The sequence below is a fragment of the Corylus avellana genome, chromosome 6 (assembly GCF_965113065.1).
Source record: "Corylus avellana chromosome 6, dhCorAvel1.hap1.2, whole genome shotgun sequence".
NCBI classification, from domain to species: Eukaryota; Viridiplantae; Streptophyta; class Magnoliopsida; order Fagales; family Betulaceae; genus Corylus; species Corylus avellana.
This window is the reverse complement of record NC_142495.1, coordinates 12,012,298-12,084,386: the sequence shown is the minus strand read 5'-3', so window position 1 is coordinate 12,084,386 and position 72,089 is coordinate 12,012,298. Positions and strand designations below refer to the sequence as shown.

General features: G+C 36.7%; 4 protein-coding genes across 8 annotated transcripts; 1 reads left to right on the top strand and 3 right to left on the bottom strand.

The window, feature by feature from the left end:
- Positions 1 to 22,013: 22,013 nt before the first annotated feature.
- On the bottom strand, positions 22,014 to 30,141 carry LOC132188624 (uncharacterized). The gene is made up of 3 exons (XM_059603135.2): positions 29,945 to 30,141; positions 22,913 to 24,728; positions 22,014 to 22,806 (listed from the first exon to the last, which is right to left on the bottom strand). The coding sequence occupies exons 2-3, from the start codon at positions 24,642 to 24,644 to the stop codon at positions 22,412 to 22,414; spliced, it is 2,127 nt and encodes a 708-aa protein (XP_059459118.2). The 5' UTR covers positions 24,645 to 24,728; positions 29,945 to 30,141; the 3' UTR covers positions 22,014 to 22,411.
- A 3,496-nt stretch (positions 30,142 to 33,637) lies between these two features.
- LOC132187191 (myb-like HTH transcriptional regulator family protein) lies at positions 33,638 to 42,126 on the bottom strand. 3 transcript variants are annotated; one of them, XM_059601412.2, is made up of 9 exons: positions 41,927 to 42,122; positions 41,671 to 41,785; positions 38,750 to 39,950; positions 38,228 to 38,435; positions 38,008 to 38,084; positions 37,873 to 37,912; positions 34,606 to 34,678; positions 34,407 to 34,476; positions 33,638 to 34,076 (listed from the first exon to the last, which is right to left on the bottom strand). In XM_059601412.2, exons 3-9 carry the CDS (start codon positions 39,443 to 39,445, stop codon positions 33,732 to 33,734), a joined length of 1,509 nt encoding a protein of 502 aa, XP_059457395.2. In that variant the 5' UTR covers positions 39,446 to 39,950; positions 41,671 to 41,785; positions 41,927 to 42,122; the 3' UTR covers positions 33,638 to 33,731. The 3 variants fall into 3 exon arrangements, with proteins under 3 accessions (XP_059457395.2, XP_059457394.2, XP_059457397.1); XM_059601411.2 differs by having other exon boundaries at positions 41,931 to 42,122; XM_059601414.2 differs by having other exon boundaries at positions 33,961 to 34,076; positions 37,873 to 37,932; positions 41,931 to 42,126.
- Positions 42,127 to 56,082: 13,956 nt separating this feature from the next.
- Positions 56,083 to 61,882, bottom strand: LOC132188395 (3'-5'-exoribonuclease family protein). 3 transcript variants are annotated; one of them, XM_059602832.2, is made up of 8 exons: positions 61,627 to 61,882; positions 58,326 to 58,453; positions 58,060 to 58,116; positions 57,835 to 57,927; positions 57,391 to 57,469; positions 57,120 to 57,244; positions 56,604 to 56,747; positions 56,083 to 56,512 (listed from the first exon to the last, which is right to left on the bottom strand). In XM_059602832.2, exons 2-8 carry the CDS (start codon positions 58,449 to 58,451, stop codon positions 56,273 to 56,275), a joined length of 864 nt encoding a protein of 287 aa, XP_059458815.1. In that variant the 5' UTR covers positions 58,452 to 58,453; positions 61,627 to 61,882; the 3' UTR covers positions 56,083 to 56,272. The 3 variants fall into 3 exon arrangements, with proteins under 3 accessions (XP_059458815.1, XP_059458814.1, XP_059458816.1); XM_059602831.2 differs by having other exon boundaries at positions 61,639 to 61,882; XM_059602833.2 differs by lacking the exon at positions 61,627 to 61,882 and having other exon boundaries at positions 58,060 to 58,172; positions 58,326 to 58,417.
- A 7,121-nt stretch (positions 61,883 to 69,003) lies between these two features.
- Positions 69,004 to 70,859, top strand: LOC148584886 (uncharacterized). The gene is made up of 2 exons (XM_088517556.1): positions 69,004 to 70,170; positions 70,848 to 70,859. Exons 1-2 carry the CDS (start codon positions 69,004 to 69,006, stop codon positions 70,857 to 70,859), a joined length of 1,179 nt encoding a protein of 392 aa, XP_088373682.1.
- Positions 70,860 to 72,089: the final 1,230 nt, after the last annotated feature.

Sequence of the window (72,089 nt, the reverse complement as noted above, 5' to 3'; positions counted from 1 at the left end):
AAAAGAAACACCTCCTCCAAAAAGTTCTGCCTTACAAGAAGCAGTTCATCCAGCCCAAGACCTAAAAGAGGAGGACCTGAAGAGTCTTTTACGACAATTTGTGACTTCACAACAGCAATCTACAGTTGATCAACAACAATTCAATACAAAGATTGATCAAGCCATTCAAAGACTAGAAGTGCAAGTGGGACAATTGGCCAAGGAGCTGAGTACATTCCGCATCAATAGGCCTCACCAATACCAAGAAGAAGAGTGTCAAAGGCAGTTGATGGAACACCCCAATGAACAGTACATGGAGGAAGAGTACACCTTCTATCATGAGCAAGCAATTACCACATTGAGGAGCGAAGAGGTGGCGGAAAATCAAGTGGAAGAGGAGAAGGAAGAGCAAGCCGAAGTTCCACAACAGTCACATCAGGGAAAAGAAGAGAGCATTGAGATTTCTTCAACATCGGCTCTTATTCCTGAAACACTAAGAGGCCAAGAGAGAAGTATGTTAGAGCTACCACATGAACAAATTGAGGACATTAAGATAGAGAAGCTCCATGAGTTTTCTTCTTACTTTATTCCAGTTCATGATTCCCCACCGGATCAGCAACTGTTTGAGAAAACTCAGAGTGGTCCTCCCTAATCTATAGACACTAGAAAGCACCGTGCAACAGAAAAGATTCATTCTCTTTGGTGCAAGAGAAGGAAAGATTGATGCTTCAAGTTTAAAGTGCGACAGTCTGGCTGAAGACGTTAAACTTAGCGCTCATTGGAGGCACCCCATAGCATATCCTTTTGTTTTGTTGTTTGTTTTATTTTGTTTTGTTTTCCTTTGTGTTTTATTTTATTTTAGTGTTTTAGTGTTTCAAGTTTTTTTGTCATGTTTTCACATTCTGTTACTGCGATCGATCGCAACCTGCGTGCGATCGAGCACAGGTCTCCACTTGTGGTTTCATTGCATTCTGTTAGTGCGATCGAACGCACCTTGTGTGCGCTTGAGCGCACCTCACCCACACACGCACACCTCTGGCCGAATGCGATCGAGCGCACCAGGTGTGCGATCAAGCGCACTCGGACAACAGGGGACGTGACCTATTTTAGGTCACTTTCCCCCTTGCCCCACGACTTTTTCTCCCGACACCGTACAAGTTCTCCCCACACCCACCTCCGACACACTCTTACTCCTCCCATTTTTCTCCTATTCTCACGATTTCTACCATACAACCACCACACGGTTCACATCTACGGCCAGTATACCACCAAATTTTCTACCACATTAACCCACAACCCCTATACCATCCCCATTAACCCCCATCTTTGAACACTCACCCAACCTCCAATTCTCTCTTATTTTCTTACAACTGTGGGTGTTCATCCACCCACATTGCCTCTGTGTTGGTATTTCTTGTCTTTGCAGGGGGTTTTGGGCATCTTTTGCTATATTTTGCTACTGTGGTCATTAGAAGTGCGCATCACCTGTTCGACAAAAGTCCCAAATCAAGCTCAACATGCCTAGAACCCGTGCTTCATCTTCCAGGGGGTCCGATACTCAAGCTATTTCTTCCCCGCCCACTTTTGAGTAGCGGGAGTTGCTGTATGAGACAACATTTGCCATAAGAGAAGATTTTCAAACCTTGAAGCAACTCTATGGGCGGTCGCTGAATTCAAGCGTCGAGGGCTCAAAAAGCTTTTCAAGCCAGTCACCACCACGACCTACCGGAAGTTGGTCATTGAATTCTATGCCAAACTTTCCCATGACTATGACAATTCGGCTGCTCTCTCTTCATAGGTGCAAGGCCAAGCTATTGATGTAACTAGAGCCGACATTGCAGCAGCACTTCAATGTAATGATAAGCACCTTCCAGAAGCTGCACATCTTGCCGAGCAACCGCCCCAATACTATGTGGCAAAAATCATTGAGGACATGTGCCAAGGGCACTATGCTGATGCCCACCATAATGCCAGCAGCTAGTCCAAGCTACCTCGAAGGCTTTGGTTTGTGGACTCCATACTACATCGCAATGCCTTCCCTTTGGGACACAAAACTCAAAGGCGTGATCAATTTCTCCAAACTCTCTGCGCCTTCCACAAAGATGCCTGGTACTCCATTCCCGACATCATTTGGAACCAAATACATAAATTTTGGAATGGAGTTCACATTGGGGGAATAGAGTCCACTCATTCATGGGGGTTGCCTTTTCCATACCTCATCACGTATATCCTCCGGAAGAAAGGCATCAAGGGCACCGCAGCTGATGAGCCAGTCACTACTACTCCCATATTTGGCATTCGCCAATGGAACAAGAGATGCGCCCATATGCCCCGGGTACTTCCAGCACCAGAAGCTGGTGAAGAAGCGGATGAGGCTGAACCAATGGCCGAAGATGCACCTGCAGCTGGGACAGAATCAGCAGCAGAGGGGGCCCCGATCAATTTTCATGCAGCACAACACCGATCACTTAGTGAAGCAATAGAGGGCCTTCGGAGTGAGCTAGCTGATCAAAGAAAGGAGGCTCAGAAGAATAAAGATTTGATGGACAAACGCCTCGATGCCTTAGAAGAGTTAATGCAGTCCATTCTCAATCGATTGCCACCACCACATTCTGGAGCATCTACTTCTGGACAGCACTGAGAGGGGACCACCGTCTGGCTGAAGATGTAACTTAGCGCTCATGGGAGGCACCCCATCGTTTATCCTTTTCTTTTGTTTAATGTGTTTTCAGTTCAATTTTTATTTAGTTTTAGTTTTGTTCCTTTTTACTTGTTTGTGTGTTTTCTTATTTTACAAGGACAAGTGTGCTTCACTTTAAGTTTGGGGGTGTGCTATGAGCCATGCTTTCCAAGATTAAATCGACCATCTCCCGGGTACATTCTTTCCTTTACTTAGACACATTGGGGACAATGTGTCGTTTAAGTTTGGGGGTATGGGCACACATGATTGCTCACACACTTTGTCCCAATTTCAAGTTTTTTGTTTTGTTTGTTTGTTTGTTTATGTTTAATGAAAAAAAAAAAAAAAAATTACGCATGTTCATATTTGCTCTAAAATTTTAAGTTGATCTAAAAGAATTGTGGCATGAATTCATCAGTGAGCTTAAAATATTGAACACATGATCTGATGAATGAATCTATTAGTTTGATTACTTGTTTAAGACAGTTGAAAAATCACATGTTTGATCTAATCACACAAGCACATTAGCACATAATCTGTGAGGTATGACATGAGGTCTAATATGTGTATTTCTGCATCTTGGATGAAATTGGATGACTTATTAGATGACACTATGGCATATATTCTGATGAAAAAAAAAAAAAAGATGTGAAATAAATGATCATTGATGGCTTTTCACTGAGTAACTGGACCTCTTGCCTTAAAGCATCGAGTGTTCACGTCAAAAGGTAAAAATTGTTGATTTGATCAATGTCATGATTAGTTGGTTTTGTAGCCTTTTTGACTTGAGTTAGTAGGTCCTTAAGGGTGTCTCTACACCTAATGCCCTACAACCACCTGGCTTGGGAGCCATTGACTTAACACTCGCTACAAGGGTCAATTAGAAAGCTTAAGGGAACCAATATTGCACAACCTGACCAAAAAAAAAAAAAGAGAAAAACAAAAAACAAAACAAAAAAGAAATATGTCATTGTGTCATTCTAATAGGAATTTCAGTGAATTTTGAGACATGGAGATATTACACACTGGAAAGACTTGGAAACCTCATAATTTTGTGCTAATTCACTGTCCATTGTTTTCAAACTTGTGATGTTTAATTGCACTTTGAGATTCCAATTCATTGTGAAGATGGAGTTTAATTTTTTTTTAGCTTGCTAATGAATGAAAATCATGATCTTGAAGTGATGCTTTAATTTTTGAAAATAACATGAACTGTGCATGATGTTTGTGGGTAACATTTCTGGAAAACCCTCACGAGACTTCACTCGTCCACTAGGGAATTCCTAGGGGTTTAAAAGGCTTGTTGCATACGCTAAATGCAATCGTATATCCCACGAAAGATTGATTTATCTTTTTGTTTCCTGTTTTTTCATTTTGTTTTTAGTTTTGTATTGCTAAGGGACTAGCAATATGTAAGTTTGGGGGTATGTTAAGTGCCAAAGTATTCATATTTTTAGCCCTTAGCTTACATGTTTTAATCCTTTAGTTTGGTTAATTTATGCCATTTTACTTCATTTTTGTATTTTCTTTGTTTTATACGTTTTTGGAAGAAAAGAAAGCGTTTCTGGAAAAATTCCAAGCTTAAAGGGCAAATTGGGAAGACCTAGAAGATATGATTAAGCTTAATCAATCATAGTTAAGTTTAATCCAATAAAGGAAATGAGTAAATCGGAATTTCTTAAATAATAGTCAAAATCGGATTAGAGGCAAAATTGGATTCTGCATATCTCTCGATATTTTGACCATAACTTTTAGGTCAAATATCCGATTGAGGTGATTTAAGAGGAATTAGAAAGATAACTCAAAATGCTACAAATAATTGTGAAATAGTATTTTCCCAATTCGGAGCGCCGCAAGGCCAAAATCATGCCTCAATACAGGACGGCAATTCTGTGAGAATCCTATTTCGATTTGGACTTAGGTTTTCTTTATCCTAATTGGACTTGGACTTAAATCTCCGAAATTCTTAGGAATACTAGGGCTTCTAGGACTCTCCTAAGTCCTATAAATAGACCTCTAAGCCTCACAATTCAGGAGAGAATTCAGGAGACAATTTAGGAGACATCCTTAGAAGAGGCACAACTTGGGGAGAGGAATTTGGAGGCTACTTTTAGGAGCGGTTTTCGGTTCTTTCTTTCCCTTCTCTTTTCTTTTTATTTTAATTATCTGTAACTAACTCTTAAGGAGGGCTAGATTGAAGCCCTAATTATGCTTATTTAATATTTCAATATTGGTGCCTTTGTAATGATCTTGTTGTGCTATTTAACTTGATTAATACCTGCTTGCATGAATTCCTCATATGTGTGTGTGCCTGATCATGCATGTGGTATGGACTAGTTAGTTAAATCAATTTGGATGGCCAAGTCCTTGGTTTAATAAAAGTAACAAAAGAATCCACACTGCGGTTCTTGGGTTAATCAACATAGGGAACCGGGAGTATACGCTCATGTCTTAGGCCTCATGTGTTTGTCGATTTCCATAGAGTATATGCTTTCCTAAGGAACAACTTAGTATACACCATACTAAATCCCTTAGAAAAGAAAAGAGTTAGAGCATACGACATACCTAACTCGTTGCTTAGGAAAATCTATAGCTTAAGGAGTATATGTCATGCATTTAGGTTGACAAACATTAGATATGCATAACATGATCAAAGCATTGGCATATTGTTATATTATCTAAGTATGATTAGTGGTGGATATCAAAACCCTACCTTTAGCTTTTCATTTATCTTTATATCTTTTTATTTATTTTTCACAATATTAATTTAGTGACAAATTAATATTTTTTCCCAATTCTAAATAAAATCACAATCCTCGTGGGATCGACCTCGTACTTGCTGCACTATACTATTGTTTTGATCTTCTACATTTGCGAGTTAAAACGTACTAAATATTATCTATTAATTTAGGTAGTTTTTAGCACAACAAATATGCATGTTGTCCCCAAGAGGTAGTTCAATCGGCTATGACCACATTTAATGAAGTGGAGGTCACTATTTCGAATCCCCCTTCCCCCTCTTGTGTGGACATGTCAAAAAAAAAAACAAAAAAACAAAACAAATATGCATGTTCTTTGTGTTCTTCAAGGCATCCTTGATCTTTAATCTTCGCACTCCTGTAAGACAATAACCAATTAAGACAACTCGTCGGCGGGTCTCACTCCGATACCTAAGTTAGTCTCTAAGAGAAGAGTATGCCCAATGCAAGATAATTGAGTCTAGGGTTTATACCTAGTATATGGGCCTATTTATAGGCTAGGATTAGGTTTTCTACTTTGACTTGCCTTAGAAGTGCTGAAAGTTGTGGCCCATTATTCTTCTGGTGGGCTGGTTAGTCTTGAGGCTCATGGTGTATGTGGGGGGCTAATTGAGTGGATTATTCCCACCAAGGAGGAACATACCACAAGGTACTTCTTTTCATTATTCTGGGCCATACAAAAAAAAAAAAAAAAAAACTATTTTAAGAATTTTGAGCAGTTCAATACTAGGTATATATGATTGAGAAATGATAGGCTTACAAAAAAAAAAAAAAAAAACTCTTACAAAGTGATGTGGCACAACATAATTGAATTTCTCAAAACTTGAATTCATCTCCTTCTCAACATATTGTGCCACATTACTTAGTAAAAGTTTTTTTGTAAAATATTTTGTAAGCCTAGCATTCCTCGATACGATTTGCACATACAATTTCGTATATGGTTGGAGCTGCTTAGGCAAACGTTATTAGAACACTAGCAACAACCCTTTTTTTTTTTTTTTTTTTAGGGTTAAGGGTTTAGGATTTTTCTTAAATTTAGTGAATTAAACAATTTCTTTTATTTTGGATGAATAAAATTTTTATTCAAAAACACAAACAAAACACCCATACACACCAACAAGAAAGCTGGAACTCAATTCTTTACATGAAACAATGAAACACCCCACCCCAATCAAACAATTACAAATGGTCTCCTACAAAATAATAATAATAATAATAATAATAATAATAATCACAAGCTAAAAAAAATACCACCACCCATCAAAGAAAAAAAAGAGCTTCATCACTCATTTTGAACCAAGATACTCAAAGGAATGCTCCAATTCTCACAAATCTTGACATTTTCAACAGTATGCTTGAAATTTCCTTTGCCCTTCCCCATGATTCTTGTATAAATCTTCCAACAAATAGGCTGTAAAATTTGCTCATCAGAATTCACCCTATTACAAAATGTCGTGCAAATATCTACCTAATTTAATAGGCAAATAATTGTACGTTTTACCCACAAGTGCACAAGGTCAACTTAGTAGTATATGATGCAAGTACAGGATCATTCCCACGAGGATTGCTAAATTTTGCTTAAAATAAATTCCTTAACTAAAATAAAACAAAGATTGATTTTGATTTGATAATAATAAAAAGTAGGGCTTTGATATCCACCACTAATCATGCTTATATAATATATCAAAATGCCAATGCTTTGATCAAGTTATGAATACTTAATGTTTGTCAACCTAAGGGCATGGGTGTATACTCCTTAGGCTATAGATTTTCCTAAGCAACGAGTTAGGCATGGGTGTATACTCTAACTCATTTCTTTCTTAAAAGATTTAGCATGGGTGTATACTAAGTTGTTCTTTAAGAAAGCATCATTCTATGGAAATCGACAAACACACGGAACCTAGGGCATGGGTGTATATGTTGTGCAAAAATATACCTAAATTAATAGGTAAATAATTGTACGTTTTACCTGCAAGTGCACAAGGTCAACATAGTAGTATATGGTGCAAGTACAGGATCATTTCCACGATGATTGCTGAATTTATATTTAAAAATAAATTCCTTAAGCCAAAGTAAACTAAGATTGATTATTGATGAGATGATAATATAGACTAAAAGCAGGGCTTTAATATCCACCACTAATCATATTAAACAAGTATTTCAATATGCCAATGCTTTGATCAAGTTATGCATATTTAATGTTTGCCAACGTAAGGGTTAAACTCTAACGCCTTAAGCTATTGATTTCCCTAAGCAATGAATTAGCCACTTGGTCCATGCTCTAATTCTTTTCTTTCCTAAAGGATTTACCATGTCTATACTAAGTTGTTCTTTAGAAAAGCATATGTTCTATGGAAATCGACAAACACACAAAGCCTAAGGCATGGATACATACTCCTAGTTCCTTAAGTTGACTAACCCAAGAATCGCGGTGTGGATTCTTTTGTTACTTAACTTAAACCCAGGACTCGGTCATCCAGATTGATCTAACTAACAAGTCCATACCACATGCACATGTTGATCAGGCATACACATATGAGGAATTCATGCAAACAGGTATTAATCAAGTTAAACAGCACAACATGATCATCACAAGGCGCCAATATTGAAATATTAATTTAGCATAACTAGGGCTTCAATCTAGCCCTACTAAATAAGTTAGCTACACATAGAGTTGATATTAAACATCTTCATAAAAGGAAAGAAAAGAAAGAATAAACCCGAGACTTGACTTGAGAGCTCCTATTCTTCTCCCTTCTCCCAATCTCCTATTCTAAAGGCTTAGGAGTCTATTTATAGGCTTTAGAAGTCCTTCGAAAAGTAGTAAACCCTAGGGTTTTCGCAGGGTTTCAGTCCTATTAAAATGTGGAGTTTGAAAAACCCTAATATGGAAATAGGGACATTGTAGCCGCCACTCGGAAGGCCTCCTGCGCACGGGTGCGCTCGATCGCAGCCCGTGTGCGCTCGATCACACGTCTGCGATCGATGCCTCTTTTGCCTACGCTCGATCGCTCCTGGCCTGGCTCGTGCAGCATCTCCTCTGGTATTACTCTCGATCGCAGTACCAGGGAGCTCCAATTTTCCCATATTCTTTTTTTGAGCCTAAATCACCCAGTTTTACGTCACTTTCTTCCAAAAACCTATAAAAACATCAAAAACACAAAAAGGAAGTAAAATGACCTAATTAACCAAAACCAAAGGATTAAAACATATAAGATAAGGGCTGAAAAAATATGAATATTTTAACGCTTATCACACCCCCAAACTTACATATTGCTAGTCCCTTAGCAATACAAAACAAAAACAGGAATGGAAAAACAGAAAACAATAGATAAATCCATATTTCGTGGGATGTACGATTGCATTTAGCGTATGCAACAAGCCTTTTAAACCACTAGGAATTCCCTAGTGGACGAGTGAAGTCTCGTGAGGGTTTTCCAGAAATGTTACCCACAAACTTCATGCACAGTTCATGTTATTCCAAAAATTAAAGCATCACTTCAAAACCATGATTCTCATTCATTAGCAAGCTTTAAAAAGATAAACTCCATCTTCACAATGAATTGAAATTTTAAAATTTAATTACTCACAAAAGACATGCTAAGACATCACAAGTTTGAAAATAGGGTAAAGTGAACTAGCACATAAATATGAAGCTTCCAATTGTTTCTAATGTGCAATGTCTCAATATCTCAACGTTCACTGAAATCCCTATTAGAATGGACAACAATGGCATATTTTTCTTTTTCTTCTTCTTTCTTTGTTAGGTTGTGCAATGCTTGATTCCCTTAAGCTTTCTAATTGACCCATGTAACAAGTGTTAAGTCAATGACTCCCAAACCAGATGGTTTTAGGGCATTAGGTGTAGAGACACCCCTAAGGACCTACTAACTCGAGTCAAAAAGGCTACGAAACCAAACTAACCATGACATTCACCAAATCAAAATTCTTCACCTTTTGACGTGAACACTTAATGCTCTGAGGCAAGAAGTCCAATTACTCAGTGAAAAGCTTATCAATGATCATAATTTTTCTCCTTTTTTTTTTTTTTCTTCATATATATATGCCAAGGTATCCATCTAATAAATCATCCAGTTTCACTTAAGACATAGAAACACACACATTAAACTTTCATGCCATACCCCACAAATTATGTGCTAATGTGCTTGTGTAAGATCAGATCAAACATGTGAATTCTCAACTGTCCTAAGCAAGTAACCAAACTAAAGAACTCAATTATTAGATCATGTGTTCAAAATTTTAAGCTCACCAATGAAATCAAATCACCATTTTTTTAAGATCAACCAAAATTTTAAGACAAACATGAACATGCATATATTTTTTTCTTTTTGATATATTTTTTTTTCACAAATAAAATAAAACTGGGACAAAGTGTGTGTAAAGTGTCTCCCATACCCCACAAACTTAAATGACACATTGTCCCCAATGTGTCTAAATAAAGGAAAGAGTGTACCCGGGAGATGGTCGACCATGTCGTGGAAAGCATGACTCACAGCACACCCCCAAACTTGAATTGAAGCACACTTGTCCCTGCAAAATAATAAAACACAGAAACAAGTAAAAAAAAAAAAAAAAACAACACTAAAATGAAGTAAAAATGAACAGAAAAAGAATAATAAAAATAATTAGGGGATGCTGCCAAGTGCGCTCGATCGCACATGTTGTGCGTTCGATCGCACTAATAAAGTGCGGCAGCCTCACAGATGGAGACCTGCACTCGATAGCATATGTGGTGCGATCGATCGCAGTAACAGAATGTACAAACTTGACAAAAGAATTTGAAATACTAAAATACCAAAATAAAATAAAACACAAAGGCAAACACAACAAAACAAAAGGATATGCTATGGGGTGCCTCCCATGAGCGCTAAGTTTTACGTCTTTAGCCAAACTGTGGTCCTCTCTCAATGTGGTCCAGAAGTGGATGCTCCAGATGATGGAGAGGGTAATCGGCTCAGGATGGACCGCATGGCTTCCTCCATGGCAGTCAAGCGTTGATTCATGTGGACCTTATCTTCCCGGGCCTCCCTTCGTTGATCAGCGAGCTCTCTTTGAAGTCCTTCCATTTTTTCACAAAGGGCTCGGTACTGGATGGATCGAATATCAATTGCAGCTTCGTCATCATTGTCAGTTACGGGCTCATTTTGGTTCATCCTCAACCATTGGCTCGGCCTCTTCCACTTCTTCCTCAGTTTCTGGGAGTGCCTGGGGCATATGGGAGCAGCTTTTATTCCATTGGCAAATGCCAAATATTGGAGTTGTTGTGACTGGTTCATCAGCTGCAGTGCCCTTGATACCCTTTTTCCGAAGGCTATGTGTGATTAAGTAAGGGAAAGGCAGCCCACATGAGTGAGTGAACTATGCTCCCCCAACATGCACTCCATTCCAAAATTTGTAGATTTGGGTCCATATGATGTCGGGGATGTAGTACCATGCATCCTTGTGGAAGGCGTAAAGAGTTTGGAGGAATTGATCACGCCTTTAAGTTTTGTGTCCCAAGGGGAAGGGATTTCAGTGAAGTACCGAATCCACGAACCATAGCCTTTACGGCAACTTGGACCAGCTGCCAGCATTATGGTGTGCATCTGCATAGAGCCCTTGACACATGTCTTCAATGATCTCCGTCACATAATATCGGGACGGTTGCTCGGCGAGATTTACAGTGTCGGGAGGATGCTCATCATTGCATTGCAAGGCGACAGCTATGTCGGCTCTTGTCACATGAACTATTTGCCCCCGAACTTTGGAGAAGATAGCAGCCGGGTTGTCACAGTCATAAGAGAGCTTGGCGTAGAATTCTACGACCAACTTTCGGTAGACGGTAGAAGTGACTAGTTTGAAGAGCTTCTTGAGACCCCTTTGCCTAATCTTGGCAACCGCCCATTGAGTTGCCTCGTTGTTTTGGAAATCTTCTCTGACGGCGAAAGTGGTTTCAAAGAGGAGCTCCCGCTCTTCAAAGGCTGGTGGGGGAGAAACGGCATGAGCTGCTGACCCTCTGGAAGATGAAGCACGTGTTCGAGGCATTTGGAAATTGGTTGGGAACTTTCGTCGAACAAATGGTGTGCACTTCTGAAGACTTCAAAGGCAACTCCGGCCAGCTATAGTTTAAACTCCCTGCAAATAAATAGAATCCCAACACAGAAGCAATGTGGGTGGAGAAACACCCACAGTTGCAAGAAAAATGAAAAAGAAATTAGGGTTGGGTGAGTGTTCGGAGTTTGAGGGTTTGAGTGAGAATGGGATGTGTGAAGTTTTGTTTTTGTGAAAGATGGTGGTATGGTAGCCGGAAAAGGTCTTAGATGGAGGTGAGGGAGAGATTTTGGAGAAAGTTGGGTGAAATAATGGTAGAAGACGGAGTACCGGAGGTGGAGATGTGACATGGAGTTGTACGGCGCCGGGAGAGAGGTTGTGGGCCATGGGAAAAATTTGACCTAAATAGTTCGCAGGCCCTGCTGTCTGAGTGCGCTCGATCGCACACTTGGTGCGCTCGATCGCATTTGGGCAGAGGCGCGCATATCTAGGCATATTGCACTCGATCACACCTGAGGTGCGTTCGATCACACTGACAGAAAGTATTTAGCCCCTCTCGGTTACTGCGCTCGATCGCAGATACTCAGCGATCGATCGTAGTACCAGAATGTCAAATTTTTTTTTTTTTTTTTGAAATAAAAGAAAAGTAAAACATCAAGACATATGTGCAGGAAAGAAAATAAGATAAAAAGACAAGAGAAAAAGATGTTACTGTCCTTTTAGTGGCATCAGTACCACTATTGTGGGTAGATGCATTTGAGGGTCTTGCCTGCTCAACGCATCTACTAGTGGCTGTAGGACTCCTAGTGTGAAGAGCTGCACTTAGGCTCTTCAAATTTAGGCTCAAGTGCTCTTGTAAGAGTGAGACCTGTTTGAGCTGGGAATTCCCCCTGCTTCCTCTCACTCAACTCCTTTGCCATCTGACCCATTTGTACTTCCAGCTTTTGTATGGCTTGCTCAGTCTTTGTATTGACATGTTTTTTATCAACCATAAATTGTTGTTGCGAAGTCACCAGGTTATGTATCATATTCTCCAGTTTGTTCATTTTGGTTCTTGAGCTGGTTGACTTGCTTGTTGGGGCCCTTTCTGCTGTCCTTGATTATTACTCCAGGAAAAATTGGGATGGTTACGCCATCCTGGATTGTAAGTATTGGAGTATGGGTTGTTTTTGTGGGGGTAGTTGTTCTGTCCCACAAAGTTTACCTCTTCTTGTTCTGCAAAAGGACACTTCTCAGTGGTATGATCTAGATGGGAACAAATAGCACATACTTGGAATTGTGTGTCTTGTTGCAAAGGTGAAGTTTTCTAGACAGTCATGGCCTTGACAAGCATATCCAATTTCTTTTCTACTGCAGCCAACTGATGAGTTGATCCTCCACTGAGATTCACTTCATACATGCCCTTGCTCTTAATTCCTCTCCTTCCTCTTGAACAGAATTGCTGTGAATGCTCACTTAATGTTTCAAACAGTTCCACAGCTTCCTCACTACTTTTCTCCATCAGTGTTTCTCCGCAAGCTGAGTCAACCATCCCTTTATTTGTATCATCTAATCCTTCATAGAAGATTTGTACTTGCTCATCTTGAGGAATGTTGTGATGTGGACACTTTAGGAGTAAGGAATTGAAGTGATCCCAAGCTTCAAAGAACAAATCCCCATCTCGTTGTTGGAACATTTGAAGTTCCCTTTTAAGTTGCTTTGTCTTCTGGGTTGGGAAAAACCTCTTCAGAAATTTGGTGGTCAATTCTTCCCAAGTATGAATGGATTCTGCAGGCAAGGAGTTGTACCACAGTTTAGCATTATCTTTCAAGGAAAAAGGAAAGAGAACTAACCTGAGTCTCTCGGGAGTTAGGCCTTGAACATTCTGCAACTTGCATAAGTCAAAGAATTCTTTCCTTGTTACCTTGTTCAGTTTTTTGTAATCAATACATACCCTCCAACCAGTGGCTATTCTTGTAGGTATCTGCTCCTCATCTTCATTCTTCACCACAGTGATCCCAATCTTTTTTGGAACTACTTGGACTGGACTAACCCATTTACTGTCTAAGATGGGGTAGATAATGCCCACATCCAACATTTTTAATACCTCTGCCTTGACTACCTCCTTCATGTGTGGATTGAGTCTTCTTTGTGCATCCCTGGTTGGCTTTGCTTCATCTTTCAGGAATATCTGATGCATGCACTTGGCTGGACTTATCCCCTTGATATCAGCAATGGTCCATCCTAAAGCAGTTTTATGCTCTCTAAGAACTCTTAACAGCTTTTCTTCTTCCCCACAACTCAGATTTGCAGCAATTATAACCGGTAGTGTCTTGTTTTCTCCTAAGTAGGCATATGTTAGGTGTTCTGGCAATTGCTTCAATTCCAATCTTGGAGCCTAATCAATAGAAGGGACAAGAGTAGTATTAGTAGGCTCAAGGATCTCAAAGGGAGGAGTGTACTTACTTGAATGCTTTGGAGTGGCCTCAAGAAGGTGCACAGTTTCAATGATGTCTTCAGTGACGTCTTCAGATTCCGTCTCAATGTCCTGCCTTGTAAAACTATGGGTGAAGGTGGCCTCTAATGGTTCAATGTGATGGACCTGAAATACTTTCTCAATAGCACCATGAAGCATACAGACATTAAAGCATTCCAGATCATCTTGAGGTAATTTTAATGCATCAAATATTCTAAATTCTACCTTCTCATCATTTACCTTGATACTTACAGTACCATTTTTCACGCAAATTTTTGTATCAGCAGTTCTCATAAAGGGTCTTCCTAAAATGAAGGGTAATGGCAATGGCATAAGAGATTCTTCCATATCCAGTACAATAAAATTTGCAGGTAAAATAAATTCCGATACCTTTACCAAGACGTCCTCAAGTATACCTCTGGGTCTTTTGATGCTTCTGTCTACCAATTGCAAGGTGATAGAGGTTGGCTGAAGCTCCCCCAAACCTAGTGTCTCAGATATAGTGTATGGCAGCAAATTGACCCCTACTCCCAGATCCAGCAATGCATGCTCAAAAGGATGATCTCCTATCCTGCAAGGAATGGTAAGACTACCTAGATCTTTTAGCTTTGGTGGTAGTTTTCTTAGAAATACCGCACTTACCTCCTCTGTCAAAGCCACTGTCTCATGCTCCTGGAATTTCTTTTTATGAGTTCAACAATCCTTTGAAAATTTAGCATATGGGGGAATTTGTTTAATTGCATCTAATAAAGGAATGTTAGTCTCTACTTTCCTCAAGGTCTCAAAAATGTCAAGAAGCTGTTTGTATTTCCTTGGCTTTACTAACCTTTGAGGGAAGGGTGGTGCATTCACCTTCTCCATTTTACTTACCTTGGATGTTGAGGCTTCATCTGGAGATGTTTGTGCTGGCTCATCCGCTCCTATGACCTTGCCATTTCTAAGGGTTGTGACTGGTTTCACCTACTGGTGACCCCCTGGATTGGGTATTGTTTGGGATGGAAATTCACCCTGCTTTCTTTCACTTAGCTCCTTAGCCATTTGCCCCATTTGTACTTTCAGTCTTTCGATAGCTTGCTCGGTCCTTTGAATGGACTGGTCATGCTTGGCATTGGTTTATTGTTGTGCAATCACAAATTGGTGTACAATACTCTCCAGGTCATTCTTCTTCAGCTCCTGAACTGGTTGGATTGCTTGTTGGGGACCCCTCTGTTGCCCTTGCGGATTTAGAGCATTTTGATTGTTACTCCATGAGAAATTGGGGTGGTTACGCCACCCTGCATTGTAGGTGTTGGAGTATGGATTGTTCTTGGGAGGGAAATTGTTTTGTCCCACATAATTCGCCTCTTCTTGATCTGCAAATGGAGACAAAGGACAAGTCTTAGTAGTGTGATCAAATTGAGAACATATGGCACATACCTGGATTGGTGTGTCTTGTTGAATAGGTGCGATGTTCTGAGAAGTCATGGCTTTGACAATCATATCCAGTTTTCTTTCCACAGCAGCCATCTGATTTGGAGATCCACCATTTAAGTTCACTTCATACATGCCTTTACTTTTTACTCATTGCCTTCCTCTAGAGCAGAATTGTTGGGAGTGCTCACTTAACGTTTTAAAGAGCTCCATGGCTTCCTCATTGCTCTTTTTCATAAGTGCACCTCCACAAGCTGAATCAACCATACCTTTGTTAGTGTCATCTAACCCTTCATAAAAAATTTGTACCTGATCATCTTGAGGGATGTTGTGATGTGGGCACTTTAGAAGCAATGCATTGAAGTGGTCCCATGCCTCAAAGAAAAGATCTCTATCTCTCTGTTGGAACATTTGAAGTTCCCTTTTAAGCCGCCTTGTCTTTTGAGCTGGAAAAAACTTCTTTAGAAACTTAGTGGCTAATTCTTCCCAAGTATGAATGGAATCTGTAGACAAAGAACTATACCACAGTTTAGCATTATCTTTCAAAGAAAAAGGAAAGAGAACTAACCTGAGTCTCTCCAGACTTAGGCCTTGTATGTGTTGAAGCTTGCATAGGTCAAAGAATTCCTTCAGATGCAAATTAGGATCCTCAGTACCTGTGCCCCTGAAGTGAGTCAATGCATTGAATATCTATAGGGATATGTAATAATTGCCTTCCACCTCCGGTTGATAGGCTATGCTTGATGGTTGGTTGAGGTTTGTCGAGATGAAAGCCTGTTTCATCGGTCTTCGCACCGGTAGTGGATTTGCGTCTAGTGGTCTTGGTACTATTGATGAGTTCTCTTGCAAATCTTCCATTGTTTCCTCAACTTTTTCCTCTTCTTCTTTGTCTCTAGGCCTTTGTCGAATTGTCTGCTCAATTTAGGGATCGAGTGGAAGGATAGTTGAATCTAGAGATCGACGACCTTGCATAAGTTCAATTGCCTCCACAGTCAAAGCAGCTTCAATTCTACTTGTCCGGATTCTCCCTGGAACTGTGCTCGATCACAGGTTAGTGCGCTCGATCGCACTCAACCGCCGCTCGATCGTAGTAACAGAATGCTGGTGCCGCAAAACTAAAACAAAACAGAGAACAAAAAAGAAAAAAAAATAATAATAAGAAACACGGAAAATATTTTTGATTTTTGATAAAAACAAAATTAAAAATTAAAACTTAAGATAACAAAACTAAAGGAAAATAATTCTAACAAAATTTGCCGCAATCCCCAGCAACGGCGCCAAAGACTTGTTGTGAAAATATCTACTTAATTTAATAGGCAAATAATTGTACGTTTTACCCGTAAGTGCACAAGGTCAACATAGTAGTATATGATGCAAGTACGGGATCATTCCCACGAGGCTTGTTAAATTTTGCTTAAAATAAATTCCTTAAGTAAAACAAAACAAAGATTGATTTTGATTTGATAATAATAAAAGGTAGGGCTTTGATATTCACCACTAATCATGCTTACATAATATATCAATATGCCAATGCTTTGATCACGTTATGAATACTTAATGTTTGTCAACCTAAGGGCATGGGTGTATTCTCTTTAGGCTACAGAATTTCCTAAGCAATGAGTTAGGCATGGGTGTATATTCTAACTCTTTTCTTTCTTCAAGGATTTAGCATGGGTGTATACTAAGTTGTTCTTTAAGAAAGCATGATTCTATGGAAATCGACAAACACATGGAACCTAGGGCATGGGTGTATACTCCCGGTTTTCCATGTTGATTAACCCAAGAACCCGATGTGGATTTCTTTTGTTACTTTTATTAAACCCAGGACTCGGTCATCCAAATTGATTTAACTAATTAGTTCATACCACATGCATATGTTGATCAAGCAATTACATATGAGGAATTCATGAAAACAGGAATTAATCAAGTTAAATATCACAACATGATCATCACAAAGGCGCTAATATTGAATATTAAATAGACATAATTAGGGCTTCAATTTAACCGTACTAAGTAAATTAGTTACACATGAATTTGATGTTAAACATCTTCATAAAATAAAAATAGAATGAAAAGAATAAACCCGAAACTTGAACTTGAAGGACTCCAATTCTTCTCCTTTGAAATTGTGTGTCTATTCTAGAGGTTTAAGGATCTATTTATAAGCCTTAGAAATACTCTAGAAACCCTTAAAATCGTAGGGTTTGAGCCCTAGTTCGCACAAAGTTACAAAACCCTAAAAATCACACTTTCCATATCAAGGTTGGCGGCTGGCTTGCTCCTCACGCATGGGTGTGCTCGATCGCAGCCCGTGTGCGATCTACCTGCGATCGATCGCAGGTATGCGATCGATCCTTTGTGCTGGCACTCGATCGCAAGTGCGATCAAGGCTTCCTCTGGTGTACACGAGTGCACACCTTGCGCTCGTGGTCGTCGCCTGTAGTGCGCTCGATCACAGCTCCCCTACGATCGATCACACTACCAGAGCCTCCAATTTTTCCAAAATAGCTCTTTCATGCTCAAAACTTCTGAAATTGCTTCATTTTCTTCCAACAACCTACAAAAACAAAGAAAGCACATAAAAGAACTAAAATGGCATAAATTAATCAAAACTAAAGGATTAACAAATGTAAGTTAAGGGCTAAAATATGAATATTTTAGCACTTAACACAAAATTTAATATTACTCCAGTGCTTCCATATGTGTGATACATAGTTGCCCCAATAGCTAGTTTACACACAATGTATTGCAAATTTTTCCCCTTCCATGACTTCATGCCTTCCATCACCACCTCATCCCAATCCAGCCAAATAGGACTAACCAAACTTTTAAGCATCACTTCTCTCCATAACCTCTTACTCCCATCACACTCAAAAAATAAATGCTCCCTACTTTCAATGGTATGGTGACAAAATAAGCACTTTATATCCCCCACCATACCCCAACTTAGCAACCTATCCCCTGTATATAAGCCCTTTCTAATAGCCAGCCATAGGAAGAAATAGTGTCTAGGAATAGCAAAAGAAAACCATACCAGTTTTTGCCATCCAACCTTAGGAAACTTCTCTCTAAGTGCCTCCCATGTGTCCCTACAAGAATATTTGCGATTCTTTGAAGGCTTCCAAATAAGCATATCATGAACACCCAAATCCACTAGAGACAAACGGCTTTGAATTGCAACCAACTCTTCCAACCTAGCTGGCAGCCAATTCCAATCTCCATTTTTTATCACACTAGAGAGCTTTGCATCTATACGGCTTCTAGAGTCATCTATGACCCTAAAGCCATCTTTATCCAAGAGAATTCCATCTGGGTGCCAAGCTCCCAACCATAAAGAAATTTTGGATCCATCCCCAACCTTGAAAGACAAATAGCTTTTAGCCACCTCACGAAGTTTGAGGATTTTCTTCCAGCTCCAAGAAGAATCCTGTGAAATTTTAAGTAACAAGAAGCTTCTTCCTTTTATCAAATTTGAATGAACCCAAGCAACCCAAAGAGACCCCGATCTAGCAAACAAAGACAACAAATGGCGAAGAATGGTAGCCTTGTTCCAATCAACCAACTTCCGCAATCCTAATCCACCCTCGTCCTTTAGAACACTACGATCATCCTAAGCAATTTTTGCTTTTGCTGGACATTGCTCATGTCTCGAATTACTTTCTTGGGAAAAATGAACCTATTGAATTTCTGCTCCATGTCTCGAATTACTTTCTTGGGAAAAATGAAAATGGACGTCCAATATACCTATATGCTGTACAACACAGAGGGTAATAATTGAAGTCTACCTACAAACGAGAGATGCTTTGACATCCAAGAGTTAATCCTACCTGAGATTTTATTCAATAAACTATCACAATCTGATGCATCCAACTTCTTCGAGATCAAAAGAACCTCCAAGTATCTCATAGGAAGATTTCCCTCAGCCATCTCTAGACATTCCAGCAACCTTCCCTTTAAACCCACATAAATCCATCAAAAAAAATAAAGCTCTTAGAAGGATTAACTTTCAAACTTGAGATGGCAGCAAACTCCCCCAAAACTTGCTTTATAACCCCCATAGATCGCACTGAAGCCTGGAGAAAATAAGCACATCATCAGCAAAACACAGATGAGTCAATTTAATGCTATCACACTTCGTGTGAAATTCAAACTCTGATCTCAAAGCTGCTTCCTCCATAAGCTTAGAGAAAACCTCCATGGCAATAACAAACAAGTAGGGAGAGAGGGGGTCCCCTTGCTGCAAACCTTTCTTACCTTCAAAATACCCCCACTAAAGTGCCATTAAGAGCAACCGAAAATTTTGGAGTGGCTATACATTCCCAAATCCAGCTAGTAAATTTCTCAGTGAATCCAAAACTATATAGATAGTGCATAAAGAAAAACCCAATCAACCGAATCATAAACTTTCATAAGATCAGCTTTGATAGTACACCTAGGTTTCCCTTCACCTCTGTGATAGTTTCTCACCACTTCATGAGCCAACAACACATTTTCTGCAATATTTCTATTATGGATAAAAGCAGATTGGTTCAAACTAATCAAATCCCCCAAGCAATGCACCATTCTATTTGCTATAATTTTTGTTATACATTTGTATAATACATTACAGCATGCTATGGGGGTGGAAATCACCCATATAAGAAGGATTATCCTTCTTTGGAACAAGAGTCAAGATAGTAGAATTCATCTCCCTCAACAATTTCCCAGATGAGAAAAAAGATCTTATAGCATTAAACAATTTTTTGTTTCCTCATTCAAATAAACTCCACAATAACTTTTCTTATCCTTATTTTTCTTATACCATTTAAATATTTTATCAAATAAATGTAAGGGTGGAGAGAGAGAAAAGAGAAACTCATTTAAATATTTAGTTAAAACAAATGATAGGGGAAAGAGAGAGTAAAAAAAAAGTTTTTTTTTTTTTTAATAAAATAATGGTAAGGCAAGAGCAGTACTTTTGATTCCCTTGAATTTTCTTTGATTTTTGAAATATTAAGAGAGTCTAAAGTTTTTTCTACATTTAAAATGATTGTGGTGCATTCAAAAAGAAAATGGATAAACATTAAAATAAGGTGTCTAGACTCTAGACCCGTCTGAAAATGATTTTTTTTTTTTTTTCTAATTAAAAAAAGGTTGAAGAGGGAGACCAATTGTAGCTATTCTACCTGGGCATGACAATAGTAGGACCAACCCGCGAGGGACTACCTAAGAGAGACCTAAACGGCGAAAACCGCAGGCGCACCCTCAAGACCAGCTGAGCCATAACTTAACCACCCGCCCCACTAGGGCATCAATGGAAACCAAGTTAGTTTATACTAATCAGGCATGAGGATTCTCCATTGCGGAGATTCGAACTCTGAATGCTTTGGTAAAGCTCTTAAGAGGAGTAAAACACAACTGTAGATTCATTGAAACTCGGAATGCTTTGCTAAATCTCGATCTATGCATTTTTGTGATCGAAACCACTTCCTCGTTTGATTTTGCTTTGCTAGTGCAAAATGCTCCTATGACGAAGCAACAAGAAGTGGCAATCGTAGCGCTATCTCATGCGGTTGCGGAGCGGCCATTTCCGCTCAATCTTTTGATAGTTTTGCTGCACTCTCTGGAGGTTCAACAAAAAACATGAGCAAAGATTGATTAAATTTGAAATACTGGAGGCAGTAACCTTTGTTTAATATAGTTGACTTCTTGTCTCACTTTTTTGTTCTTGTTTCAGGTAATAGAGAAGCAAAGAGTGATTGATTTTGCAGAAGCACTTCATAGTAAGCTCTCAAGTACTTCGAGGAATTGGAGAATGTAAGATTTAGATATTTCATGGTCAAAATCTCAGTGTGTTGGGTGATCACATGTAATATTATGGGAACATTACTCATCGATATAAAATCCATAATTACTTTGATTTTAATAAATAAAAACAAAAAACAAAAAAAAAACAAAATATTCCTTTGAGATAAATTTAATAGGAATTGATTTTTCTAAATCTCTTTGCATCGTTTGTTTCAAGGTAAAATGTTTTATGTTGGAAAATATTTTTAGCAAACAGCTGAAAACATTTTTGGCAATTGACTTGTATGGAAAATTAGCGACAACAATGGCAAGCGACAATGAGAAACTGTTCATGACTTCCGACAACATTCGGTAGCAATGGCAGTGGCGGGCAGCCACTTCTGGCAAACTCCAGCGGTGGCTCTGGCGCCATACAACGGCAGTGAAAAATGAACTACAAGAGAGTGCATGCAAAAAAGAGAAGGTCAAACTCGAAAAATTGTTTACAATTTTAAAAAATGTGAAACCATTTTATGAAGATTAAATAAAGTTTTCTTAGTCTACCAAAAATATTTTTATTTTGACCATGATTTTTAGTGAGTTAATTTGGCTCATTTTACTTGCTTTGAACTTATTGACAATTGTATAAATACCTTGAATGTTGTTGTACGAGCCATCATTGAAAATAATGCAAAATCCTTCAGTAATAGAAGAGTTTACTTTCTCTAACTTCATGATATAAGGTTGTCGTAGATAGTATACTGCTTGAGATTAAGGACAGTAAGTTGGGGGGAGGAGGGGGGTTTTGAGCAAGGGAGAGGGAGTAAATATTGTTCCCGAAAAATCATAAGGAAAAGGATGCACCTGTTTTACGGAAAACTCTCAGAAAATTAAATAAACAGAGCCCAAAGAGTTAAACTCAATCTAGCAGGCTGTAAGGCTTTATAGATTTTAATGCACATAAGCAACACTACCTAACAAAAATATACATAAAGGATAACAAAAAATGTCATGTAAGTTATACTAACACCCATTCTAAAACATCTCTTGGAAGTCATGACTCTAATCTTGTGCATATTCTATTGCTATCCTATCCGTTTCTAATTAGAGTAATACTAAATACTCGACTCTTATCCCACTTACATACAACTGGGTTGATGAGACAGTGCCTATTAGCCCTTAATTTTTTTCCTTTTTTAATAAAGGTTGATCCAATGCTTATGGTCATTGTCCCATCAACCTAGTTATATGGGAGGGAGATGAGAGTTAAATATGAAGTATTACTCTTCCAACTCTTATCTTTTGTCTTCACTACAAGGGCTCCTTCTTTGCCTGAAATCTGGAAGGTCCTTCACCATTAATGGCCGTTTCAGCAAAGTCTAAGTTCATCCATGAAGATTGACTATTTTGGGACGCAGTCTCCGGTGCTTCGTCAACAATCCAATCATTCATTGGATCAATCTCTTCAGCCACAATGTCACACTTCTCACCTGACTGAAACTGCTGCAGTTGCAAATTATAATGCACAAATGTCAGATCACTAAATCGTTGTTGCTCAATAGGATTCCTTCCAGTTGTGAGCAGCTTCTCAGCCAAACTCCTCTTTAGTCTATATCTCAACGCACCATCACAGCTCTGGCTTAGAATTCGAATGGCAAATCTCTGCAGCTCAGGATATTGTCTTCCATAACGAGACCACCACAGAGCTGCAGTTGAATTTACATAAAACAAAGCTTAAAATCTTGGTTTTTGATTGATTCAAATTAACACAAATGGTGAGGATCAATAAGCCAAAATATAGAGCTGTCCTACCTGGAGGGATGGTGGTTGTTCGGTCAATGGCACTACCTTCTTTAAACCCACCTCTAGCAAGTCTATACTCCTCAAGTTGCCGGGATATCAAATCTTGACTTCCCTGATCTGGTACCAAGCGAATAATTGAGTTCAAAAGGCCAAAGGAAACCTCGGCATCACTATAGAAATCACTTGAATAAAAAAGGCTCGGGTTTAAATAATACCCCGCAGCATGGATAGGGCTATGGAGATAGGTGTCCCAAATCTCGTCAATCACTTGCCAAAATGGCATGTACTGGGATTTCTTATTTTTTAATTCCTCTTTAATTGTCTCTTTTACTTGATCCATTGTTTCATATATGTACCCAACTTGTGGTTTATCAGCCTGATTGATTAAAGATAGAACACGCACCAACGGCATAGTTGCCTTCAAAGCAATACCAGAGCGGGTCCAGAAAGAGTGATCTCCCACCAAATGACCTACCATCTTTCCCTCTGTTCTAGAAGCCCAGATTGATGTGTTCCACTCAGATGAGGCAAACATGCTCTTTAAATTCTGCTTTTCTGACACAATATTCTGTAAATTCATAAAGGGCATTGCTGATCTTATTTTGGAGGCCTTAATTAGGTCATGGCCAAGAGTATGTTTCTTCAAAAGATTTAAAACAGTTTCATGGCCATAAATAAACCTTGTAATGGTCTTGGCTTCAGTTAATACCCCTCTGATGGACTCGATCATCCCAATCTTCTCTAGCATGAGCTCAATGCAATATGATGCACTCACGGTCCAGACCACTCTCTTGCACCTATCCATGAATTGCTTGCCCACATCTCCCACCCAACCCTTTGTAGAATATGACACTACTTGAACTATATTGTCAACTCCAATATCTTCAATAACTCTATCCAACAGCAATTGTAACTTATCAACATCACCAATGAAAGATGTAACATCAACTGACCTAAGATAAACGGCACCCAGTGGGCAATCCACCAAAAAGTTAACCAGATGTCGACACTTTTCATCAATCCATCCATCTAACAAGATGCTACACCCTGTGCTTGCCCATGAATGCCTAATCTTCTTCACATACTCTTGCATCTCCTTAACCTCATCTTCAAGCAACCACCCTTTTAGTTCCTGAAAACTAGGGATGCTATACTCCACCTGACCATGACCAAGTGTGGCATTTACCATTCTTTTAAAGCTAGGAGCATTGACAGCACTGAAATCTACACCTGTTTCATAGAAGAATCTAGCAATGAGTTTTTGGGCTTGCCCTGATACTGAATATTTTCTTGTTTCACTATTGATGGCTGTTTGAGATCCTATGCTTCCATTAGGAAGAGAACCACTGCCTGACAGATCGTCTTTCACAGTAGAGTCCATATCAACTTGCCTCAGATCGCAAGGACCAGCATTTTGAGCAGTTTCATGCTTATTATGCTTGACACTGTTCAAGTTAGGGCAACAATTCCTCTTCTGGGGAAGAGTTGGGTTGTAGAGCTCTCCAACTCCCTTGCCAAAACTTTCTGTCTTTCTTTCAAGTAAACTATTTTTAAAGAGTTCCCTCACATTTTGAGGAACATTTTCACAAGGGGCAACATCACCACGTACACCTCCTAAGTGGCACTTGAGACGGAAGAAAGTGCTCACAACTTTACCACAATAATTGCATTGAACTCTATACTTTTTATCAAGAGCCGTACCGTGATCATGAACATTGATGGAGCCTTCACTAGCAGCCATTTTGTTATCTTGTTTTGGATTTAAAAGTAACAAGAAATCCTGAGAATTCAAATTTGTACATCAAGAGCTTTCAGCAAGTTTCACCTGCAAAACCACAAGAAAGAGTGATAAAGATATAACAATTAAAGGGCAAAATCCCTAAAGTTTACGGTGAAGAAAGTGATATGTGATATGGTTTCCACTTCAGTCATATGAAGAACCATATGACTAGGCATTTCTGCTTGATATGCATAAAAATCAACATAATCTGGCAATCATTGTATGTTCTATTGAAGAGCTTAAAAAGTGCATGAATTAAATAGAAGCGCAATGCCAAAACATAGGTATTGAGACAAAAGTATGAGAACTGCAGAACAACTGAAAAGAGTGCAGGCAGCCACAAAGGTGGGACCTAGAAAATATTAAACACGAAATATCATAATAAGTTGTGCTCACTTGATGAAGAATTTGAAAAAATCTGAAAATTTTTAAAATGAAGAAATACAAAATTAATGTTATTGAAATACCATCAATTTAAATATCCATTGTATGGATAAAAATATTTAAAAATAAAGAAATTAAAATATTATAATAGTTACAACAATAAAGGTAATAGTATCAAGATACCAGTGGTGGTGGCACCTGCAGCGCTGGTGGTGACTGTAGCAGCAATGACAACAATGGTGGCAGGTGGTGGTAGCAGTTCTGCAGTTGTGGTGCCAATGGCAGCAGCAATAGAGGTGATTGTGACAATGACAGTGTGGTGCTACTGATGGTCGTAACGGTGATGGTTGTGGCAATAATGCTGGTGATGGTAATACAAAGTGTAATGATAGTGATACAATAATGGTAATATTGGCATCGCCTTTACAATGAGACATTTGACATGGAATTTGAACTTGAGATTTGGACCCTTGAAAATCCCAAGTTCAAAATTCTACAGAAGTATTGAAATAAATCTCTTGTTAACTCAAATTAGGAAAATCAATAAATTTCCAAAGTACAACTTTAAGTAAAATCCCACTACAAAATCCCTCATCCAAACACAGCTGGTGTTGTTTGGGTTATGCCTAGTAGGGTGAGAGAGATGTTGGTGAGGACAAATAGGAAATACCTAATGCTCTAGAAGTTTAGAGGTTGACTCTTTTGTGTTTAATGTGCTGTATTTGGAGAGAGCAGAATGCAAGAAGCTTTCAAGATCGAGAGACTTCAATGTTAAGAGTTGAAAAATATGTTGCTCCAATCCCTCTACACATGGATGGCAACGTTCAATAGTCTGCCCCCAGTTTCAATTTTTTTGAGTTTCTGGATTTTTGTTCCTCTTTTCCTCCATATTAAAGCGTTTCTCTTATATACTTCCCATATACTAGGAATGCGCCCCTATGCATTCTTAATGAAATTTAATTACTTCAAAAAGAACTATAAAAGGGAAAGAACAAAGAGAGACCAAAAAAAAACAAAAGAACAAAGGAGGTGATGAGACACTTTAGCACATTAAAAATGATTATGCTCACCCTTCTGAGGCTATAAAAAAGGTGCATAAATCTATGGACAATCTAGTCCAATATAATAAGTTTTCGAAACTAAAAATCTCTCGAGTGGGTCCACGCTTGAGCAAAATATAGCATTGACAAATTCCAAGAGAGTTTTTTTGTTACGATGTTAGCAAACCATTATCCAAGAGCAAAGTTAAGATGATATCCATTCCTAGTTGGAATTCAGATAAGAAATTGACCTTAAATGAGCACAGTAGCCTACGGATACTTACAGAGACAAAACAAATTGAGATCAATACAATCATTTACCCACTTATTTGATGAGAACTGGAAAATATTAAAGATAGGTGAAAAAAATTGAACTTGATGAGACAACAACGTCATTCAGTCTTCTATGTCAATTTCTTTTCAAATATCATGTTTCTATTTTATTCTGAATCCTCTAAATAATCAAAAATTGTAGCTTATCACAAAACTTGTAGTAACATTTCGATATTATATGTATAACCAAGCTCAACAGCTTCAGGCTTGCATTGAAGCACATACACCAAATCACCGTAGAAGAAGAAGAAAAATGCATGTATGTTCAACAGTTTGGGTTGAATGTTTAACAGAAGTATCAATATACATAAGATTTGTAGAAAGTGTGATCTAGAGGAATATTACAGGTGGATCCAAGTGTTGTGATCTTATCAATATTTTACACCCTGAATAATGTCCAGCACCTTAAAAAACTTGGATATGCCTATGAATAAAAATTGGAGCATGAATTTAATAGCTGATCAATATAGAGGGTTTGAATCCAAGCAATTAAGTGATGCTTTAGAAAAAGTATGGTTTTGGTTCAGAAGCATGTAGGTACCACTGAACATCCAAATTTCAAACAATCTAAGAATGGTAACATTCAGATATTTCTTCGATTTCAGCCTTGGCAAATGATAAGACATCAATAATAATTGGTTGATCTACAAACAGAACTACGTCTGACTGAGAGGGTTTAAATTCAAGCAATCAAGTGATGCATTAGAACAAGTATGGTTTGGGCTTAGGGGCATGTAGGTACTACTGAACATCCAAATTTCAAACAATCTAAGGACGGCAAGATTTGCTTTGATTTCAGCCTTGACAAATGATCAAGACTTCAATAATAATTAGTTGATCTACAACCTTGACAAATGATCAAGACATCATAAATTTACTAGCATTTAGTAAGCTTGTTTTAATGCTCAATGGTATTTTGGTAATTATCACATTTTAGGGCTCAATCAAGTTAGCATGCATCTGGTATGTAGGAGTTTGTTGTTTGGTATCTAGACTACTGGATTTGTTTAGGTATTGTTTGAGCCTTGTTTAGTTAGGTCTTTTAATTGTCAAGTAGGATTTTGCTGTCATTTAAATGTTTTTCATTATCTGGTAGTTTTGCTTCTACAGAAGCAGGTCTTGCAGTGGCAATTCAACAATTTAGTTAAAGATAAATTTAGTATGCATCACACACTTTTAAATGGAAGGAAATAAAGAGAAGATTATAAACTTTTGATAACTTTACCAACTTTCTCTCCAATTCTCACCCTATTATGAAGAGAGTCTAGTGGACAATTGAGGAAAATTCGAATCATACTCTTCCCCCTTTCCTTTCTTGTCTAATCTCAATTACTAACCAAATAATGGAAACGAATAAAAGTTTATAATTCTCTCTTCTTTTCTTTTCTTTAGAAACAAAAAATAATGTCAACCCATCCAAAGACCATACATTTTGTCACAAATCCCTAATAACACCTTATAAACTTACTAGTTGCATAAACCTTAAGATACTGTTGCTCTCCAAATTCTTGCAAATTTTTTCAGTTTCAATTTATCCCTTAAAAGCATAGTCCATCTGAAGGAGGATAGACCGAGGAAATTTTTAATTGTGCATTGTAATGGGCATTAGAAAAGGAAAAGTTATGATTTTAGCATTTGTTGTGGTGAGCGTACTTTGGATTTTGTAGTTTGTGTAGATTGTTTAAGTTGAAGTTAATATTTAATTTGAAAGACTTGGAAAATTGTAAAAAAGAAAAGAAAAGAAAAGGTTGCCAGGTTATTACTAGCAGCAGCAAAGATTTGATGTCTGAAAGGGTGGAAATGTTTGGGGCCTTTGGATTTTCAAAAGGTGTGAGAGAAGAGGTATGATTAGGGGTTGTAATTAGAGAAGAGGAGAGAAGTTCATGGGAATTTTATTTTGCTTTGAACAGTAACCAGTAAATAGTAACAGTTAGTAGAGAAGGAGAGAAAACAATCTAGGAACGTATGCCTCCGATAACATATATGATTGGAGAGAGAACATCAATCTTCCATTATTAAAAACCTGAATCTCTTTGGGGATATATATTATTTAGAGAGAGAGAGAGACTCTTTCTTATCCTACTAGCATTAGAATTTCTCAATTGAATTATAACCAAGAAATCTAATAAAACCCAAATAGAAGAATTTAATATAAGAAAATTACCCTAAAAATAAAATCACATAAAGGACTTTTGACGAAATTATTGATATGCTCCCTGCACATAAAAAAACCTACAACTGCTTAAACTAAAAATTGTTTAACTACATACTCGTAATGCCTTGATCTTCAAAACTATACAAAACTTGTCTAAATCTGATGTTGAATGTTAGCCTCTCATATGATAAACTCTAAGTTGCCAAACCTAAAAATTACTCTAAAGACAGCAACTTGAGCATTAGTCCATGTCAGTGTCACAATCTAAATTTAATATATAATTTATAGATCTTTAACTAACCTTCTTAATCATAAACCCTAAAGCTTAAAAGGCTTAGGACACTGATATTGATCGCCAATAGCATTTGATTGAAGGGTTCTCCAAATCAGTTTCAAACCCACATCTCATGCTTTGAGGAAATCTTACTCTTTGTTTGGTGCTTTGCCAAAAAGAAAACGACTTTAGCAATTAATCACTTCATTTTTTTGCATTGACGTAAGATAGTAGTATACCTATAGACAAGAAAGATAATGAGTTTAAATAAGATAAAAGTTTAAGAGAGTTCAAAAGTGGCTCTTTAGAAGACCTCCTTCCTCTTAACCTTGAGAGCATTCTAATAGGGTAGTTAATGGGGACATACCAAAAAAATTAATCTACAACTTGCATGTAAATTTAATCTTCACATTGGGGATGAAAATTTAAGTTAATTGGTGCATAGCACAAAGAGTTAATATACAACTTGCATGTAGATGTAATCTTCACATTGAGGATCAAAATTTAAGTTAATTGCTGTCTCTGCACCCAACAGCATTTGAATTAGAAAATGTCATTGAGGCAAATCATTAGTGCCACAGTTGCCTGAAGATTAAACAACATTCCTTCTCTGATATCCAAGGCATGCACACCAAAATAAGGAGAAAAGAACTCCAAAAATTCAATAAGACGCGCCTTCTTTCAAGTTTCAAGTAAGGATTATAAAGTGTCTTCATCAGTGATAGTTCATAACCCCAATAGTATTTAAAGTTTTCTCAAAGTGAAAATGGGCAGATGCAGTGAAATTCGCCATGTCATCCACCTGAACTAGTTTTATATTTCATATCCACAACACTAACTACGGCTATAACAAAGAGAAAGGAAAAAGTGGCACCTTTAAGTGAAAATAAATAAATAAATCGAACAGAGAGAGAACCCATGAAAACCAAAAGGATGAAACATAAATATTTTGAATTTGTACACACAAACAATCAATGAGCATTTAGAAGAATTCCATTAGAAGTCAAGGGAACAAAACATATAACGTATATGCAACAAATAAAACGGATAAGAAAGAAAAAGGGGAAAAGTCTACCTTAACAGAAGCAACAAAGCTCAAGTCTTGAGCAGACAGAGAAAGAGAAAGAACCCTTCACACAATAGTGAATGATCGCGTGAGTGAGCAGCTCAAATTATCATTTCCATTATCATGCATTTCATCATCTTTAAGCACTGCCAGTCTCTCCACTCTGCTCTGTGCGCGCGCGTTTGGCATCGCATTAATCTTCTTTCTTCTTGGCCTTCGGTATTGTCTTCGTTTGGCATTGGAAGCGGCCCCTGATAATCTTTTGACACGTGCTTAGCCCGAATTTGCTCCATCCACTACCCCACGCGCACCCAGTAGCGCGTGCCTCCCAGACTCTATGTTATCAAATTCTTAGTCATTTTATAAGTACAACATTAATTTATATATATATAATTATAATAAAATTTATTATACTACTGCAGCATTTTTTTTTTTCATAAAGAAAGAGAAGGAAAAAATTACAGTATCTTTGTCGCTGTTTTAAAGATCCAAGTGAAGATATAAGTTCGAGAGAATATTCGCAGGCAAGACTCAAGTCTTCTTACGATTGTATTTTAAATAATATTATTATTTGAGATAGGCTAGAATTTAATAAAAAATTTATATTTTATTTATAAAAGTTTATGTGGCAAGGTGCCACATTTTCTTTTTGTTTTGTTTTTTTCCCTCACAAAAAAAATGATGTGGCATCTTGCCATGTAGACTTTTTATGGGCAAAATGTAAAATTTTTATTCAATTCTATCATTTCTCTTATTATTTAGTACTGTGACTTCAACAACAACATTGTAAAATAATTATGAGACGAAAATGAAATATATAGCATTACTTTTTCACCATTATAGACATTTTTGGTACCAACTTGTTATGGATGTGACTTGTGATTGTAACAGTTTTCTTCTCAATTTGTGCAAGCCCTCCAAATCATTGAAGTAACTATAATTGAATCCACTTAAGGTTGCTGTTGGGTGTCTGATTTCAGAGTTCCTGCTTACATGGGTGCCAATGGAACTGAATAATGAACCAGCAGCAAGAGTTTTGCAGAAATTCTGAAGGAAACTGTAGAAATCCGGAAAACTAGGATCATATAGTTCACTATACACATTCAAAAGTGAACAAATTTCAGCTGACGATTACAATTTACACCACTACCGAGAAACAAGCAAGAGCCAAGCGCGCTGGCTAACCTTTGATCTAAGAACCACTATCAATGCAATCTTTCATATAGAAAGTCGCGGCAAAGCAAATCAATCTTACTAGACTAGCAATTGGTACCAATTCATATTTGGTTACCCGAAGCTCATGTAGAGGCACCTACGGCAGGATCCGTCATCTTGGCAAGAATTCCTTCAAAATTGGGAACCCACGGGTTTTTAAGATTTTCAATACCCATGTTTCCCGAAGCGACACTTTGTTCCACTCCTTTCATTTATACTCTAAGCGCGATTGCTATAATATATACTTCCTTGACCACTTCAAGACAGATCGATCTTAAAAAGATCATTGCTTACTCCTCAGTAGCCCATATGAATCTAGTGACTATTGGTATGTTTAGTCGGGCGGTGGCCGTTAGGTCACCTATTTTGAGTTATGGACACAGAGAGGGCTACTTCTAATGGCTTCTAACGCAGTCTATCTTGATCTAACCCTACCAGTAGGAGGAAAGAAAGAACTACCTCATCCATTCTATTCTTATCTTTCTTTATCTAAGCTAACCTTCAAGAAGCCTTTTGGAAGACCTTAGAGAACCGCAAGTGAGGTAAGGAAGTTCATGGTCAATCCTACAGGTAAGATATTCTCTATCCCCTTTCTCTAATAATAAGGGTTCCAAACCTTTCTTCTTATTAGTATTAGTAAGATAGGTGCTTAACGCCCTCGTGTGCTAGTCCGAATAAAGAGTATATTTTCCGATGGCATTGTCACTTAGGACATCCATCGTTTTCGTCTTCTATAACCTTCCAGCATTAACTAACTGGCCTAACCATAGGATCTCTCTCTTATCCTTGCTTGGCTTCCTACTACCTACTGGGATAGGAACTACTCGGATAGGAAGAGTTCAAAGTAAGCTAATTGGATCTCTCTCCTCCACTCTGGGCTAGCAGACAGACTGGCTCAGAGCGTTCCTCTGTAGCTACTCCGAGCATCTTCTTTTTGATCTGCAAATGGAAAAAGGGGTGGTCTCCTCCTATTACAGAAGAAAGTCTTTCTCTAAAGTTGCAACCTAGGATCCAGCTATGAAAGAAGCTGGCTTTACAAGCTAAAAGTGAATAAACATCTCTTCTAATTGGGATACCCAGGAGTGCCTCCACATTCTAAGAAGGTGGAACAAACTCAACCATAAAGAATACGAAGTGGGCGATGACTGAATGAATACGAAGCAAAGAACCCGCTTCTAACCTCGTTTAACACCATGCTTCCTCCGAAGCTTTCATCTGAGTAGCCACTACGCCCTACCCTATCGCTGAGTCTTTGGAAGCGGTTTCAGTATCATTTCCATCCGAACCCCCACCTTTAACTACTAGCTTATTAAGAGAAATATGCAAAGATTCCATCTGGAGCCGAATCACTGAACAAGTGATTTGGAGATCTTTGACCAATCCTTTCCTCTGGATTCATTGTCTGCTTTGGATTTTCTCAATTGCATCGACCTTTCTTTTTTTAGGTGAATTAGATCTCAATCTTTTTTCTTTCATATTAATGGTTCCCAGCGGCTTCTTTGTTAGTAGTGCTATTAAATCTATAGATTGAAGGGCCCCGCCCGTCTGCTTATCCGTTTCTCTGATCCGGATGCTTAAATATAAATTAGGCGTTCCTCTGTAGCATGCGGTCAAACCTACTTTAAAGATCCTGCAGCCCCAAACGCTGCTATGGCCTTCTTGCCGTGAAAGTGAGGAGAGCTTAGAAGCAGCATAGCCTCGAACCAGGATTGAGAGTTTTTCTTCATCATCAGCAGCTTCTATACCCACCTAAGATGGAAAAGACAACGTTCGAACCCAAAATGGGGATCTTTGATCCTCCGCCCAATCTTGACTATAACTTTGGTAGTGACAGACTAGCCTATATAAGGTACAAACTTTCTATTTTTGGAATGGAATATTTACAGAATCCCCATGAATAGGATCAAACCTTATTCCATGGTATTTACACGGGATTCCTCTTTCTTATTATTAAGCAGGTCCCCGAGGGGACTTAGTTGATACATGATTTCTGTTTCGTCTTTCGTTTGTTTCGATAAATATATCAATCAATTCCGATTCTTTCTTTTTCTATTGATTCTTTTCCGATCGAGATGTATGGATCCATGGGTCTATGTTTCATAGCTTTCAACTGAGCGGCAGACCCGACGCGACTGACAGATAAGCCGACGTTAATAGCAGGTCTAATTCCACGATAAAAGAGCTATGTTTCCGAACAGATTTGTCCATCAGTAATGGAGATCACATTGGTGGGAATATAGGCCGATACGTCTCCAGCTTGTGTTTCAATGACGGGTAAGGTGGTCAAGCTACCTGCACCTGTCTGGTCCGATCGTTTAGCGGCTCTGTAGGGGGAACTCTAAATATAATAGACTAATTCAGGGAGCAGCCAAAAGGATGAATTTTCCCTTCCTTTCAAAACAGGAAAAATGTCTAAGAGACACAAATCAACCAAATCTAAAAATGTCTATGAGATACAAATAAACCAAATCTAAAAATGTCTATTGAGATACAAATCAACCAAATCTCATTTCAGTCACAAGTTTACATGATGGCATTCACAGATTTACAAGAGCTAAGGCCATTGGAGGGATGATGGCAGTCATTGCACAGCATCTCCAACTGAGGTCTTTTCTGAACCTGATTCTTGTTTCTCTTCCGGACGGGGCCTTTTTGAGCATTGTTGTGGCTTCAAATCACTACTATCACTACCTTTATTCTTGGATGGTAGAGATGAAGATGAATCGGTTTTAGATTCAGCTGGATGTGGGGGTGATGCACCAGCTGACGGAGAAGAAAGCCGTGGTTCAGGATCTTCGCATGGATTAGTCGGGGATGACAAGGTTTGAGGAGAAATTAAAGCAATGCCAGCCTTCTGTTGTTCATCCAAGATCTTTTGCAAGTACCTTGCGTGTTCTTCTATGCGTAACTGGAGGGTTCTTTGAACCTGTATATGGATATAGAAACAATAAGAAGAATTCAAACAAGGGAAAAAAATTATACTACATTCCTTAAGAGTTAAATGCGCAGAGATTACAAATTTTCTTTTTCTTTCTCTCAATAAGAAAAATAGAAACGACACAGAACTAGCGGAGTATAAGGAATAGATAAACAAGAAAAAAAAAATCAGTTTGCAAGATGGAGTGACAAAGAGAGAGCGAGAGAGTGCGATACAGCCAGAAAATTAAATATAAAACTCATAAAATTTATGGCTACATGACATAATTGAAAAGGAACCAAGAGAATGTCAGATTTCTAAGATAAGCATGAATCAAACCTCAAGCTGTTCATGCAGCTGTTTCTGAACTTCCATTTGCATACGAAGCGCCTCAGTGATTTGAATGCTCCTATCAGAGAGTCACAACACAAAATAGAAAATTTCACATGTTTGACAGAAGAAAACAAGAAAAAATATAAATACTACACACAATCACACCCATCGATATTAATAAACAAAAATGATAATAATTATTGACCCTTTTCTGCGTCCATCACTTTCATTGCTAGTTGAAGTTGCTTTCTTTTCTTCGGAGCTAGAAGCCGCCTTCTCTGGAGACAAAAAAAAAAGGGCAAGAAAACAGTAAATTCTCTGCAAGATACAGTTAACTGCCATATTCAAATGCAGATATAAGCTTTTATGAGCTGGTATCAAAATCATGGTGGAATATAGAACTCTGTAATGACTTTGATACCAGATAAACAGCCAATGCAGTGTTTTTTTTTTTTTTTTGAATAAGTATTCGAATTTTATTAAGAACCAAAAGCACACCCAAGTACATGGAACATATACTTGAGAAACACCTAACGAAGAAAAGAAAAAAGATAAAAAAATAAAAAAAAAAAAAAAAAAAAAAAAGTTATGAAAACAATCAAAGGCAACTATCCAATAAAAAGGGAATTTAAGAAGGGAGCCTTTAACTCCGACAGCATCCTCTCTCTCTCTTCAAAGCTTTAGTCATTTTTTTCTCTCCAAATACACCACCGCAAGTAGAGCAGAATCATCTTTCAGATAGCTCCACTTTGAGGGCTACCAAACTTCCCTCTCCAACAAGCAAAGAGATCTCTCACTCGACGGGGCATGACCTAAGCTAAACCGAACAAGCCAAAGACAGAGTTCCATAAGGCACTAGCTGTCTTGCAATGGAGTAAAAGGTGATCAACTGATTCCACATTCTTCTTGCACAAGCAGCACCCATCTACCACAATGACACAGCCACTTCCTCAAGTTATCCAAAGTGAGGATCTTTACCTAAAGCGGCCAACCAAGTGAAGAAAGCTACTCTCAAAAGGGCCCTACTCCGCCAAATACACCTCCAAGGGAAATGAGTACTATCATGGGGCATTAAGACATTACAGAACGTTCTTATCTCAAACTACCTTCTCTTGGAGGGAATCCAATAAAGCTTGTCTATACCATTTTGTCTCAATTTGATGGAATACAACTTATCAAAGAACGAAGTAAAGAATTCCAACTCCCAATCATGCTCTTCTCTAACAAAAATGACGTTAAACTGAGAAGAGCCATTAGAGAACTGAAGATGATCTGCCACAGATGCATCCCTAAGGCAGGCAATGCTAAACAACTACGAATACACTCCCTTAAGGGGTTGCTCCCCACACCAAACGGAATGCCAAAAACTAACCTTGGAGCCGTCCCGTGCCTCGAATCTAGTAAAACTAGAAAACTCCTCCCAGCCTCTCCTAATGAATTTCCAAAGACCCACCCTATACGTCCCATTGACTCCATTAGAGTACCTTCCACCCCACTGACTAAATATTTAAGGTCCACTTCCAATCTCCATATGGCCTTTCTCCCATGACCATAACGCTATAACCACTTCCCCAAAAGAATTTGGTTGAACATGAGCAAAGTTCGAACCCCCCAAAGCCCCCTCAGGAATTGGAGAACACATCTTTGACAAGCTTACCTGGTGAAATTTGACTTTTTCGCCCATACCTGGCCCACAGAAAATCCCACTATAATTTCTCAATTCAGATAGCTACGCTAGCCAGGAGGGGAAACAAAGACATAAAGTAGGTAGGCAAATTAGGCAATGTGCTCTTGATCAAGTTAATCCTATCCCTTTAGACAAGTACAACGCTTCCAACTAGCCAATGACATTCAATCTTCTCAATAATGCCATCACAAATATATTTGGTTTTGAAAGAAGCACCCAACAGAAGACCTAAGTACTTCATAGGCAATGAGGAATCCCCATATCCCAAAATCCTAGCCAAACCTTCTACATTATTGACATTACCAACATGAACTGATTTTGATTTAGCCAAATTAATTTTCAACTCCGATACAACTTCAAAACATAAGAACAAACATTGCAAAAGACAAAGGTTATCTGGGTCAGCCCCACAAAATTAAAGTGCCATCTGCAAATAAAATATGGCATATATCAATCCAACCATCATTCCCAATCCCCATAGAAAGCGAGACAACAAGCCCCCACTCACTGCAGCAGAGATCATCTTACCCAATGCCTCCATAACAATGATAAACAGAAATGGAGACAAAGAGTCCTTCTATCTAAAGCCACAAGAACTACTAAAAAAACGGAGAGAGTGTCATTCACCAATACAAAAAAAGGCACCGAAGAGATACAATGAGCTATCCAAGTATACCACTTCCCTCTAACTCAGGCCAATGCAGATTTTGATGCACAATCTTAATTTTTGGTGAGTAGTCTAATCATCAAGATGGTCAAACAGGTCTATTATTAAGAAGCCAATTGCTTAGAGAGAGAGAGAGAGAGAGGCTCTAATTTCCACATACTTATAACATATCACCCCTTCCAAAATTTCACCAAGTAAACCCCCTTAAACAAGGAACATAAAGTTGGGTATCCAAGAAATAAAAGGTTCACAAGATACACGTCTTTATAGGCACTGCATTATATGAAACCTAGGAGCAGAGCCAACAATGCGCATTAAAAATAGAAGCATGTATAACTCAATTTGCAAGAGAACCCCCATGATTTGAAGAAGAGAACTAAATTTCAACATGAATAATATTCGTAATATCTACTATTCTTATTATGGTATGCTTAACTCTTATTATTGCTGTTGTTGTTGTATAGGATAAACTATGATGGGATGACCCCCCATATGGGGTTTCACCTATTTTTGTATTTATTGGTAAGATTACTTGTATATTGAAGCCATTTAAATGAATCTATAAATAATATACATAGGCATCTTTTAAATTTGGATTGAACTAGTGGCTCTAAATGGTTTATTTTTTCTACTTGAATTTGAATGTGGATAGCAATGCATATCTGAAAAAAAAGAAAAATAGAGAACCTATGTTTTTGCAGAAAAAAACATTTAAATTATTTTCTTTTCATTTTTTACCTCCCTTAGAATCCTAATACTTTTTTCTGATCCCGATAAGGTATATGGTCAAGGAGCATAGCAGATGGACATTTCTAGTAATACATCAGCAGGAGTGGAAAAAAGGAAAATAAACTGCTAAGGCAATATAAGGCATGGAAAAATTTGAATTCAAACATGAAGATGCTGATTACACTGCACAGGATGGATTTTGGGCTGATGAAATCACCCTTCCTGTTCTTATGGAGGGAGGAGGTGACATCTGAGTTAGAGCTCATTGGCAACAAACGTTGCCAGAACTGAATAGATGAGATGTTTATATTGACATTGTCCATAATTTTTCAGTGATGATGACCTTGATGAACATACACATCAATTTATTTCTATTTTATGTTCCTTACCTTCTTTTTTCTCTGGCATATACTTGGCAAGTCGGTATTTCTGCAAAGACATTTGACAACCTAGGCTCAATATGAATGGTAGCTCATTCAACATTCATACTTGGTTCAGCAGTACATGTTAATGTGAATAAGTACCTGTAAGTGACTTTTCACATGGTAGATGGTCAAACCTTCGACATTCATAAGCTTTAATACACCCTTTGGAGTAGCCTCTGCATTTGAAACCAAATAAATTAGACTAGCACACAATTAGAAAGATGGCAGAACTTTCAAAATTTTCATAACAGTACATAAGATTGAGCGTTGTTTTCACAGCCCCACTTGTATAGTAGAGTAGACCAAATAGCTTCCTTACTTTCAGCCCCATCAAGCTTCTTGACAGCCTCCACAAAACACTCATGCAGCTCAGGCGTCCATCTCATTCTTGGCTTGTGCACGGTGGCTGATCCAGGAGATGGCTGACTTGAAAGATCATCAAGAGTTGGCACCACAGAGAGACAATTCTTATTGCATGTCAATCCTATGGCTGGTTTTGGTGAATCTTGAGGTGTTTCATAAATTTCCTAGATGTGCAACAATACCAAAAGCAAGGACTAGTGAGTAAAAGAATATGCAGCAGTCCCAACTGGCACATACATATGGGGTATGGATGCATGAGTGAATTGGCCCCTCAAGCTTTTCTACTTGACTCAAAAAGAAAAAGCACATCACTCATTCCATTCTTTTGGATTAGAATAAAAGTTTGGTGCAAGTGCCAGAAGTTAAATTATTTGACCAATCAAGTCTGACATCCTTAGCATCTACATGGTACTGTAGTGTAAAACAAAATTTCAGTAAATCAATAGAATGTAATTAGTGATGGTTGCAATGTACGTACATCAAGCCTGGGATTTTCTCCATGGTCAGTGATGGCTATGTCAAGTTCATCAGACAAAAACTGTAGATCCAGTTGCTCTGTATATGCTAGACCATCATCGCTTGCACAATTTACACCATGAAAGCTACTCCCAGAAGCATCTCCAGGAAAATTTAGAAAGTCTCTCATAAGAGCCTCTGAATGCTCCTCATCATATTGACTGTCTATATCCTCACCGAAAAGCAACGGAGCTTTTGTTGAATCAACAGCAGAAATGGACTGGTTGTAGGATGGAGGATGTGGAAGAAAAGGCAGATTTCCAAGCTGCCAATGGGACTCAGAGCTTGATGAAGAAGACTGGTATAAACTGGTGCAGAACACAGACGAACGCGAAAATGTGCTCTTAGAATTTTGGACGTGAGAACCAGGAGACAGAGGATTATTTGGTCCAGATTTTAACAAATACTTTTGAGGTTGGCCACTAGATCCTTGTGTATGAGTAGAACTAAGAGATTCAGTTCGTATGAAAGGTGAAGGACGTGAATAGGAACACTCACTAGCCAATAAATTTTTGCCTTCCGATTCCACCGTCAAAAAATTATGCACTGGGGAGAGGGTACCATAATATGACTGTGCGACTCCTCTGGTAGCCTCACTTTGTTTGGCAGATATTACACTATTGTGATTCATGGTCTTAGATGGCAGCCCAACCTTCATCCACTTATGAAATTGACAAATGCAATATAGCACGACTCTATAGATGAATTTTGATGATGGAAATTGATAAAAGTAATCTTAGATACAACGATAGAATTTTGAAGGGCTGTTGAGAGTGAGCAAACATGAGATACCGGTGCATTAAAAGGAAAAAAGATGCATTCAAAGTTTAAGTTTCAATTAAGTTATGATCCTCTAAAACAGTCACATAAAGTCTACATCTCTATGGAGAAAAAATAAATTCTTTTCCCCCCAAAGCAGAAACAAGAAGTCACATCTCAAGGCCAAGATTAAGATTCTGCTAGGCTACTTCTTTAAATAGAGTAACTGGGTATTTGCATGATATTTGCTTATTTGGACAACTAAAAACATTTAACCAGTAACTGTTTCCTTTCAATTGTAGGAAGTGATCAAATCCACAAAGTAAACCATTGACTTGAAGGCCAAAGGAACCTTGTCAAATCCAAATCATCAACTAATGGATACAAAGAAACATGTCCAAGACCTGCAAAACAGACCACCAGTTGAGTGATCAGCCATGTGCCAACCAGTAAAATCAAGACATCACATTATGATAACATCAGTCTAATCATTTAACACATAAGATAGAAGTTGGTTAACATTCGCTCCTAGAAGGTTATGTTATGAGAAAGCGGGCCAACAATGTAGATTAAACATCCACACAGTGACAATTTCATGGGTAATATAGTGGTTAAAAGCACATGATTGAACCACAAACAAAATCACTTCAGCAGCTAATTTAATTTGCACAAACCACAGGTTCAAAATGCTATAAGTATATTTTGATAGTGCAATAACACCAAGTTCCCCATTAGCAAAATGCTACAAGCAGGATACTAATATAAGCAAGCCACCACAAGACCCCCTTCCTGGTCACAAAGAAAATACTGAAACTATTACCTATTCAATTACAGTACTTAATGATGAGTTCATGCCAAACGGATCAAATCTGGAATGGCACATATTGGAGTCTAATCAACACCCAGCTCATTTGTGATAAAAGTTGTAAAGCGGCAACCCAAAACAGAGCCGCTGGACAAAACTCCGAGGGATTCTACCGGTGGGACTGCATGTTGACTCAGAGAGTTGCCAACTCTTGGAGGCAATGCTTTATGGTTTATGCAGGAACACAAGGATTAATGAAAACCATTAATGATATTGAGGTACAAATTTTCTATCAGAATCCGGCTTTGCAACACTTGTCATAACTGTAGGCTGTGGCATTGACATCTAAAACCTTTTCTACTAGGATCTGCAAGCTTTTTGTGTCAACACATCAAATCAATATCCTAGAGCATTTTTTTTTTTTCTTTTTGAACCGTGGACTGAAACAATTTGCCACACTGTTGGACCATGGGATTCCTTTTGTAGCTCCAAACTGTCCACACAACTTAGCATGTCATCTAACGTACATATAATATTAACACTCAAAAATTTTCAGTCGTACTGTAATTGAGACATGCAGTCAAAAGCAAAATCTTTGACAATCTTGATACTTCAGACAGCAAACACCCCTCTTTAACTCCATTCATGGAACCCCAATCACAAAAAGAGGGCATACTTTCATTTTTCCCAAAAAAAGAATGTTACACCGTTGAAGTGTGTCAACCACTTAGCTAAAAACTTTAAAAAAAAAAAAACAAATCAACAAGTCATAGACTGCTTAAACAGTAAGATGGTTTCCCCGACAGGCGACAGCCAATTGTTTCCAAATCGTGCAAGTGTCCGCTACATCCACTGATCAAAAATCAGCTTGAAGACTAATTTGGTGAAGCATTTAATGGGTCAATCTTCAGTGTCCATTCCACTAAAGGGTAAAGCGTAATCACAACCGAGATTTTTGCATTTTGATTCACCAAACAACATAGCTTGTTCAAAAAAAAAAAAATAGAAACAAAACATTAACCACATAGACAAAGCACCTAGAATTAGAGAAAATATCAAGACCCAGAAGAAATAAAAGTTCAAAAAACCAATTAGACACCACCAAAACCTTTTAAGGAAACTTCTTGAATGCAAACTGAACACCCACATAAAAGAAAACAAAGAATATAGATTTACACAAACGAAAAAGAAGAAGAAATTGTTGAACTCCAAGGCCAGAACAAGTGATGCAGATGGGGTCACGCTGCATCAGCAAGCGACAGTGACAACCCAAGACTAACCCGGAGGCTGTACTTTTACATCGAAAGAAAGAGACTGACCTGGGAAAGATCATGCAGAGTATAACAATGGAGATAGATCTCGTTCTTCAAAACTCTCTGGAGAGAGAATGGCATGCGTGTGTATACATGTTGCTTTGAACTTTGAATCTAACGTCTGAACCAAAACAAACAAAATAATTGAGGATTCGGAATCTGATGATATCAAATAGCAATAGGCTTGCTATGTCCACTAATATATATTACGCCTATAAAATTGCCTCGAGGAAATAAAATAATAAAAAGATATGTATTGCACTGACGTTTGATGTTGTACTCCGGTACTGATGTTGTAGGATAAAAATATAAAGCATGTCTTTCTGAATTCTAAGCCGCCGCCGCTGCTGCTGCTGCGGCTGCCAGATGGTGTTAAGCTCTTAGCCAGATAGCCTCAAATGATGTCTCAATAGCCTCTCGCGGCCTTTGATTCTGATTTGCTGATGCTCCAAATCATTATTTTCAGCAAAATGATGGCAGCTGAAGTGATATTGAAGAGGTCCCACTTCTCAGCCACATCATGCTACGCGCTTTCTGGGGTAAGGTTGCCCACGTTCCAATGGGAGCTACTGGACTACGCTACATCGTCACCTCTCCATTTGTCTTGTAATTTACTCTCTCTCTCTCTCTCTCTCTACAATTTTCCTGTATCATTTTCTGTGTAATTTTAAGAAGAAAATTCACTTTTGTTTTTTAATTCCAACACCAATATTTAAAACTTTATTATGTACCCCTTTAATATTCTAAAAATTTGTAATTAACTCTCTCTCTCTCTCTGTTACTAATTATTGTGTAAGTAGACAAAAATGACATCCCATGCATTTTATGTGAGATTTTTATGTTGTGTTTTCCAATTTACACTCAACCTAGCTAGTGAAATGACATAATTGCCCCTCATAAAAACCCAACACCTGTTTTGATTTTTTTCTCGTCAATTTTGAACAGTCTTTTGGTTCACATGACTCAATGTGACCCATTTTGTCCAATTGTTCCACCACACGCTAAGATCCATTCGAAGTTTCATGAAGTTGATGATTCATGATATGGAGTCGGCAAACTGGGATCTCGACGCCTCCGTCAAATTCATCGACCCCAATGCCATTTTCACGAACCCAAGCCATCGGTTCTTCACTTTCGAATCCTTCGCCTGCATAACCATGTTGGAAGATGCAACATAAAAATCTAACGTGAGACACACGTGATGTTATTTCCGTCTACTTATACGGCAATTAGTAACAGAGGTGTTAATTATAAATTTTTGAAATATTAAGGAGATACATTACAAATTTTTAAACATTAGGATTCAAATTAAAAAATACCTCAAACTTCATGAAAGTAAAGTAAATTTTTCCCGAAGAAAATTATTAAATTAGTCACCATTTTGAGAAGAAATTATTAAATTGGTCACTGCTTTGTAACTCTTGGTCAAATCCTTCCTTGGAGTTTAAATTCTCTCTCATTATTACTTGTGCTTTGAACGGTTATTATTATTTCTTTTTAACAAATTTGAAACTTATTCATAATCTCATAAGATCAAAACCATTAAGGAGTGGGACTTTTTAATTCTTCCCTCCTTACAATACCACAGATATTAGGTAGAATTTCTTTTAACCATATGATATCTATGACATGGGTGATAGCCTCTTTTGCTAGTTTATTGGCAACAGAATTGGCACTCCGTAAAACATGAAGTCCCCAATGAACGCAAGTCAGATTGTATACCCTTCACAAAGTGTCCATAGCAGCTCTTATAGGGCATCGACGAATTTACCGCTTTTACAATCTACAGGGCATTCCCTTAGAAGTTTTGGTATTTTATTTGTTTGGAATGTTTTTATTGGATTTGTGTTTATGGTTGTGATTGAGAAATGGAAATAAAAAGTGAGCAGGGAAAGTTGTTGAGATATTGTTGGGGTTATGATGGTGGTGTTGGTATTTGTGTTGTTGTGTTTGAAGTTGTGAGTGTGTGTTATTTTTTAGAGAATGGAGACAGGGAGTGGTTGGAGTTTTGTTTACAAAGGGTATGTTGTTGCCGGTGGAATTTGATGATGTTTGGAGACGATGTTTGAGTTAGTTTTGAGAAGTTAGTTGAGGAAGGGGAGAAAAAGGTTGGTGAAACACTAAACGATTGATTTGATCAATCGAAGTTGGTGTTGATTGATTGAACCTATAACAGAATGTTCAATAGATCCCTCGATCGCAAGTCGATCAATCGAACTAGCCATAGATAGGTTCGATCAAACCTTCAATTGTAGTTTGGTCAATCAAAATTGTTAGCTTTTAAGGAAAAACTTCACTAAGGACCCCCAAACTTTCACCTGTTTTGAAATATCTCCCATGAACTTCAAAATCTCTCAATTTAGTTCCCTGAACTTTCAATTGCTTTCAATTTGGACCGCTCCGTTAGATTTTAAACGTCACATGACGTTTATACTCCTGACTTTTGTATAAAATTCCAACTTCTAAAACGTTTTTTTATTTAAAAAAAAAAAAACAAAAAACAAAAATCAGGGATATTTTGGTCTTTTTTTGAATTTTTAACGGCTAAAATTAACGGAATTGTCCAAATTGAGAGCAATTGAAAGTTCAGGGGACTAAATTGAGAGATTTTGAAGTTCATGAGGTATTTCAAAATGGGTGGAAGTTTGGGGGTCCTTAGTGAAATTTCCCCTTAAGAAAAGAGGAAAATGAAGATGTTCATTAAGAAAATGGATTGTAAGGCTTGAATTAGAGGCTCCGTTTACTTCGACGTAAAATGGTTTTCATTGGAAAATATTTTCAGGAAAGCTATTTTTCCTGAAAATGTTTTCTGTCGAAAACATTTTACGGCGTTTACCATGTACACAGAAAATATATATATATTTTTTTTATATTTTTTTTTTCCAATAAGGTCCCCACTCGGACCTGCATGGAACTTGTTCGAGACCCCGCATGGACCTGCCCTGGACCCCGTCGGGACTTGTCCGGGACCTCGCTCGGTGGGGTCTCGGGCGAGTCCTAGGCGGGTCCCGGTCAAGTCCCGGTCAGGTCCTGGGCGGGTCCCGGGCAAGTCCCAGTCAAGCCCAGGCGGGGTCCTAGGCTGGTCCTGGGCGAGTCCCGGGTCAAGTCCTGGCAAAGTTTTGGGCGGGTCTTGGCAAAGTTCATCGATTTAAGAATGAGATGCTCATAGTCGGAAAATGGTTTACGATTTTAAAAACCGTAAACTATTTTTCAGAAATTAAAGAAAAAATTTCGGTCAAAAAGAAAATATTTTCCGTTGACCACTATTTTACGTTGAAGTAAACACCATAAAATGTGGAAATCATTTTCTGGAAACCATTTTACGTCGAAGTAAACGGAGTCAGAAGCAAAGGACTAGTGGATCCTTTACATTGGAATTAATAAATTATTAATTACATAATAGAATTTAGGGCTTGTGGTTAAATCCCAACTAGCGAGTGCGTAAATTTTGCAATCGACGGATGAAACATTACATATAAATAGTAACAAGGGATTAAAAGGAACAATGTAAGTAAAATCACTTCGAAAATAGATAAAAGTTTATTGCATGAGATTGTTAATGAAAATGAAAGGTTTCTTAAAGCATTAAATGGTATGATTTTCTTTCATGATGGAATTAATGGATCCGTTTCCAGATAAAATAAAGGTTATATGATGATTTCATCTTAGTATGAAATGTTTATAGAAAAGCTACATGATGATTTCATCATAGCATGATGTAGAAAAAAGGCACATGCTTATCACGATATGAAAGTTAAGATATTTTATGTTATGGAGGGTTATATATGTTATGTAATGTTAAATATAAGAATATGCACCATGTTTAGAATGCAGACTTAACCCCATGACGCTATGTATGATTTATGGTTATCCTATAATGGGGTCTTGGTATGATTTACGGTTATCTTATAGTAGGGTTCATGTATGATATATGGCCACATGGACATACTATGATGTTCTATGTACTACACCAACATCCATTGTATGAGTACGATGATATTATGTTAGTGAAAGTTACCGAATCCCGTTGGTGAAAGTTCTGTTTATTATGAAGAAATATTTTATTTTAAAATAAATATTACATGTTATTCTCTAATATAATAGTAAAAATTATCATTATATTAAATATATAAATTAATCCATCCAAAATTAAGTAATAATTTTGACATTAAAGAAGACTTGATTCAACGTTTATGTGAATTCTCGTAACAATCACATAATGATTGATGCATGTCACGAGATGTGTGCTAAAGAGGCTTTTATTTAAATAATGGCTTATAATAATAAATTAATAAAACAAAAACAAAACAAGAAGAATGCGTTGGGCCTCCCCACCAATGCGTTTTCCTCCGTCAATTGAGTAAAGTGGTGGGTTACTCCTACTTGGGTGATCTTTTGTCTGACGTCACACTGATTAAGCCCTCTCTTGTCCCCATTAAACAACTCCTAATATAAAACGGATCTGCACACGCCCGTTTGGCTCAAGTTTAATTAATTTGGCACCTTGGCGGCGCCCATCTTTCTTCATCTCAATTTTTGTTGTGTCACTTGTGTCGCTATTTGCCGAGGCTGCATGCAAGCATATAGAATTATAGATACCTATTGCAGTTGAACGCATCTAATCATGCTTATTCATCTAATAATTATGCCTTATAAAGATTAATAAAATATAAATTAATATATATGGGTATTTTTTAAATGTCACGAACCAAAGAAAATAAAAATAAAAAAAGAGTAATGAAATCTAAATTATGGACCGTGTAGAGTTATTTATTACAGCGTGACTTTGATTGACTTGTTTGGAAAAAAAAAATTAAAATATATAGGAAAAATTATATTTTACCCTTTTAAAGTTTGGGGTGATTTGCAATTCGATCTCTAAAATTTTAATTTTGACAATCCGCCTCTCTAAAGTTTTAAATTTTTGCAATTTGACCAATTGTATCTAAAACTTCCCATATTACTTCTAATTTTTAGTAATTTATTTTTTAAAAAAAAATCGGGGTGGCTCCATCTGGCCATTTTTGCACCTCTTAAATTTGTTTTTTTTTTTTTTATTATTATTATATATAAAAAATAAAAATTTTGGGCAGTATAAACATTTTTGGATAATATTGGTCGAATTGCAAAAATTTGAAACTTTGGGGGGGTGAATTGCCAAAATTGAAACTTTGGAGGTCGAATTGCAAATCGCCCCAAACTTAGGGAGTAAAATGTAATTTTCCCAAATATTTATTATTGCCTTATTAACATATTCCTTGAAACAATAAAAAATGAAAAAATAAAACAAAAGAATGAAAAGGATGACAATATTTTATAAATCTTGTATTTATTTATTTATTTATTTGCTATAGAGGAGCTGAAGGATCATTTTAATAAAGGTACTGAAAAATACATAGACCAAATTTACCACTTTTGAAAACTTGGAGGACTCTTTTGTTAAAGTGAAAAACGACATAAATAAAAGTTAAATTTAACCCTGACTTTCAACTGGTTTTTTCAAACAAGTCAATCACAGAGTCACCCTGTAATAAATAATTTTTCACCATATTTTAATTAACCTATTAATTAAAATGCCCTTATTAATTGAATATGTCAACTATTTAAAAAATTATTCACAGATATGATTAAGGGATAAGAGGCCAGGTGTGGCTCTTGGCGTATATGATTTGTGAGCAATATAAAGCAACTTGGGAGTAACGTGCATGGTGATCAACCCAAGACCATAATCTCTCTCTGCCTTTTTTTTTTTTTCAAGTTGATAATTATTATTTTCTGCCTGCATTATTATCTGTATTGTCTCTCGCAGGGAATAGGATCCTTTTCATTTCAAAATTCCTTAATTTCTTCTATTTAGTGCATTTTGAAGGGTATTACATTTAATGCACTACCATTATTAAAATTTTTGGACAACACTACCCTTCAAAATACACTAAATAGAGGAAATGAAGGGATTTTGAAATGGAGATGATCCTTTTCCCTCTCGCAGATTCCACCTTTCATTAGTTGATGACATTAATTATAAAATTAATTAATTAATTAATTAATTATCTTTGCTTAGGCATCTGGGAAATCCACAAAGTTGATGGCCTGCCAACAGAACATATGTTTTATTTATTTATACCACTCTTATTTGTTTACAAAGGCAAGATATCTAGGCACAAGATTCTATCCGGCAAATCATAATAATAATTAGTAAATGTTACACTTCAATCTCATCTTTATTTTATTGGTTTAAAGAAAAATCAAGAGTTAATAAGCATTGTTACATCAGTTCGGTAATATGTAGCATTTCTTAATAATAATAGCAAACAATAATACATCTGTCCAGGGGTGGAACTAAATGGGGGCTTGGGGGCTCCCCTGAAGCCCCCATGTTTCCCCAATTTTTTTAAAAAATTCCCTTAGATTTAAAACAAAAAAAAAAAAAAAAAAATTAGAATATGCCCTTCCAAATTTTTTTATTTTGTAGTTTTGCCCCCCGCCCCCCCCCCCCCTCCCCCCCCCCCCCAAACTATTATGGCTAGTTCTGCCCCTACATCCCGTACACGTGTATACAAGGGTGGAACTAATTTTTTATTATTATTATTTTTTTTTTTGTGTGTGCACGTGCATTGATGTAAAATAAAAACAAATAAGTCTTAAATTTAATTTCATACTAAGTTATAAGTCATAACTATATACAAAAGTTACATGTATTTAAAATCATCTTAAAAAAAAAATTTGTTTCGAATACAAAAGTTTCTTAATTTACTATAGACATGTGCAAAAAAATCCAAAAAGAAAAAAGAATTTAAGAAGCAAAAGAATAATAAATTAATTAATTATTTAAACCCATCAAATTAACCAAAATAATCTAACAATCAAAGTAATTATTCAAAATCTTAATCTCACGGCATCACAACCGCATAATAATATAAACTACTGGCAAAAAAAAAAACTAAACATAATTAATAGAGTCTAAGAAAAAAGGGTACATTTTAGTGTTATCTTAGGGCTTTTCTTGAAAACAAACCAAGCACAAGTCAATCAAGTGCCAGCCGACTGCTACAAAACAATAAAAACAAAAGATGAATTAAAAAAAATAATATGAAAATGAAAATTAAGTGTACATCTTAAGGGTGTTTTTTTTTTTTTTTGTTTTTTAATCTGAAAACAAACTAAGCACAATCAAGTACCAGCTGAATGGGCAAAACAATAAATAAAATAAAACAAAACAAAACAAAAACAAAAAAACAAATTAAAAAGAAGAAATAAAAAAATGAAAATGAAAACAAAAGATCTAAAAATAGCCTACCAATGACGATTTTTCACTTTTTCGATGTGCCTTATATTATAGCCAACTGAATATTCTCTTTTTCGTCACATTCTTTTGGAACTTGTATTTTATCTCTTTAGATTTTTTTTTTTTTTTTAACCAGAAAAATGCTAGGAGTATTAAATATTTTTATCAAAAGATGAGTACCAAGATGATATAGAGTTTATTAATTGGAAGGGATCAAAACAATTAATAAATAGATATATTACTGGTACTAGTAAATAAGCTTCACATCATCTTGGTATCCATTTCTTGATAAAAAATTTAGTACCCATAACATTTCTCTTTTAATAAAGGAATGGCAAATTGCCACATTTTTTTTTACAAACGAATGGCTTAAAGATGACTTAATTTTTTAGCACTTTGTGGGTCGTGTCAATGTGTCGCATTTCTCAAGTGCAAGAAAATTAAGAGTTCATTTGTTTGCGGAATGCGTATTCCATTAGGAAATTGAATAAAAGAGAATGAAATGGAATAACTATTCGTATTCCTTTGTTTGGTAACAACACACTTGTCCTAATAGGAATTTAATCAAAGTTTCTAAAATTCCCATGCTATTTTTTTTTTTTTTTCAACTCATATTAAAAAAAATAAAGTGGGTCCCACATAAACGGCCGGGGGTGGCCGTAGCCACCTCAAAATGAAATGGGAGTGGTCCGGCCACCCACTTTATTTTTTTTTAAGTTTAAAATAAAATAAAAAATAGGGTTAATAATTTTTTTTGTACCTAAGTTTTAATGTTTTTATTTTTTCCCTCTGGGTTTTAAAAATGACAAATTTAGTACATCAGATTTTGGAAAAGACCGAATCACCACCTCCGTTAATTTCCATCCATCCCAATTAACATTAGGGGGTAGCCGGCCACCCCCAATTTGACCTTAGGGGTGGCTTAGCCAAGGCAAGTCTGGGGGTGGCCGCACCACCCCCAAAGGCCAAAAAAGGGTGGCTCGGCCACCCCCATGGCCAAGCCACCCCTTGCGGCTCCTCTAGGGGTGGCAGAACCACCCCCAAGGCCAAAGGATGGACGAATATTAACGGAAGTGTTGATTCGGTTTTTTCCAAAATTTGAAGTACTAGATTTGTCTTTTTTAAAACCTAGGGTGGAAAAAATAAAAACATTAAAACCCAGGTCCCAAAAAAGTTATTAACCCTAAAAACTAATATGGGTGTTCTTGAAAAATGTATTCAATTCCTTAAGGAATAGCTATTACTCTCATTTTTTTAAATAAATAGCTATTCCTCTGTGTATGAGATTAGTCATTCCCAGAAATAGACTCCTACCGAACAAGAGAATGACTATTTCATAAAAATAATCATTCCATTTCAGAGGTCTATTTCGCAAACCAATCGGGGCCTAAACCTATGTTTAATACGCGAAATGACTATTACACTCAAAAAAGAATAATTTTTATTGAAAATGAAAGAAGGTGAAATGAAATAGCCATTCTTATGGCCAATGAGGGAATGACTATTCCTTAAATTGAATAATAACTATTCCTCTCAATTTGTGAGGAATAACTATTCTAACACAAAACTATTCTATTTGACATTCTTCCATTCATAATAGAAACACAATTATTTTGTTCTAATGGAATAGTCATTTAGTGTACCAAATACACCCTAAGGCTTTGTTAAATGTGGCTTTCAGACTTTGTCTGCATTGCATCAAGCAATAAGCTATGAGAGCCGAGACACGCCAATTAAGGGCCCAAGTGGCAATAGGATGAATAATAGATCACCTCATTCACATTCTCATTAGGGGAAAGGTGAAAAATCAACTATAGAATGATACCAAAAAAAAAAAAAAATTACAGCATAGTAAAAAAAAGAAATTATAATACTCCGATTTAAACTAGGATTAGGAAATTCTTAATTTAGGGCTAAAGAATTAATAAGGAGCAAGGTTTGAAGTAAAATTAGGAAAAATGAGCTTGAAATAACAATTGGGCAATTTTTGGGGCTCGAGTGTTCGATCAATGTTAGTGTAATGCGTTGCATAGCTACCACCTATATTTTAAATAATAAAACCCGTCCTTCAATCTTTCTCACATTTTAATTTGTTAACAAAAATAATGCCTTTCAAAACAATTTAAATGGAATCTCTTATTATCATTTAAATTAGGGTAAAGTCCATTTAACCCCATTAAACTACCACCCCAATGACAATTTACTCTCAAACTATCAATTGCGACAATTTACCTCCAAATTACCAAAACAATGACAATGTATCCCTAATTTTAACAAAATGACTAAATTACCCCTACTAAAATAAAAACAAAAATACTAATTTTTTTTTTTTTTCAAATTTTAAGGGTATTTTTGTCTTATTAAAAATTTTAGAGGGGTAATTTTGTCATTGCTAGCATTGGTGGTACATTGTCATTGTTTTGGTAGTTTGAGCAGTAAGTTGTCGTAATTGATAATTTGAGGGGTAAATTGTCATTGAAGTGGCAGTTTGAGAGAATTAATTGACTTTACCCTTTAAATTATTTTGAAACTTGCGACCTTCGAACGATCAAAGTTGTATTTGAGCAATAGTTCTTGAACAATGAAGTTTTCACCGAATGTACGAACTATCTAGACTTTTTTTTTTTTTTTGTTTTTTTTTTTTTAAAAAAAAAGGACATATGAGACACCTCAGCTATTCTTATCCATTCCACTCGCCCATAAGTAGCATGCTATGCTCCTTCGCCCCCATCATTTTTCACCCTTACAGTCCAGAAAACCCTAGTCCTAGAGAGAGAGAAAAATGAGGAGAGAGAGAGTTTTTCATCCCTAAGGCTTAAAGAAACCTTACTTTGAGTTAACCAACCTAACCTATACTTTTAATCCTTCATTTTTAGCATGCTTTTACTATTTAAATTTGTATTTACTTATGTTTAACTCTTCATTTAAATATTAAAGGGGTAACATGATAATCTACCTTGAAGAAATTGATTTTTTACATATAAAGACATGAGCATAAAGAATGGGTTTTTGTTTTGTGGTAATACGGTAGCAAGATAACCTTAAAACAATATTTCCAAACTCTTGTTCATGATGTTTAAATAATGGGTAACGAATGATGAAAGTTATCACTTTTATACGTTTTTTTTTTAGTGATGCATGAGGATGGATTGGATGATATATGCATGTGTTTAAGTTTTTTGTACTGTTGGGGTTGTGTAAGCATTATGGTATTGCATGTAAATAGAGTTTAAGGTTGATTAAAAAGTTTTTAGTTCCTAACAGGGCCATCCCCCTTCCCTCTCCATCCCCTTATGGTTGTTGCGGTTGCCATGTAGGGTTTGAGTAGGGTTGAAGGGTATCTCGAAGGTCATGTCCCTATTCACATCCCTTGCATTAGGGATTCCGATTCAGGTAGAGTTAAAGGGTCTCACAATAATCATACCCCTGCCCACGCCTTCTATTTTGGTGCTTATACTGTTTTATGCGGTAACTTTCTTAACTTTTACCCAAGATCTTGAGATCCGGTTGTTTATAATCTTTTTGGGATCATTTATGAACCAAATTTTTATTTTCTGTTTTGAGATTTAGCGTTGTCTATTTCATTTGAGTTTGTTGTTGTAATGCCCATCATTTTTTATTTTTTTTTAAATTTATTATAACCCTTCTCCTATTTGTTTAGGTAAAAATAAAAAATAAATAAAAAAAAAAGTTAGTACAACCGAGGTCGTCTCTCCTTTTAGCCTTTTAGGTGTGGTTTTTAGCTTGTATATGCCTTATTTAGAAAAAGAAAAAAAAAAAAACCCTCAAGACAACCTTCCACATCTGTTGTTGAGGTTGATTGACGTGTGCTTTTATAAGCTCCATGCCTTCTCTTCCAATCAACAATTTCTTGAAAGTTGAAAGTCATAGATTTGTGAGTCAAACTTGTATTTCACACCCTCTTGACTCTCTGTATTTGTGGTCCTCTAAATATAAGAAAAAATATAAAATAGTTTCATCAACGGCGGTTTTTAAAAGAGCTTCATGATGTTTAAAATGTGCTAAAGTGGTCTATTAAATTATTAAAGTGTGTCAAATAATGCCACATTTTTTATTATATTCCACATTTCTATTTCTTTAAAAAATTGAAATAAAAAATTAATAAAATAAAAAACTAAATTAAACTATTTTTTAAACAAAAAAAAAAAACAAGGGGTGTATACATAAAATAAAAAATTAGTCATTGTAATTAGCCTAAATTACAAATCACTCGTGCAATATTAAAAATAGGGATAAATGTAAAATCAGACCATGTGGTTGGCCTAAATTACAAATCACTCAATGTTTTATGAAAGTGAAATTAGAAGTTTTTGGGATATGTCAAAAAAACAAATTAGTCCCTAAAATCAAATTCTATTAAAACATTTTACTAATTAGGTTAGATGTCACGTCAACGCCAATAAAACGGCGACACGTGTCATTCTTAATAAAAAAATATATAAATACATTATACGAAAAAAATTAATTTTCTATTTTTTTTAAATTAATTAATTTTTTTAGTTTTTTATTTTATTATTATTTTTTTTAATTTCAATTTCTAATAGAATAAGGATATTATAAGAATATAATAAAAAAAAACGTGGCATTTTTAACACAATTTGATAGTTTGATGGACCACATTAGCACATTTTAAACATTATGAGGCTCTTTTAAAAATGATTGTTCAGGAGAGTATGAATATTAGAGTATGAATATTTAGAGGATGATCTTATTTACTAATCTCAAAATCTATTTCTTAGGACTTTTGATTCTCAAGAGCAATTTTAAAACATTTTTCCTTTTACTATAAAGTAAAAGTAAAAGTTAAAATAGAAGTTATTAACTCCACCAAATACAATTAGAAATTCACCTGATTATAATTGCTGAACTGTACAAGAAAAGCAAATGAAATTTCTGATGATGTAAGTTTAAAATTCGCTTAGAATTTTTTTTTTTTTTTTTACCGAGCAGGGTCACTTTTTTACCAACCTTTGAACATTAAGAGACACCCCTCAGAGCATCTCTAGCAAGAGTTTTCATTTTACTACTCAAAATACAAATTTTTTTCATTTTAGCTACTAGTTTTTCACTACACACTCAAACAAGAACATCTATTTTAACTATCTACTTTAATTAAATATTATTTTTCAGTATTATTTTATTAATTTTTTTATTATTTTTTGTCTTCCCTATAAAAAGAGATAAAGAGAAAAGGAGAGAGAAAATATTAAAAAAATAGAAAAAAAATATAAAATATAATAAAATATCACTTACAAGTTGGTACAGTCATTTATAAATATGAAAATTTATTGTAGCAATAGTAAGAAAACCTTTTGGCGAGGATGCCACAAAAAAAAAAATATTAACACCAATCATTTCTCTTAATAGTATATAAGCATGCAGTATTATTAGTCCGTATAAGATGAGTGTAATAAATGTGTAGAAAAATTAGTATTACCCAATTTAGTTAGTTGGATTGAAATAGAGCCGAAAGAAGGGTACCAAAAAAAGGAATCAAACGCAAGTTGCCTTAATTGGTACATGCATATACATTATACACACTAAACTCGTCTGGTGAGTGATGTAAAATGTAATGAGTGCTCCAACCAATTTGAGTTGAGACTTTTTGAAGATGATGACCACTCAACATTTTGGCTCTTATCAATCAACTTGACTGGTGGTGGTGGTACAGATTGTCAAATGCCTTCAAACAATTAATTGATTATATATTTAGCAATACAAAAAAATATTAGGTTAATTAATTGCAGATATATTATTAATCACATATGTCCCTACAAGAATCATGAGTAATTTGATTTTTCTTTTCGGAAAATTTCACTTATGACCCTTGAACTATCAGGGATTTTGAAAACTCACTAAGTTTTAAAAACTCTAAATTTCACTCTGTAAACTTTTAATTCGATGTAGTGTCCGTCAGATTTTAAACATTAAAGTGATAAAATGACCTTTATACCCCTATTTTTTGTAATTTTTTTTTTTTTAAAAAAAAAACGATATTTAAAATGTAATTTGATCTTTTTAGTCATTTCCGTTAAAAGTTAACAGCTGAATCTGACGAAGGATGGTCAATTGAATCAAATAGAAAGTTTATAGAATTAAATTGAGAGTTTTTAAAATTTGAAGAAATCTTTTCAAAGGACATAATAATTTAAGTATTTAAAGTTTCCTATTTTTATTCTTTTTCTTTACTATGTTAATGCTAAATTAATCATGATTAGCACTTGGCTTGCATTGGTGTAGATGACGCAGAAGGGGTCACATCCACCCAAAAAGGTATAGAAGAGAAAGGCTTTTGAGGAAAAAATAAGGGCAGCTCATGGTGATAGGGAAAGGGCAGCCAGGGGAAGGAGGAGGAGGTCCCATGTCTCTTTTATCTTTTTGTTTTTCTGTGTGGTGCAAATGGGTGTGTGGTGGGGTCTATCATTTGGTCATTTCTGTTCTGCAAGATTCCAAGGCCTTTTTGGGTCCCATTTTTGTTCAATGATTTGGAGAACAATTGATGCTGACACCAGGAATTATTTAGCCTTTCATCCTCTTAAATATCTGTACTTTCAGGGTGATTTTGGTTTAGTAAGATTCTTATCTTGTCTCTTTCATTTTATTTTATTCAAAACTTGTGCTGCTACTATTCATACACCTCCCATTGTTAATACACTGCTCATCGGGGGCAGGATTTGCCAGAAAGAAAAAGGGAGGTTCGAAGTGGTTCCTTAGGACTTGATCCAGAAAGAGCACTCTTTTGCTCAACTTAGTTTGGTGAAGGATAAGGCAAATTAGGTGTCTCTAAATAGGTTGTTATCCCCCGTCCTTCCTCTTTAAGATTTTAGGAACTTTTACCAATAATTTGTTGTTGACGTGACAATTCCTCAAGTCTGTCGTATGGTGTGTGAGCAGGCAGTTGATTGAACTGGCGAAGTGAGAAACCAGCTATTAAGTGTTACATCTTAGCACGAGTGTACCCGAATCGTTGCTGGTAAAAAAAATTCATAACCATTATTTTCAAATTAACTGGTTTAGATTTTGTCACCCGAATAATTATTACATGTGATGTGATAAATAAATTACGATGAAAATTTCTGTACCCAGGACCGGGTAACTTTTGATTTAACGTAGAAATCGGCGCTCCACCAAAGTGTCTACCTAATTCCATTCAAAATCTAAATTACATAGCACAAATCTGACAATAGTTTTTTTAAAAAATGCAAATTGTACAACATTTCATTCTACCTTCATCACCTAGGTAAGTTATCAAAACTACGACTTCTTAAAACAGTCAAGAGGGAAGAGGGGCTAATAACAATGTCACGATTCGTCTTCATCAGCTTCGGCGGCAGCAATCTCAGAATCTAATTTGTTTATTAGCTGGTCACTGACATGTTTTGCCACAGATATCATGTCGAGAATGATGCTAGGATCTAAGCCTGCACCACCTCGTTTAGTCAGCCCACAAATGTGTCCTTTCCTGTTGACCGAAATAGATACGGCGGAGTTCATTTGGGATTCCTCTTCTGAAGTAGCATCTACAATATAGTGCCTACCCGCCTATAAAACAGAAGGGCAATGCTTAACTGGGGAAAGAAAAAGACATTTGCAGCTTATGAAAAGATTACATCTAAAAATGTAGTTTTGTCACCTTTGTTAATGTAACGATGACAGGGATGTTTGATGTGTCAAACTGCAGAAATTCTTCGTCACTAATATCAACCTCTGGTTGCTGATCGCCTGACGCACCAACTGCAACATTAACCCTTGGAATGCCTGTATTGCTCAAAGCAGCCTTCAGGAACAAAAAGAATAAGATACATTAGTTTTCAGCTTCTGATAGCAGAGAGGTCATCAACTGCATACCATGCCTCTGATCATGAAAGTCATAGGAGAATAAAAATGTTAAAAGTTTAGATTTCTGCCATCATGGTAAAGGAGATACAAGATAGGTACAAGGCTTGTTTTGAATTCTGTATATCAAATGGAAAAACTCATCAGAAAGGACAAAGCTCCGTGAATTTTAAGTTCAACCAATTAGTTTTGATATGTTTCGAGCACATAAGATACAGCTTGTCTGCGGACTATACTAATCACTCCTCATGGCTTTTGAAATTAAAAGAAAATTTAAATTGCAAATGTGAAAATATATGTGAAGAGAAACTACCTTAATAGCAGCGCCTAGGGCATCTAGCAGATTCCCATCTGAACTAATAACAAGGCAATCAATATAAAGATCCCAGCAAATTTTTCCCTCCACAACTATTAGAGATGAGAGATCAATTCCAGCCCCTGGGAAAAGTTAAATAAGATCTCTATACTATCAACTTAAGTAAAGGCAGAACGTACATAACAGGGTGTGAACAGCCAAAATGATAGAATGCAGACGTAGAGCAATATATTTATGGTTTCTTCTCTTGCTCTAATTAGATTCATACCAGCTCCACTTTTACCACCCAAGAGACAACGCTGAAGAGCAACTGAGAGTTCCATTGACAACTCATCACCCCCTCTACCCTGAGTAACATGTAAGGTATAGAATTAAATTTAAAAACACATACATAGATACATATATACACGTGTGCGCACGTGTGTAGACATGTGTGTATGTGTGCGAATGCAAAAATGATATTGAAGTACTTCTAGATTAGAGGGAAAAGGGGAAGCAACAAAAACCATAGACCAAAATTAGGGCAAAGCAATGAATCATGCTGGAATTATCAAATTGCATTCCTTAAGACAAGCATTTCACACAATGAATATTTTTATTATTCTTAAAATTACTACAAAGGATCAAAAATATAAAAACCAAGAGGTCTATATGAGCTAAATCAACAAAACAAATAAAATTAGAAGATAGCAGAAAATCAAGGAACACAAACCTCAAACATTGGTTCTGCAGTTGGACTGCAGTCAACATATATGGTGACCTTTCCTTTGTCAGGTTGCAATGAACTCGGCTTTCCAAGTTCAGCCTGCATTTATAGAAATTAGAAGGCAACTTATTACAAGTATCCACCAGAAGATCTCACACTAGGAGCAAAATGATTAGTCAGTGTCATTTAAAAAATACAAACAGAAGATCCAGCATCTAAAAGATGAAATACCTTCACACTGGAAATAACATTTGTTGCCCCCATCCTGACTCTTGCTGAACCATTTGCCTGCCATGAAGTCCATGAAATTACAATTACATAGAACCGGCAGAAGTTCAGTTTGTCTGCTAGAAAACAAACCAATGGGTGTATAAGGAACTAAAGCAAACTATCATGCAACCCAAACACAACCTGATTCTAACTGATTGGCTTTTGGTATATAAATCATTTTATATCGTTGAGACAACATATTGGCGTATTTGAAAAGAAAGTTATACCTGGGGTATAAATCCAGTTTCAACACAAATAGGACGGTAAGTTAATCTCTTTCGACCATCAGAACGAAGGTCTTGAGCAATACCACCCTGTATGAAGTGCTTTTCTCCAAGAGATAGTCCCACCATTCCTGCACATACATATAGAGAATGAAAATTTGATTACATCATAGAGGGAACAAAAGGAAAAAAAGAAAATGTAGAAGGAAAACATTAGGTCAACAAAACCCCCTAAGTGATGTGAATAGCACCCTAACTTCATAATGTCATAAATCCCAACCAACCCAATTAAAATCAAGCAAAAATAAAGTAAACAAATATAAAAATTTGGGCTTGGGTCCACACCAGTACGCGAAGAAAACTGGGTGGAGATTCAGATTTGGTGAACGAACCGCAAGGCTGGTGGAGGGCTGGGCAGGAACCACCACTCACAGAGACAGAATATGGTTTTCACAATCTTAATCTAAAGAAAAGTATTTTGGAGGGGAAAGTTGTTAGCTTCAGAGAGCTCCTACTGTTTTCCGAGCGACGGCAAGATGAAGGGATTTGATTAATCAATGCCTCAAGTCAGCCTGCATATCTCTTCCACCTACAAACTATATATGATAGAGAGGAGAGAAAGCATTGGCTCCATTTCTTAATTCTTATGGTTCTTAAAAAGGATTTAGGATAGCTGGAGAACAGAAAAAAGAACTGGAAAAAAAAAAATATAGGGCTGAGTACAGATCATGCTATTATCCTTGGACTTTTTTATTTAATTAAAAAAAATGAAATACTACCATTTTTTATAATTAATCAACAAATATCATTAAAAGCAGGCACCCCTAAGTATATTCAAAAGGAACAGCTAGAAAGAGGAAACAAAAAGAACAAAGAAACCCAGCCAAAAGTCACACAAGCCCACAGCACCAGCCAAAATGAAAATCCCCACCCCCACCCTTAAAACCCACAAAAACCACAAGAAGACACCCTCCAAAATGCACAATCCAAACCTCAACAAAACTAACCAACAAACAACCCTCTCACGAGAGAGGATTGAGACCTCAATTATACTAGAACATTGACAGAACGCTCTTGCCTTTACAGCTAGAGCAATCACCCCTAGCATCAATGTTTATGGAACATTCCAAAATTTGTAGTTCCCTTTTGCCTTTTGTACCACGTTTAGGAATTGCCAAAACCTCATGACGATGTTCCTCTTCAAGAATTGTCAAAAGATCCAACAACTGTTTCTCATGGCCCACACATGAGATCCTCACAATAGGAGCAATCTCCTTCGCGCATTGCACATTGCACATTGAAGGAAAATCAAAGCTTTGTTACTGTATACTCTATATACTGTTCGAGTCTTCGTAGAAGGATTCCAATCAAACAACACACGGAAAAAAAATACATATATATATATATATATATATATATATATCCTAAAAGCCAAAAAGAACATATTTCACAAAATTACCCAAAAACAAAAAAACAAAAAAAAAAAAAAAAAAGGGAAAAAAAAAAGTACCTAAGGAACAAACGATTCTTCAGAGAAAGACCATGAAAATAAAATCCTGTGGGCTCTAAAACGATGAGTGAATAGTATGTAGGCCAAACATGCCACAATTACTCTGAGAATGAGAGAATGAGGGAGAGAGAGAGAGGGAGACCCTTTTTGACTGTTCTATAGGAGTTGTCTTTAGCTACAAGGTGCTTCCAAACAAGAGAGAGGGAGAGAGGGGAGACCGAGAGAGAGAGAGAGAGAAGAAGAAGAAGAAGAAGAAGTGTGCCTTTAGGTTTAGGTTTTTTAATTTTTTCACTTTTCCTTTCTTTCTTTTTTTAATCACCCTTGGATCAAACGGATTGACCCACTTGAAATGAATATAAATGAGAGTCATTAGGGGTGGGTATCGGTTTGGTTCGGTTCGGAAAAGTCATTTTTGGTCAGTTAACCAAAATTGTCGGCTAAATCGGTTAATTCACCGATTGCATTTCGATAACAAAGTATTTCGAATTTTTCAGTTAATCAGTTAACCGTGGGCCTTTTTAATTGGGCCAACGCTATTTTTAAATGGGCCCAAAATTGGTTGTTTTGGGAGCAAAATTTTTTTTTTGGGTTAAAAAGACTAAAATAACTTATTGAACATGTTTTTTAGGGCTAAGATCAATCTTGAGTGCCCAAATTTGTTTTTTGGGCTAAAATAATTTATTGAACATGTTTTTTGGGCTAAATAACAAATTTACTATACATGCCTGGAGCTTGAATGAAGGTTTTTAATTGGTTTTTTCTGTTCAGTCCTCGAGTGTAAAGTTTTTTTGTTTTCATGGTTTTATATTGGTATGCAGTTCACAAATTGGTTACAAACTTACAAGCTTTAACAAAGGCAAAATAATGGTATTTTCACACATATTTTTTCAGAAAGAACTTTGAATAATAAATAAACAGTTTGAAAATTTTGTTTTAATGGAAAATTGCAGGATATAAAATTGATTCTCTACATAGAACCTACAAAAATGGGTAGATTCAGACAATCCCAAACCTTAGCAAACTTAGAATCCATCAAAGAATAATAAATAAAGTCTCAACTAAGCCACCTCCAACATGGATTACCTTCAATTCCTTAAATTTGCTTCTTTCAATAATCAAACAAATCAAAACATAAACATAATGATCAATATAAAAGAGTAAAAGACCACAAATAAGTAATATCAATTAAGAAAGCAATAAGAATATAAGATGCAAAAAACTTAATCAAACAACAATCAATCTTCTGGAAAAAAAAAAAAAGCCAATGAATACACCCCATGCACCCAGCCTATACATCATACCTAACGGTCCTAAACAACCAAAACCTGACACAAACAGAGAAGAAAAACAAGGGCCCAACAGCAAAATTTAGGGGTGTAAACGAGCCGAGCTTGGCTTGTCCGGGCTCGGCTCGTTTACTTTGAGGCCAGGCTCGAGCTCGACACGAGCCTAGAAATGTTGCTCGAGCTCGTCTATTTTGGTCGAGCTCGAGCTCAAGCTCGATTAATTTTGGGATGTATATCTACATGCATTTGGCAAAAATGATTCAATCCTAGAATTCAATATTATGTGAAAGACCAGCACCCATCTGTTAGATACTTTTTCTGCTCTAATTTCATCAAACACAAACCATAATTCAGTAAAAAACAGAAACCCCAATACCTATCTATCCAAAAATATTTACACATTTTTCTGGGCAACCAAACAAACACATCAAACGGCAAAACCCCAAACCACCCACCACCCAAGAAGAAACGGAGGAAAAAAAAACCCAAAAAGAAAAGAAAAACCCACAAATCTTATCACCTCCTCCGCCTCCGACCCACGGCGTACTGCGAGAGTGAAACGACCTCCGAGAGCGGCGTGGACAGCGGGGTTGGCAGCGGCAAGTTCCTGGAAACCGGGCACGAGCCGTTCAGCTTCAGCCAGGCGTCAAGGTGTGTTGTTGCTGCGGTGGTGGTGGTGGTTGCTGTTGGGGGCACTGGGGGAGTGGTGAGAGCGGCAACGGCGATAGGAGGCGAGGAGGATGGTGGAGACTGTGAGAGGAGAGTCGAGAGAATGGAGAGATCAGAGATATAGATTCAGGTTAAATTTGGGTTCTCTAATTTGCAACCGTTGGATTTGGAAAAATAAATAAATTTTAAATATTAACGGTTGGATTCGTTTTACCAAAAGCTTATCCCATGTGGCTGTCTCTACTTAGATCTGGTGTGCTTGTTCAATATGATCCATTGACTACATATACGTTTTCAACATTTAATATTACTCGTCAGATTAAATCAAACAAGGCAAGCTTACGGTGTCTCTGTTACGAAAAAGGATCCACTCCATTTCAAAATCCCCCAATTTTCTCTATTTAGTGTATTTTGAAGGGTATTGTATTTAATGCACTACCATCATTAAAATTTTTGAACAACACTACTCTTCAAAATGCACTAAATGAAGGAAATTGACATACTTCTTAGGGTGCGTTTGGGAGTGCGTTTTTAAAAAAATAATCTGCGATTTTAAACCAAATCGCAACTTTAGGGTATTTGGGATTGCAATTTTAAAAACGCAAATTTTAAAATCGCAAAAAAATCTGCGATTTCCATAAGCTGATTAGAGGGTGCTTATTTGAAAAGGTGCGAATTTAAAACAAAATCACGATTTCTATTAAAAAGATTTTTGGCGCAATAGTTAACTTTTTTAGAATGGGAATGAAAAAAATACCAAGAACACCCACCTAAAATATATTAAAACCCTTTTTTTTTTTCTTTTTTTTTTCTTTTTTTTTTTTTTTCTTTTCTTCATCCTCTCTGTCTTGTTCATCCTTATTGGTAATTTGGTCATGAAACCGCAATTATATGCTAATATTATCCAAACACTCAATTGATAAAAAAAAGTATTTTTTAGTATGTTTTATCAAAAGCCTTTACGATTTTAAAAAATAGCGATTTTAAAAATACAATTTTTAAAAACGCAATTTTTAAAATCGCACTTGCTGAAATCGCACTCTCAAACAGGCCCTTAGTAAATGCTTGATAGCTGTCATCCATTAATATCATCCAACGGCTATTAGATCATCAAAACATTTTGGAGGGCGAGAATCAACTGACAAAGCGCACGCATTACAGAATTAATCCTGGAATATATTCACTTGGAATTAATCATCTATGTGCGTCTGATAGTGAGACCAGTTTCATGCAAGCATAGTAGATAATCTAGATCGTTTATTAGGATCTTGACTTTCTTATTCAATTTAGAACGTTAGATTAATGAGCTTATTATGTCATGTGGAGCACCATATAATTCTTTCAAATTGGTTTACACTTATATACCGTAGATCCAATTCAACGGCCAAGATTAAATTCAATTAAATTCGATAGTTACGATTAAATTCAATAAAAAATTCAAAATTTAAAATTTAGGAATTAGGAATAAAAATTGTGTTATGTAGTATTATTTATGGTCAGTTTGTTATTTCAATTTCAATAATTATGATTTTTAAAATTGTGTTTTTTTCAATCGCGTATTTTTTTCTTCTTATTTTAGATTAAGTATTTTTTAAATCACAACGTAAAACGCTTTATGTTAAAATGTATAGTATTATTTATCATATTATATATAGTATTATTTAGTTAATATGTTAAAATGTTAATGCTTAACATGGGTCAAACATATAATGTCAATATTAATATATATTCTATTTTATATGTAAACATTTATATACTTATATGATTGTATCATTATATGGGTCAATATTAATTTTTATATACTTATATTTTATGATCCCATGATCACGATTCATGACATATATATGATTTAAATTCAAATTGTTATGTTTTTACTTACTACAAATTGTGATTATAATGTATAAATTATAAGAAACACGTTAGTTACTTAATTATTAATCATTTAAGTTTAATCTAATAGTAATGCTTAAACTCTAAGTCCTAAATTCATCATAATGTAATATGAGGAATTGCTTACGTAACAATTTGCGGGAAGTAAAAATTGTTAAGTTTTTACTTACTGCAAATTGTGATTATAATATATAAATTATAAGAAACACATTAGTTACTTAATTATTAATCATTTAATTTTAATTTAATGGTAATGCTGAAACTCTAAGTCCTAAATTCCTCACAATCTAATAGTCATACATTCGTACTTAAATTATATGATCATACTATCTCACAATCTATATTAATACTATCTTAGATCTAAGATCATGTGATATACGTTTTTTAAGAATAAAGTATCTAATTATAATGCATTGATCAAATAACACAATAATTTATGCAGATATACCATATGATTATATAATAATTAATGATAATATCAAATATTTCTTATTATTTACTCTATATATATATATATATGTGTGTGTGTGTGTTTATATAATATATACATATATATCATATATATATATATATATACAACATACATGTATGTTGCATATATATATGTTGTATATACATATACAACACACACACACACACATATATATATATATACAACATATATGTATGTTGTTTATGTATATACAACATATATATATGCAACATACATGTATGTTGTATATATATATATTGAGTAATGTTTACTATATATTGTTATTTGTTACTTATTAAAAAATATACGAACCGAGCCAAATAAATAAGACGAGCCTTATACGAGCTATTCACGAGTTTAGTCGAGTCGAGCCAAGCTTGCTTCGTTTAATATTTGTGCCAGGATTCGTATTCACGAAACACTTCATTTAATGTTTGAGTCGAGCACGAGCCGAGCTTATATGAGCCGAGACTGAGTTCGCTCGCGAGCGGCTTACTCTCTTAACACCCCTAACAGCAATACAAATTTCTAGAATAATTACAGCAATTAGCAAATGCTTATCCAAAAGAAAAAAAAATTACTTGCAGGAAAAATCAAGGTTGCGTAAAAAAATAAAATCTATCATTTTCATTCCCAAGTATTTCTAAATCCTAATAATATAAACAAACTCCAAAATAAATGCAAAATCAAAGAATCAAGTGTTCAAAATCAAAGAATCAAAATCTAAACCCTTAATTAGTTCAAAAACTAAAAATCAAAGAAAATGAAGTAACTCGAAAAAACTATACCTGAAAAGACGAGAGACGACGGGAGACGAGAGAGAGAAACGGCTGCTTGCCGCTTGCAATGAGAAAGCGAGGGAGACGACGATAAATTTAAGCCACCGGAGAGACGAGAGAGAGACACGACAGGAGACGAGAGCGAGACACAACGGCTTGCCGCTTGCAAAGAGAAAGCGAGAGAGGGAGTCGACAGACGGCCGCGGGAGGCGAGCGAGAGAGAGAGAGAGAGAGAGAGAGAGAGAGAGAGAGAGAGACGGTCGCGCGGCATGACAGAGAGAGGCAAGAGGCAGGGGTCGCAGGAGAGCTGGAGTGTGGAGAGGGCCGCAAGGGTGAGGAGTTAGGGATTAGGAATAAAGTTTAGTTTATATCCAAGCTTAAAACGACGCCATTTTGAGATTCAATTAATTAATTTTTTTTAAAAATGTCAAACCGACGACGGTATAAAAAATTTATACAGATTTTTGAACCACAAAAATCGATTGACGGTTAATTTCGATCTAGTCCTTGTTGATAGACGGTCGGTAATCGGTAGGCGGTTAATTTGCCCACCCCTAAGAGTCATGTATAAGTTGACTCGTTATGACCCGAACTCGTTATAACTTAGGGTAATTACTTTTTTTCCTCATGAATTATCATCTTCCGTCAATATCCCACATGAACTATCAAACTTACCGCCCAACCACATCAAACTAGCATTTTCTCAAAATCTCGATTCCGTCTGACAAACTCGGTAAATCAGACGATCAACCCGTTACGTGGGCCCCCACATGCCATTTTATCAATTTCTAGAAATATCATGTTCACTGAAGAGTGAAGCAACATCTGGGGAGCCCATTTGCCGTTGTAGAGTACCTGCATGTTTGAAGACTTGCTCTACAAAGAAAAATTACAGACGGAGGTTCTACGGTTGTGTTAATTATGATGTAAGATTATGTTCATTATTTGAAATTTTATTGAAATTTCTCTTCTTTTCTCTTCTTATTCATAAGGGGTAATTATATTTTTCCCCCCATGAACTACCATTCAATTACCATATACCCCCATCAACTACCAACTTTACATTACGACCCCATCAAACTACTATTTCGTTACCAAAACCCCCCTTTTGTCAATTAGGAATGAGAAACTTTTGGCATTTTCCTGGATTTTTTTGTTTTATTATTGTCTTTGTAGTTGTGTTTTGGGGCAACTATTATCACTACAAAAAACATGCAATTTATTGACGTGGCAAACAGTAACTTATATTTGCCACGTCAATAAATTTTGATGTGTCAAAGTAGACACATCAAAAAAAACTTTTTTGACGTGTTAGATTTTCACACGTCAAAAAGTTTTTGATGTGTCAACCTAACACGTCAAAAAGTTTTGACGTGTTAGGATGACACGTCAATAATTTTTGACGTGTTAACCTAACATGTCAAATTTTTTTTGAAAATTTACAATTAATTATAATTAGGTATATATGTATTAAAAAAAAAAATGTAGTGATTTAATTTTAATGGGCATGAAAAATAATGTAGTGATTTAATTTATCATATTAGTATAAATTAATTGGTATATATGTATACATATATATCACATGCATGCCAATTAATATCACACACACACACACACACACACACACACACACACATATATATATATATATATATATATATATATATATATATATATATAATCATACTATATATTAATGTATGCCAGGAAATTATCATGCATATATATGATATTAATTATCATATGCATGCATAATCATACTATTGTATACCAATTAATTAATATAATCAACCATTTCATTAATATTAATTTGAATATGATATTAATGATCATGCATAAATGATCAGTCTAGTAATATTAATATCTAGAATATTAAATTATTTATTCTCTAATTAGTTTTAAGTATATTGTATGGATAATGCATGTGTTATATATATAAGATGAAAAAATGATCATATAATAGAATACATAAGCAACCTTGGCATCGAGGGTTCACCATGACACCGATCTCCCTCCCAACCATGATCTTCGCCCCACCCCCTTTGCGTCGATAGTTAGTTTTGTCAAGGTTTCAAATTGGATTGCTTTAAAGCTAAATATGTTCTTCGATGGACCCAGCCTCCAATGCACCACTTCACTGCTTCCACCGGCACTCCAGCCTCCCATAGCCACCGGCCATTTTGCCTCTCGTCATCCATCGGTCTTGTCTTTGTCTATGTCTCTTTTAGGAATTCAAGTAGGGTTGAAGGATCTCGAGACGAAAATAAATATATTTTTCAAAAAGTTCTCTCTAGACGTCTAAATCTAGAGGAGAAGGTTCTATATTCCTGGTCGGTTTTCTTGGACTGAGGAGGAGGCAATCTTTTGTTCGAAGAGTGCTCTGTGCTTCTGGTACGTGAAAGAGAAGGATGGCGGATGATCTTACAAAGCTGTGGGGTAATTTTTCTCTGTCAGCGGAGGAAAGTGAGGAAGTAGAGATCCAGGATCACACAGTGGAAGGAATTGTGACGCGAGGAAAATCATGTATTGTGGGGAAACTCATAGTTGATCGTACTATGAGTAAGGATACCATTAGATCTATTATGATAAGGGGATGGAGACCATCGGAAACAATGTCTGTCAAAGTGTTGGGCGACAATCTGTTCCTGGTAGAATTCATGAACGATTGGGACAAGGTGCGAGTCTTGGAAGGTCGGCCATGGGTGTTCGAAGGAAATCTTTTCTCGGTCGTGGACTTTGATGGCGGCACCCCTCCATCAAATCTGGATTTTGAAAAGGTTGCCTTTTGGGTTCGAATGTTTCGCCTACCACTCGCTTGCATGGGAAAAGAGGCGGGTTTCCAAATTGGCTCTTCAATTGGGGTCGTCGAAGAGGTTGACACTAATGAAGAAGGGGTGGGTTGGGGTGAATTCCTCCGGGTCCGTATACAGGTGGACCTCACCAAACCTCTCCCAAGAGGACGAGTATTGAAGTACAACGGCAACAAGAGCTGGGTGGTGTTTCAGTATGAGCGTCTACCTTGCTTTTGTTTCGATTGCAGGATCATTAAGCATGGTCCCATTGGGATGTTTGCAGAAATTAGGAACGGGGACACAGGGGGGGTCTAAGGACTATGGTCCTTGGTTGAGAGTCCCACCTCCACAGAAAATTTTAGACAGGAATAGAGGTCGTTCTGGGGCTCCATATGTACCAAATCCGAAGTTTGGGGGTAGACAAAAAAGCAGGGACGTACAGGTTCTTCAGTTGGAGATGGGGTACGTGCTGAAGGGACGGACAATGTATCCGGCGTTGCTAGCCATGCGGCGGCGACCGGGGAAGGGGTATTTCGGGGAAAGGATTCTTTTTCGCCTCAGAAAGGAGGGGACGTTACGGGCACGGAAAAAATAAATGCAGAATTAAATGGCATGCACGTTTCAAATGGAAAGGAGCCTCTTTCAGGGGACTTTCCTTCCCAAGCTGGACAGGAGATGGAAAATGAAACTCATAACGGCTCTGTTAATGAGGGAGCGGTTTTTTCGGGATCACTGCGGGGCACGAATTATCGGGCTTCCTCCAAGGAAAGTTGTCCCACTTTCCTGGCAAAGAATGGAGACTTAAAGGAATTTAATGAAGCGACAAGGATGCAATTTGAAAAGGGTCTCAACTTCTTTTCAAGTTTGAATCCTGTACCTAGCCACGTGGACCCCCATAAGCTGGATGGATTTTTACCTTTGAATGAGAAGAAGGATGGTATTGGGCCAAATGATAAACAAATTAATTTGCAAGGGGTTAAAGGTGAATCAGCAAGCCTAGCCTTTTCTCCATTGGAAAATAAGGAAGTGGAGAGTCAACCAAAGGCCCGTAGCACTGAAGTAGTTCGGGGTGCAAAATCTCAAACCTGGAAACGACGTGCACGTGCTGGTCAGGTTTGGCCAATCCAACCTACACCTGTAGACCCAAGTGGAAAGAGAAAATTGCAGGAAAAGGGAGGAGGCTCGGGGAAGAAGGGGAAAAGTGAGAAGTCATCAAGAGATAAGGTAAACTCTGAAAATGGATCGGGTTTGGAGGGGGTTGGTTTACAACCCCGCCGACCGCAATGAAAATCTTAAGCTGGAACTGTCGAGGGCTTGGGAACCCTCAGACAGTTCGTGACCTTTGCTGGATGGTAAAGGAAAAGCGGCCCAATTTGGTTTTTCTCATTGAAACCAAAATGTATTCAAATAAAATGGACATCATAAAATACAAGACAGGCTTTTCCAACGTGTTTGTGGTGGATAGTGTGGGGAACAGTGGAGGACTTGCACTTTTGTGGAATGATGAAGAGGTAGTGGAGATTCAAAACTACAGCAGAAGGCATATTAATGCAACAGTAATAAACAAGACGAATGATATGTCATGGAAGTTTACAGGTTTTTATGGCCATCCCGAAGCGGCTAAGAGACACGAAGCATGGGGGCTCCTCCGTCACCTTAATACTTTAGAACCAACCCCTTGGCTCTGTGTGGGGGATTTCAACGAAATCATTGACATCACTGAGCTGCAAGGGGTGAATGGAAGATCACAAAGTGCCATGGATAGGTTCAAGAGAACTTTGGAGGAATGTGAATTATTTGAGCTGGAGTATAAGGGACCAGTCTTTACATGGAGTAATAAAAGGAGTGGGGATGCTAACACGAAAGAGAGGCTAGATAGGGTGCTTGCAAATCAGCCTTGGTGTCATCATTTTCCGGAAGTGACAGTGCAGGTAGAGGCAGCCATTAGCTCCGATCATGCGCCCATTTTCATCTCTCTGCAGCGACGGACATTGAGCCAAAGTGCAAAAAAATTTCGGTATGAGAATAGTTGGGTTAGAGAGACGGGTTACTCGGAGGTGATAAGGAAAGAATGGCAGCGCAAGAAGGTGAATGGGGACCCTTGGCAGAAAATACAGGGACAGCTTGTCAACTGTAGAGTGGGCTTGCAAAAGTGGCAGCGGACCACTGTGACTAATTTTGATTCTGCCATAAAGCAAAAAGTCAAATGCCTGGAAGCACTACAAGGACAAGGGGATCTTGCAAATTTTCAGCACGAGAAAATTCTTCAGAAGGAAATTATGTCATTGATGGACCAAGAAGATATGCATTGGAAACAGAGAGCCAAGGAGGATTGGCTGAAAAATGGCGATCGAAATACAAAATTCTACCACGCATGTGCAAACCAAAAAAGGAAATCTAATTTTCTTGATAGTATTGTGGACATGAATGGCAGAAAATGGGATACCCAGGTAGGGCCGGCAATTTTGACACGACCCGCGAATCCGACACGAACACGACACGAAAAAACAGGTATTGGGTTTGGGCTAATCTGGTTCGGGTCGTAATCGGGTCTACCCGATTAAGACCCAGAAATTTCATGTCTGGCGGGTCGACCCGCCAGACACGATTACTGTGCGGGTATGGCGGGTCGACCCGCCAGACCCGCATAGTATCCGGGTCTGGCTGGTCTAGCGGGTCGACCCGCCAGACCCGTTTTTTTTTTTTTTTCTGGACCTGCCGACCCGGTTTTTTTTTCTTGGTTTTTTTCTGGACCCGGCAGCAGCTCACGCACGACACGACTCTCGCCTCAGTCCTCAGACTCTTCACGTCAGTTTAGTAGTTTACTTACTTTACTCTTTTGTCTTTACCATTTTGAAAATCAGTCTCTCTGTAACGTAACCTAACCCTCTCCCTGACTCCCTCTCACTTTGTCTTTACCATTTTTGGAATATGAGTCTTTGTGGATCTCTGCGATCCCAATATCAATGGGAGTCTTTGTGGAAGGCCCTTCTTGGGTTTCCCAGCTCCTTCTCCTTGATTCTAGCTGTGTGTCATCTCCGATTGCATGTATTATTATTGCTTTAGCATTTATTAGGATTTTCTTTTCTTTTTAAATATTCTTCATCTGGGTATTTGCATTGATAAGGATTTGGAATGATTCTTGGGATTTATGTTGATTTTATAATAACTTTCTTCTTTCTCTCTGTAATAAAACTACAGATGAAATTCTAATGTCTACTAATGAAGAACTCTCTAAACATTGATGCCATTGTTTGTTTCGGATAACAAATTTGTGATCTTTAGAAAAATTTTACTGTACTTTACCTTGTCGTTGCTAAAATGAAAATCACTTAAATTATAACTATTCTATTATATTACACATTTTGATAAATGTATTTGCACAATTAAATAAGGGTCTTGGTCTTCTATGGCTCTCATGGAATTCAAAAATATTGAGTCTTGGCCCAGGGTTGGATGCTAAAAAAAATGTCTGAGAATTTGTATCTTTGTTCAAATTAATTTTTTAACACTTTTGTTACATGTGAGACTAAATTATAAGTGGACTATTTTAATAAATGAACTTGTTTTAACTTTTAACTTTTAAGTTTAGGTGAAATTATGAGTTTAGTAATTTATTTTGGAGTACAATTTGTCAATTATGGTCACTTTCCAAATTTTTTTTTTTTTCTTATCCTTTATTAAAGCCTTTAATCTCTTAGAACTCAATTTTTTGCATTGACTATATTGATGTATTAGTATTATTATTACAATTTTGAATTTTAATTTTTTTTTTAAAAAAAAAATTATAGTTTAGGGTAATCAGGTCGTGTCGGGTCGTGTCTACCCGTTTATACCCAGTTATTTTAAACGGGTAAAACGGGTCGTGTCGGGTTACCCGGTTATTTTCTTGTCATAATCGTGTCAAACCCGATTACCCGTTTAGCTAAACGGGTCGTGTCTGGGTATAGGCTAATCGTGTAACGGGTACCCGCGGGTCATAATCGGGTCGTGTATGGGTACCCATTTTGCCACCCCTATACCCAGGAAACGATCGGAAATGCTTTTGTTCAATATTTTTGACATATGTTCACCTCAACGTCTACGGGCGATATGTCAAAATGTCTTGAGGCTGTTGATATGCGGGTAAATTCAGAAATGAATACTCAACTTACTAGGGTGTTTATTGCAGAAAAAGTCAATGTGGCATTGCATCAGATGTCGCCACTTAAGGCGGCTGGGCCAGACGGTTTTAATATGGGTTTCTATCAATCTAATTGGGCTAAGGTTGGGGAGGAGGTTAGCAATTCTGTACTTTCATTTTTAAATTCTGGTTTTATTAATAAAGAGCTTAATTATACTTATATTGCTCTGATTCCAAAAACCAAAA

Excerpts from the sequence above, each read along its gene's own strand:
- LOC148584886 (XM_088517556.1), top strand. The coding sequence starts at position 69,004 with ATGAAAATCTTAAGCTGGAACTGTCGAGGGCTTGGGAACCCTCAGACA.
- LOC132188395 (XM_059602832.2), bottom strand. The coding sequence starts at position 58,451 with ATGGTGGGACTATCTCTTGGAGAAAAGCACTTCATACAGGGTGGTATT. Across the intron at positions 57,928-58,059 it reads ATGTTATTTCCAGTGTGAAG|GCTGAACTTGGAAAGCCGAG; the intron begins GTATTTCATCTT and ends CTATAAATGCAG. Across the intron at positions 57,245-57,390 it reads GGGTGGTAAAAGTGGAGCTG|GGGCTGGAATTGATCTCTCA; the intron begins GTATGAATCTAA and ends AACTTTTCCCAG.
- LOC132187191 (XM_059601412.2), bottom strand. The coding sequence starts at position 39,445 with ATGAAGGTTGGGCTGCCATCTAAGACCATGAATCACAATAGTGTAATA. Across the intron at positions 38,436-38,749 it reads GAGAAAATCCCAGGCTTGAT|GAAATTTATGAAACACCTCA; the intron begins GTACGTACATTG and ends TTGCACATCTAG. Across the intron at positions 38,085-38,227 it reads GAAGCTTGATGGGGCTGAAA|AGGCTACTCCAAAGGGTGTA; the intron begins GTAAGGAAGCTA and ends TTTCAAATGCAG.
- LOC132188624 (XM_059603135.2), bottom strand. The coding sequence starts at position 24,644 with ATGGCTGCTAGTGAAGGCTCCATCAATGTTCATGATCACGGTACGGCT. Across the intron at positions 22,807-22,912 it reads AACAACCACCATCCCTCCAG|CTCTGTGGTGGTCTCGTTAT; the intron begins GTAGGACAGCTC and ends ATTCAACTGCAG.